We start from the raw sequence: 66,900 nt of genomic DNA on the forward strand, positions 1-66,900 counted from the left end.
TCCAACTATGAAAATATTAGATTTATGAATAAAATTTGTATTTCGCGGAAATGGGTTTACCCGGGCTTCACGGTGGCAGAGGGGTTAGTGCGTCTGCCTCACAATACAAAGCTCCTGCAGTCCTGGGTTCAAATCCAGGCTCGGGATCTTTCTGTGTGGAGTTTGCATGTTCTCCCCGTGAATGCGTGGGTTCCCTCCGGGTACTCCGGCTTCCTCCCACTTCCAAAGACATGCACCTGGGGATAGGTTGATTGGCAACACTAAATTGGCCCTAGTGTGTGAATGTGAGTGTGAATGTTGTCTGTCTATCTGTGTTGGCCCTGCGATGAGGTGGCGACTTGTCCAGGGTGTACCCCGCCTTCCGCCCGATTGTAGCTGAGATAGGCGCCAGCGCCCCCCGCGTCCCCACAAGGGAATAAGCGGTAGAAAATGGATGGATGGAGTGGTTTACCCAAGTAAGGCCCGGAACCAAATGGCCGCAATAAACAGGACACGACTGCAGTAAATGTCTTAATATTTTCATATATTATCTAGCTACTTGCTACATAATACATAAAAAAATTTAGGGGGCGGCATGGTGTAGTGGGTAGAGCGGCCATGCCAGAAACTTGAGGGTTACAGGTTCGCTCCCTGCCTCTTGACATCCAAATCGCTGCCGTTGTGTCCTTGGGCAGGACACTTCACCCTTGCCCCCGGTGCCGCTCACATTGGTGAATGAATGATGAATGAATGATTGGTGGTGGTCGGAGGGGCCGTAGGCGCAAACTGGCAGCCACGCTTCCGTCAGTCTACCCCAGGGCAGCTGTGGCTACAATTGTAGCTTACCACCACCAGGTGTGAATGAATGATGGGTTCCCACTTCTCTGTGAGCGCTTTGAGTATCTAATAATAGAAACGCGCGATATAAAATCTAATCCATTATTATTATTATTATTATTACAACTTAAAGTGTAATAATAATATATTAGTATAGTACCGCGATATTAATGAATCATATTTGGTACGATACGGCCGCGTCGAAGTCACGTCGTGTCATTGTTGGTTTACGAGCAGAGGAGCATGTTCGGCGGCACACAATTAGGGAGTACTTACAAGCAGACACTGTGTAGACAGAAAAGGGAGAACGGATGCATTTTGGCTTAAAAACTAACGATAAAGGTGAAGCTATAATACTGAAACGCCCTCAGGAAGAGGTACTTTAAGACATGGCTAGCTAGCTAGCTAGCGGCTAATATTCGTCCGCCATCTGCAGTATTGTTCCTACTTCTAAATCCCTAATCCTCGCCTCCATGGCGAGAAATAAAGTAAGTTACAGAACATGTAAAAAGAGAAAGTAAACAGATATCAACAGTAAATAAACAAGTAGATTAATAATTAATTTTCTTCCACTTGTCCTTTATAATGTTGACAAAATAATAGAATCATAAATGATACAATATGTAACTGCATACAGACTAATTAGCAGCCTTTGTTTGATTACTTACTACTAATAGACAAGTTGTCTTGTATGTTCATTATTTTATTTAAGGACTTAACTGCAATAGGAAACATATGTTTAATGCACCCTAAGATTTATTATTAAAATAAAGCCAATAACGCAATTTTTTTGTGGTCTCCTTTATTTAGAAATGTACAGTATAGTACCCAAATATTTTTAGTATCGGTACCAAAATATTGGTATCGTTACAACACTAGATTGTACTCTCCATTTTTGTAGTATAGATAATATTTTTTGGATATGCTTTGGTGTAGAGTTCGTGTAAAGTTTACTCCACAGTTAAATTTATAACCATTTTTTTAATCTGTCCACAGTTTGTGTGTGGAGGCGTTCCCAGAAGACTTAAAACACACCTAGTATATCGGAGTGTGGGCTTTTATTCTGTAGAAGTTATTTTGGTTATTATATACTGTACGGTGGGCGACAGAGGCAAAAAGATCAAACATTTAAAACACTGTTTAACACATGCAACGTGAAAATGCAGAAAATAGAATGTAATGCAAACTTCAATCACATAAACGCTGCAGGATTAATGCTGCAGATGGCAAGAATACACACCCACCCCCAAAACTGCATGAGTGAAATGCTGAGAGTTCACCAAAAATAAATTGTTTTCTGCAGATTGGCCGCTGTTGCCCACCATAGATAATATATATTTACCAAAATAACTCCTACACAGTAAAAGACCACAAATTCATACTAGGATATATTGCAAACGTGTTTTAGTGAGTTTTATTGTGACTATGGAGCAGATATCCTCTTTGACTTGGCTTGAGAAGCGTGCAAGGAAATGTCCAGCGTTAAACTGTTGACTTAAATGGGAATTTGCAGTTTTTTGAGGAATTTTGCCTATCGTTCACAATCATTATGAAAGACATGACGACGGGTGGCATTTTTTCAGTGCATTTTAACGTAAACAAAAGTCCAATGGGAATACCTCTATTTCTCACATAAAATCAAATAAATAACCATTCAAAACCCGCCAACAATACCCCATTTACATTTTGTGATTGAGTATTATCAAAATACATAAATAATAAACGTTATAATAAATGTGCCTGTTACTACTTTACATATATACTTACTGTACATAATGCATATAACACCCTAATGGAGGTGTTTGGTTGTTTTTTTAAGGGCTTTATAGGCAAAGTACAGCGGCTCCTATAACCTCTCTTGTAAGCGGACTTTTGATCGGATTTCTTTAATATTTACAATGCAAAAAAATTAAATAACATCCATCTTCATGTCTCTCATGATGATTGTGAACGACAGGCTAAATTCCAGTTCCCCTTTAAGCAGTCCCTACAAGGTTTCACTGGCTTTTTTGTTATTGTTGCGGCCTAACACGTATAGATTTGAGGCAGCTTTTTTAGAAAATTGTTCAATAACATTGAAACAACGTGTGATTTTATTAATTTGTAACCTCAGAAAGCAAATGATTTCAACGAAAAATGGAAAAAAATACCCTATTGATGTTTTACTTGTTTTATACTACATAAAAATAGACACTAGATGGCAGTAAAAGTACATACTCAAAACCTATTGTCAAATTACTGTACTTTCTTCATCTTAAACATGAATGTATGTTCCAACATAGTTTCCCCTGCCTGCCGCACGTTCAGAACATTTATGAACTGTTGAGAGAGAAATAGTTATTTTTGTTGATAAATTAGAGAATCTGAGTAATTATAATCACACTTTAACTTCTCTAACAGGCAAATGTTGTCTCTTTGCTAGGGCAGGATTGCAACTGAGATTATGTTCTTAGTTACCTTTCCATGGATAAATAAAGATTAAATAAATATATAAATACATGTGAACTAGTAAGTGAGGATAGCGGTGTGTTGCTAAATGTTTCCTTTTTATAATAATACAAATTGATTAGATCGATATAGCGCTTTTCTAGACACTCAAAAGCGCTTCACAGAAAACTGAGAACCCACAATTCATAAATACTATATTACTCTGAAAGAACAGTAGTAGATATAAGCGATGCAGAGCTACGACTTTCATGTCGATTGACCAATATAGAGAAGATCATTTGTTACACATTGATGTTCCTGCTTTGTCTACACAACAAACGTAAGCGTTGGTTGGACAGTTAAAACATTTTGACGCTGGTTGGCCAAAGTGGCTCACGAACCTGAAAATAGTCCATAAATTATCTGCAGCATTGTATAAAGTGCAAGATTCAAAGTGTTGGGGGAAAAGTAGCGGCTGATAGTCCTGAAATTACCATACTACAAACAACTATAGTTCTTTTATGAAGTAATGTAATAATAAAGTACAGTGTCTACATTGGAGAGTTGTAGAATATCTTCATATTTTTTCGTGGATACATTTCATTCATAAAATCATACTTGGCTGGCGTTTGCCTCATTCTGCTTAAGTATGGTGCGGACTAGCAGTGACACGCTCATATTACTTCACCAAGTTGGCGACATGTTCGGTCATGTAATGATGTATTTCTTTAAATTCAATGAGTATCATCCATTTCTTCTTCACACTCACTTTTTTATTTCCCGAAGTTATGTCAATCTTTAGCTACAGTATAACCTAATGCTAGTAAGACCAGATGTTTTGGACTAATCTTACGGGGGTCACTGTTACATTTGTCACTGTTACAAGATGCTTGTAACACTAGGTTTTGCTCACAACTTAGAGAATAACAATTAGCTGAGAGAGACAGCTCTCATCTTAAACATTCTTAAGTTGAGATACCTCTGTATATTGTTATCGCAACAGGCTGCCATACATATTGTGATATAAATTTTAGGCCATGTTGCCCATCCATGCTCTCAGTATGTTGAGCATTTCTCTCCAGCATTTGTTTTGGAGTTTGGAGCATTTGCAGCATTTTATTTTGCATTTTTGATATTGCAGCATTTATGTGATGGCAACATGTTTTCAAATGGCAAAGTTGCATTCGTTTTATGGTGTTTTTGGTTTTGGCTCTCTCACCATATATAACCGATAAATACCCCTTCCTAAACACAGAACACGCGCTGTGAGTATAAGGCACCGCTTTGCCTGATTAAACGCATGTAAATTGTCAGTTAATGAATGAAAGGGCACTTCACATGAAAAGGGTATTCTTCAAATGTATTCCTAGCCCCTCCCTGCTCACTTATGAGTGTATAATGGCAAATTTCTCTCAACATTGCCACTGTGGCGCATAGTTAGTGCTAGTCTTACACGGCAGCTGTACCAAGTTCAAGCCCTGGAGGGAGCTCAGTCAAGAATGTTTACAAATTGATGTTTTAGTTATGATACATTGGCATTATTGTTTTAATTGTAGTGTAAGAAGGATCTTTGTTAATACTATCACTGCTTATCAGTACTTGACTATTCATTTTTTAATGAATACTGGTCTATATATTTGTATATATTGTATCTGCTGACGGCTTGTCCAGGGTGTACACCGCCTTCCGCCTGAGTGCAGCTGGGATAGGCTCCAGCACCCTCGCGACACTGAGAGGGACAAGCGGTACAAAATGGATGGATGGATGTACTGTAGTTCTGTTGTTGTGTTTTTGTTGTTGTCGCTCCCTGACTTTTTTCTTGTTTGTCTTCTTTCTATCCCCTCCAGATCCTTATTTGGATCTGGAGGGGATCCCCTCCAAATAAGGCAACAAGAAAAATATCCGACACTTCTCTTTTGTAAAATACTGTAAATCTGTACAGTCCATACAGGCATCTACTGTAGATCCACAATATTATTTGCCCATGAACAGGACAGATTTAAAAAAGTATTAATAAAAAAATTATTGAACATTTTAATTTCCATGATTTTTTTTTAGTACAAAACATTGGGGGTACTGCAAAAAAGTGCATCATAACTGAGTATTCTGATTCTTAATCAATTCATTATTTTCAAAAAAATATCCTTTTACGAAAAAACTATACATATATCTTTTTAAATAATCAATTTTTAAAAATACATACGGTATTCAGGCCACGCGTACGCATAAGGCAGGGGTGTCCAGACTTTTTCCACCAAGGGCCGCTTACTAAAAATTTTAAACATGCAGAGGCCATTATATATTTTGTAAACACTTAAAAAAAAAAAAAAAAACAACACATGCTATACATAATTAGTGGGCTAGTAGTTAGAGTGTCCGCCCTGAGATCGGTGGGCTGTTAGTTCAAATCCCGGCCGAGTCATACCAAAGACTACAAAAATGGGACCCATTACCTCCCTGCTTGGCACTCAGCATAAAGGGTTGGAATTGGGGGTTAAAACACCAAAAATCATTCCCGGGCGCGGCAGTGCTGCTGCCCACTGATCCCCTCACCTCCTAGGGGGTGATCAAGGGGATGGGTCAAATGCAGAGGACAAATTTCACCACACCTAGTGTGTGTGACAATCATTGGTACTTTAACTTTAACTTAACTTAAAGGGGAACATTATCACAATTTCAGAAGGGTTAAAACCAATAAAAATCAGTTCCCAGTGGCTTATTTTATTTTTTGAATTTTTTTTCAAAATTTTACCCATCATTGAATATCCCGAAAAAAGGCTTTAAAGTGCCTGATTTTCGCTATCTGTAAATCCACCCGTCCCTTTTCCTGTGACGTCACATAGTGATGCCAATACAAACAAACATGGTGGAGAGCATAGCAAGATATAGCGACATTAGCTCGGATTCAGACTCGGATTTCAGCGGCTTAAGCGATTCAACAGATCACGCATGTATTGAACTGGATGGTCTGAGTGTGGAGGCAGAGAGCGAAAACGAAATTGAAGAAGAAACTGAAGCTATTGAGCGAATAGCTATTGAAAGTTTTCGGCGATCGACTTCTAACCAACGATTTCATCTTTTGACCACTGGTGCAACTTATATCCGTTGATTGGTAAGTGTTTGTTTGGCATTAAATGTGGGTGGAGGGAAAGGCTGGATGCATATATAGCTACAAATGTACATTCAGCTAGCCTAAATAGCATGTTAGCATCGATTAGCTGGCAGTCATGCCTTGACCAAATATGTCTGATTAGCACATAAGTCAATAACATCAACAAAACTCACCTTTGTGATTTTGTTGACTTTATCGTTGGAAATGTATCAGCTTTGAGTGTTGCAGGATATCCACACATTCTTGCCATTTCTGTTATGTTAGCATCGATTAGCATTCCGCGCTAATCGATGCAAACTCCACGTAAGACAACTTCAATCCGTCCCTGATCGTGTTGTTACACCCTCCGACAACACACCGACGAGGCATGGTGTCTCCAAAGTACGGAAAACAGTCGAAAAAACGGAAAATAACAGAGCTGATTTGACTTGGGGTGTGTAATGTGTTTGAGAAAATGGTGGATTGCTTCCGATTGTAACGTCACGGGTGAAAGGTCATCGCCCTGACAGCTAACAATTGAAAGGTGTTTAAATCGCCAAATTCACCCTTCTAGAGTTCGGAAATCGGTTAAAAAAACATATGGTCTTTTTTCTGCAACATCAAGGTATATATTGACGCTTACATAAGTCTGGTGATAATGTTCTCCTTTAACATATTTAACAATAATTAAAAAATATATATTGCTAACATCATTTCGGATTTGTTCAATTACATCGGTAATTTTTTTTTCCTTACATTTTTTTTTTTCGACAATATGCAGCGGGCTGTCACGCCAAATTTCTACTCCCTACAAAAACCTTCCCCCCCCATTTACTTCCGGGGTCATGATTAATACAGACGTTTTGTTAACGCTATATTATAAAAATATAACATTATATTATAAAAATATAACGCTATATTCTAAAAATACAGACGTTTTGTTAACGCTATATTATAAAAAAAAATTAAAAAAACAATTTACAAACACAAGCTATGGGATGACATAAGAGGAAACGTGACCCCGGAAGTAAATGCGTCATCCCATAGCTTGTGTTTGTAAATTGTTTTTTATTTTTTTTTATAATATAGCGTTAACAAAACGTCTGTATTTTTTATAATATAGCGTTAACAAAACGTCTGTATTAATGATGACCCCGGAAGTAAATGGGGGGGAAGGTTTTTGTAGGGGGAAAAAAATTTGGCGTGAGTAAAAATATAACGCTATATTATAAAAATACAGACGTTTTGTTAACGCTATATTATAAAAAATAAAATTAAAAAAACAATTTACAAACACAAGCTATGGGATGACACATTCACTTCCGGGGTCACGTTTCTTCTTACGTCATCCCATAGCTTGTGTTTGTAAATAGTTTTTTTCTTTTTTTTATAATATAGCGTTAACAAAACGTCTGTATTTTTATAATAAAGCGTTATATTTTTATAATATAGCGTTAACAAAACATCTGTATTAATCATGACCCCGGAAGTAAATGGGGGGAAAGGTTTTTGTAGAGGGGAGAAATTTGGCGTGACAGGGCCAACAAAACAAAAAATGGCCCCCGGGGCCACACTTTGGACACCGTTGGTGTAAGGCAAGAGAATTGTTTGTAATTTGAACTCTGTATGAAAAGGTTGTCTTTATTACAAGTTTCCTACATATTGCCACAACGGTTTGACTCTAGTATCGTCCCCCATGAATCGCAGTCAGTTATTCAAAGATCCACATCGCTACCAAATTAAAACAAGTGTGAAAATGGCCGTAAATATCCAATTGAAGTAGTTGCCTCTCTTGACGGGGTGAAAAGGCAACAAAGCCAACATCCTATTTCTACACGCATACATCAAGAAGTGACAATAAAAGCTGGTTTTGTTCACTCACCGACCCTAAAGCCGGGGCCAATGAGCGTGTCCGCCCCCTGGCCGTTCTCCGCGATCAGCGTGGTGTTGTTGCCCTGCTCGCAGCGGTCCTGGCACTGACCCTTCAGGCAGATTCGCTTGCAGATGACCGGCGCGATGACCACCTTGAAGCGCTCGCGCATGGACACGCGCTCCGTGCACCGCGCCAGCCTGTGCACGCTGAGCCACAGGAGAAGCACGCGGCAGATCAACGAGGGCATCGTGGCATCCTCTCACGCAAACCCACAAGCCAAGGGGTGCGATCCGCGTCAAAGCTCCGGGTGCGCCCGCTTCTACAGCCGAGTGGAACGTCACATACGACGGGGGCGGGGGCGGGAAAGCTCCGTGGAATTTCCTCAAGGTGGAATCAAATCACTCAGGTGTGCTGGCGTGGTCCGTCCGTAAAAGAACAACGTGTGGCATGTTTGGAAGTTTCCGAAAAGTCCCTTCTTCCTCGCCTGTTGCTTCCCGGGAGTGCGTCTAAGCGGCGAGGAGAGGAGAGAGCGAGAGAAGAAGGGAGGAGAGGAGAAGCGAGAGAAGAAGGGAGGAGAGGAGAAGCGAGCCAACCCTCTGTGGAGAAAGTCTGGCTGCAGGCCAGGCAGGCAGGCGGTGCAGCAGAAGTGCTTTTCTTCTTGCTTACTTTTTCCCCACCTCCACTGCGAGCCGTGAACGCACCACTGGTCTCTGCCGCGTTCCAGCTGCGCACGTCACTCTGGAAAGAAATCAAAAGATAAACTATATCCTGTACTGTACTTACTGTATGTACATCACACGTCTAACCACGTCAACATGTGTCCTCATGATAAATCACATCACTTGTGACTACTTTTTGCTCATAAAACTGTTCAACGTATTGTATTTGTACATGCCAGTGCTGCAAAGAACATATACTTAAAAATAATAATTCGGTAACACTCTAGTATAGGGAACATATTCTAAGTGACAAATAATTTCGAGTTCAGAACATATTTCAAGTAACAAAGACTTAAGGTTCAACTATATGATCTGCCTGAGAAGCTGGACAGGACCCCCCCACCCCCCAAAAAGACTTAAGGTTTAGGGTTATTGTAGTTTTGTGTTTTGTTATGTAAGAACAGACCATATTAATTAAGTGGTACTAAAGGGAGAATCATATAAAACAACTTCCTTACTTAGTACTAATAAGCAATAATTCTGAGGTTATTGAGGGAAGACTCTTGGTTATTGGCTTACTGGTTGTATAATATGGCCATGCAGAATAAGGCATTAATAAGTACTTAATAATGACTAATTAAAAGCCAATCTTACTTATCTGCAGGGTAATAAGCAACTATTTAATGGTGAATGTGTTCCCCGTACTGTTACCATTAATTCCTTTGCCAGTTCTCTATAATAAGTGTCACATCGAAATCGCAATTCTTATTTACTCCCATTATAATTCTATTCATACATTTTCAAAAGAGGTAAAGAAACACATTTTAAGAATACATTCTTAAAAGGGTTTTGTTTTTTTTAGACCATCTCTGCACTTACTGGCTGAATCAACAGCTTTAGTAACTGGTTTCGAAAATATTTTTTTTTCATTTTTATACTATATTGCAAGAATCAATTTGATTCAATAATCGATTCTAGATCAAACTGCCACACCAACAATCTGAATCAAATTGTAGGTTGTAAAATTCACCTCCCCATCAACATTATTAAGTGCATACATGGACACTAAAACATACTAAAATAAACAACAACTCTGTTCGTTAGTTGTCAACAATAGCCTATCTAGTGCAACAAATCACTATAAAACACCATAGCATGTAAAAATATACTACTTACATCACTGGTGTTAATATCTAACACTATTCAAAGTGTGCATTGAACTCAAAGTCCATGAGAATCATATCAACTGAGAAAAAGTGTTTTAACAAGTTGAACTAAATCCAACAGTTTGTGCTTTTCGATAATAATTAGGGCTGTCAAAATTAACCAGTTAACTGATGTGATTCACCACAAAAATATTGCATAATTATGAACACACTTAGATTATTCATGAATTATCTTAACCGCCCTAGGGTCAATGATCAAATCAATGCATGCTTACACTCCAAAGTACAGTTTAAAATAACTTTAGATAAAACTGTTCCCAAGTTGTTTTTAGATAAATTACAGGCGTTTAAGTAATATGTGTAAAATTGTTCCTGGATGACATTCTGACAATTGATTGATTGATTGATACTTTTATTAGTAGATTGCACAGTACAGTACATATTCCGTACAATTGACCACTAAATGGTAACACCCGAATAAGTTTTTTAACTTGTTTAAGTCGGGGTCCACGTTAATCAATTCATGGTACAAATATATACTATCAACATAATACAGTCATCACACAAGTTAATCATCATAGTATGTACATTGAATTATTTACATTATTTACAATCCGGGGGGTGGGATGAGGAGCTTTGGTTGATATCAGAACTTCGGTCATCAACAATTGCATCAACAGAGAAATGTGGACATTGAAACAGTGTAGGTCTTACAGTAGGATATGTACAGCCAGCAGAGAACATAGTGAGTTCACATAGCATAAGAACAAGTATCCATCCATCCATTTTCTACCGCTTGTTCCCTTTTGGGGGTCGCGGGGGGCGCTGGCGCCTATCTCAGCTACAATCGGGCGGAAGGCGGGGTAAGAACAAGTATATACATTAGAAGTACATTTGAGTTGTTTATAATCCGGGGAGATGGGATGTGAATGGAGGAGGGTATTAGTAAAGTGTTGAAGTTGCCTGGAGGTGTTGTTTTAGAGCGGTTTTGAAGGAATATAGAGATGCACTTACTTTTATACCTGTTGGGAGTGCATTCCACATTGATGTGGCATAGAAAGAGAATGAGTTAATACCTTTGTTAGATCGAAATCTGGGTTTAACGTGGTTTGTGGAGCTCCCCCTGGTGTTGTGGTTATGGCGGTCATTTACGTTAAGGAAGTAGTTTGACATGTACTTCGGTATCAAGGAGGTGTAGCGGAATTTATAGACTAGGCTCAGTGCAAGTTGTTTTACTCTGTCCTCCACCCTGAGCCAGCCCACTTTGGAGAAGTGGGTTGGATTGAGGTGTGATCTGGGGTGGAGGTCTAAAAGTAACCGGATTAGCTTATTCTGGGATGTTTGGAGTCTAGATTTGAGGGTTTTGGAGGTGCTGGGGTACCAGGAGGTGCTAGCGTAATCGAAGAAGGGTTGAATGAGAGTTCCCGCTAGAATCCTCAAGGTGTTTTTGTTGACCAGAGAGGAGATTCTGTAGAGGAATCTTGTTCTTTGGTTGACCTTTTTGATCACCTTGGTTGCCATTTTATCACAGGAAAGATTAGCCTCTAGAATGGAACCTAGGTAGGTGATCTCATCCTTCCTGGTGATAACAATGTCACCCACTTTTATAGTGAAGTCACTGACCTTCTTAAGTTTGATATGGGACCCAAATAGGATGGATTCCGTTTTACCTAAGTGTATGGATAGCTTGTTGTCAGCGAGCCAGGTGCAAATATTGAGGAGTTCAGCACTGAGGATTTGTTCCACCTGTGACTTGTCCTTGCCGGACACCAGCAGGGCCGAGTCATCCGCAAACAGGAACAATTCACAGTGGCATGCTGATGGCATGTCATTCACGTATATTAGGAACAGTAAAGGTCCTAGTATACTCCCCTGAGGGACTCCACAGCTTACTGAGAGGGGAGGGGACATGGTGCCGTTCACCTCTACCACCTGTTTCCTCCCCTCCAAGTAAGATTGCATCCAGCTAGATGAGGTTTCGTCGAATCCGATTGCTCGGAGCTTATCCAACAGTATAGCATGGTTAACGGTGTCAAAGGCCTTCTGAATGTCCAGCATGACCATGCCGCAGTATTTGCCCGCGTCCACCTCATGTTTGATGTGGTCGGTCAGATAGAGAAGGCATGTGTCAGTGGAGTGGTTAGTTCTGAAGCCGGATTGGAATTTGTACATTAGTTTATTGGTAGCAAGGTATCTATCAACCTGTTCATAAACTATTTTCTCCATTACTTTCGAAATGGAACAGAGAATAGAAACAGGTCGGTAGTTACCAGGTTCTAATTTGCTTCCTTTTTTATAAAGGGGGGTTACTCTTGCTATCTTGAAATCCTTGGGTACTTGGCCTTGTTTGATTGAGAGGTTTATTATATGAGTGATTATTGGGGCAATGGTGGTGGCAGAGTCCATGAGGAATCTGGAGGGGATATTGTCAAGGCCGGTGGCCTTGTTTGGGTGGAGCGCGCTCAATTTATTAAGCACCTCGTTAGCTGAGACCATTTCTAATTTGAAATTGTTGTTGACTACTCCTAGCTTTCTGTAGAAGGCTTTAATGTGTTCTACACCAAAGCGACCAGAATGTTGCGATAGCTTGTTTACGAGAGTTGTGGCTATGTTGGTGAAAAAGATGTTAAGTCTGCTTGCTACCTCTATTTTGTCTGTAATGAGGGCGTCACCCTCCTTGATGTTGATGAGTCTGGTTTTGAGTTTCTGGCTGCATCCAGGAAGCTGGTTGTTGAGAATTTTCCAGAGCTCACGTGGCTTATTTGTGTTTTCCTCTATTTTGTCATTGATATAATTTTTTTTTAAGGATTTAGTCAGGTTGATTGTTTTATTTCTTAATTTATTGCATTGCTCTTTGAGCGTTGAAAGGAGTGATTTGAGGTTATTATTATTGGGTTGTTTATTTACTTCGGTTTTACACTTTTGGTATTCGAAATATTTTCTGTCCCTGTCTTTTATGGCAGCTAATAGGTCTGGATTGATCCACGGTTCAGAGCGGGCTTTGATCCTGACTGTTCTCATGGGAGCCATATCATTTAGTATAGCTAGGAACGCTGTTTTGAAGCGATCCCAAGCATCCTCAACCAGGTTGCTCGTGAGCACAGGGGACCAGTCCCACTCATCTAATTTGAGGTTGAAATGATCACTGTTGTATTTTTTAAGGGATCTGGATTGAGCTGTTATGTGGCCATTGGCTTTAGGTTTACTTATTTTGCGCGTGCAGAAGGTTATATAGTGGTCGCTAAGACCACAGATCATGACCCCACTATTTTTAATATTATGCCGGTCCGATGTGAGGATGAGATCTATGGTTGACTGGGTGGAAACACACACCCGTGTGGGGAGTGTTATTAGCTGGGAAAGAGCATGCAGATTACAGAATTTGCTGTAAGATTTGAAGACAGGCGCATCTCTGCGTTGAATATCTGTGTTCAGATCTCCAGTTATAATAATCTCCATGTTTTCTACACCAGCTAAGCACTCCTCCAGGGCACCATAGAAATCACTCTGATTAGGGGGTCTGTATACAGTCCCTATTAGTACCGGCTTAGCGTTAGTGAATTTGATTTCTGCCCACACAGATTCAAGGGTATTGTGGTTGAGATCAGAGCGAGTTATGTATTTAATATCCTGGTGAATATACATACAAACACCACCACCATGTTTATTCCTGTCCTTTCTGATGACCGAGAAGTTTTCTATCTCTTTCTCTGAATCAGAAACACTATCATCTAATTTAGTTTCGGAGAAACACAGGATTTTTACCTTATTGTTGTGGAACATTTCTCTGATTTGGTCGAGTTTATTTCCAGAGAGGCTGTTCACATTGAGATGGATGATGTGTAGCCCACCGGAACCAAAGACAACATCAGAGTCCGTTGGAGAGAAGTACTGTCCAGAAGATGGAGGGGTGTTGGTTGTTATTGAGGTTTCTGTGGCAAGACTTGGGGGAGGAAGAGAGGGAGAGAGGCCCATTGTTCGTCGTCCAGGTGATGGGGGAGCGGCGTGGTTGTAGAGGGGGAGGGGGGGCCAGGTAGGAGTGGTGGGGGTAGATGTGGTTTTCGCGAGTTTTGGTGAGGTTGAGAACAAAGACCATGGATCCACGAAGAGACCCCCGAAACCTGTGTAGGCCGTGGGGGGTCCAGGTGACGCGGTGATGACCCTCAAGGTTTCGGGAGAAGTTAGGAGGACCTCCGCGCTGCCGATTTTAATGGTGGCCAGGGAGTCGTCCGAAGCCGCTACGCCGTCCGCCGCATTTCATTTGTGTACAAATATTCGTGTTACGCCGGTTCGGCATTGTGATGCCGGGTTCGATTCCCTCGAGGATGCGTCAAGTGAACACAGCAAAGGTAAGATATACACAATTTATTTAAATAACAAAAAGAGCTATATAACAAAAATGCTGGAGCTAGTACAATACAACAAACAAAAGACGCTAGCATAAAAGCTAGGATATACAAAAATGAGAACTAAACTGGCACATAGACACATTAAAGAGTAAAACAAAACATACAGCATGAGAGCTGGAATAAACAAATGGTTGAGCGTAAAAAGCTAGCGAGAATATACATACGATGACAGAGTGCAGGCGTAACTCATTGCGTGAAAGCAAATTATGAACCCAGGCTGAACAAACAAAAGAGGACGGTTTATAAAGTGACGGTGATTATCTGTAGCAGGTGTGCGGGGCGCGAGCAGCAGGTGAACTGATGAGTAACCATGGTAATGAACAAAAACAGTAAGTATGAGGGTAGAACGACGGAGTGATAAAAATGCAACAATAAACCATAATATGGGAAGATCGGAGTACGGATCTTAACAGTATCCCCCCCCCAAAAAGACGGATCCCAGATGTCCCAAAAACATGAACAATAACTTGAACCCCCTCCCCAAAACCAGAAAGTCCACAAACGAAGGGAGGGCGGAGGGAGGCCATAGTGGAGGGTCGCCAGGTCGCATGTCCCCGAATCCACCGAGGACAGGCAATGTGGCGGCGGCGGATGGAACGGCGCTGCAGAAAGAGTTTTGGCGGCCGACCTTGAAAAGGCCACATCAGTGGCCGCCTTGCAGGATGAGGTGCACGGCGAGGCGGACGACCTCGCAGAGGCCACACCCGTGGCAGACGTGGAGGATGACGCTTCAGCACCGAAGACATGGCATCCTTGGAAGCAGCAGACGAGGGTGCGGGGACTGCAGCCAAAGCAGGCCCGAGTGCAGCTGGCGAGGATGATGCGGGTGCTGCAGCCGAAGAAGGGGTCGTTGGCGGCATGGAAACCGCAGAAGGCGTCATTGGCGGCGTGGAAGCCGCAGGAGTCGCCATTGGCGGCGTGGAAGCCGCAGGAGTCGCCATTGGCGTGAATGCAGGCGTAGTAGTCAGTGGTGCTGGCGTTGGCTCCAGCCCCAACGTCTGCACTAATGTGGGCTCCAGCCCCGTCGTCGGCGCTGGTGTGGGCTCCAGCCCCGTCGTCGGCGCTGGTGTGGGCTCCAGCCCCGTCGTCGGCGCTGGTGTGGGCTCCAACCCCGTCGTCGGCGCTGGTGTGGGCTCCAGCCCCGTCGTCGGCGCTGGTGTGGGCTCCAGCCCCGTCGTCGGCGCTGGTGTGGGCTCCAGCCCCGTCGTCGGCGCTGGTGTGGGCTCCAGCCCCGTCGTCGGCGCTGGTGTGGGCTCCAGCCCCGTCGTCGGCGGTGCTTGGCGGCGTGGAGCTGGTACCGGTGGTTGGCGGCGTGGAGCTGGTACCGGTGCTTGGCGGCGTGGAGCTGGTACCGGCACTTGTCGAGGAGCTGGTACTGGAGTGGGCTCCAGCTAAGGAACTGGAGTTGGTGCCGTCGTGAGAACCAGCTTAGGGTCAGTTTCTGGTGCGAGAACCAGACGAGAGGCCAAAACTGGTGTGAGAACCAGGCCCGAAAAAACTGCTGGTGTGTGAACCATGTTAGTGTCATGTGCTGGTTTGAGAACCAGGATGGGAGAAGTGCTGAACACCGGTGGTGGAGGACGTGCTTGAGGTAATGACCTTGTGAGTCTGAACACCGGTGGAGGAGGTCTACTTGGTCGTTGGGATTTGACCGGGGGAAACACAGGTGGAGGAGGTCTACAAGGCCGTTGAGACTTGGCCGGGGGAAAAACAGGTGGAGGAGGTCTGCAAGGCCGTTGAGACTTGGCCTGGGGAAAAACAGGTAAAGGTGGTCTGCATGGTGGCTGTGGTTTAGAGGGTAGTATCTGTGCTACCTCCGTAGCACAGCTATAGGCCATAGCCCCTCCCTCCAGACGGGGATCCCAGACCCGTTCCCTATGGTCAGGGACTGACCTTAAGAGAGGGTGGTGGGAGTTTTGGAAGCGGGGCGACTCCTCCCCTTTAATTTGACCAGAATTTCCTTTAGAAAAGGGAGGAAACACCTTGGACTTGGCCGGAGAATTAGGTTTTAAAGGAGGTGTAGGAGAAGCAGATTGTGAATTACCAGAATAATAAAAAGAAAAATTGTCCTGATAATTTTGTATTTTATCATAAATGCTATTGTTAGAAAGTTGAGAGGTAGATTTACTGTCCACAATATAAAAATCTTCAGCAAAGATATCGACGACAGGGGGCGGTGTTGCGTCACCGGTGGGAGCTCCCCACAAGTCATTACTACAGTCTGAGATGGTGTCATGGCGGCTGAAGGAACAATTGAAAAAAAAAACAAGCAGGATTACCAGTAGTGGAAGGTGAATCCTGAATGGAATGACAGTTGCTGTGTCCATGGGGAGGAATAAGTGGTGCTGGAACATTACTGCCGCGCGGGGGACCACTCCACTGGACCCCCCGCCTCTTCGGGGCAGCGCGAACGGCTTCGGAGAAGACTTCAGGCCCACAGCCGAGTCTTTCCTGCTCCCAAGCCATGAGCTCCAACCACAACCCTAAGTCGAGGGGTTCCTTCCTCTGGTTCGACGCGAGGGAATTCTTTTTTGCTGGGTTCATACTGTTACGCCGGTTCGGCATTGTGATGCCGGGTTCGATTCCCTCGAGGATGCGTCAAGTGAACACAGCAAAGGTAAGATATACACAATTTATTTAAATAACAAAAAGAGCTATATAACAAAAATGCTGGAGCTAGTAGAATACAACAAACAAAGGACGCTAGCATAAAAGCTAGGATATACAAAAATGTGAACTAAACTGGCACATAGACACATTAAAGAGTAAAACAAAACATACAGCATGAGAGCTGGAATAAACAAATGGCTGAGCGTGAAAAGCTAGCGAGAATATACATACGATGACAGAGTGCAGGCGTAACTCGTTGCGTGAAAGCAAATTATGAACCCAGGCTGAACAAACAAAAGAGGACGGTTTATAAAGTGACGGTGATTATCTGTAGCAGGTGTGCGGGGAATGAGCAGCAGGTGAACTGATGAGTAACCATGGTAATGAACAAAAACAGGAAGTATGAGGGTAGAACGACAGAGTGATAAAAATGCAACAATAAACCATAATATGGGAAGATCGGAGTACGGATCTTAACAATTCGGGTCTTTTCTTAAGCTAATTTTAATTCTGCCAACAAGTAATTATCTGTGATTAATCATGGTTAATCCAAATTCCAAAATGAGATTAATCAAAATAAAAAAAAAAAGGTAATAATTTTACACCTCTAATAAGAATAATACATTAATCTATTTGTAGTTTGCAGTTTTGTTTTGTTTCGTTATTTATCTGAAGAGACATTGATGAACACAATAACACATAAAATGCTGTGGATTATAGCAAGGAGGTTTATTTTCATCCGCATTCCCTCAACATATAAACAGATTGACACAACGGCACACTACAATAAAAATGGATTACACAAGCAAAGAGCAAGTTTTGAAATAGATGTGGTTTGCTTGTAACCATGCTTTTCCTTTTTGGTTTTGTGTCTTTTTAATGGCTAACTATGTGTTGGAATGGTGAAGTGCAATGTTACTAAGTGCACTGCAGGAATTAATGATACACATACCGATTGTATGGGATATCTATTTAGCAGCAACTCTAACCTTACAATGAGCACACGTGGCCTGACAACAAGAGCTGCAGCTGTGCACTGCAAATAGAAAAGACCTCAAGAGAGTAAGTTAGTGCGATGACGTAACACCCAGTCAGGAGGCCACCCCCCCGACCCCCTGAAAGTGACATTATCTAATTGTGATTCTTGTGCCTGGGAAAAGTTAAGTGTGTCTGGTACAGCCGTCCACCGCCGTCCCCAGGGAGGAAGGCGGTATTTGGTGAGGGTGACGTTGTCAAGAGGGAAAGTCAGACAATGAGGAGAGCTAAGTGACACCCCCGCCCCCAAAAAAGTGTTTACTTTCCAGCCGCTGAAGGAAATGACTGCATGGAGTTCACAGGCTGCTCTCACATTTCTCTTTGTCGTCATTGATTGCCAACACACAGGGACACAAATCAAATATAATGTGGTACACAAAAAAGCACACATTTCTCAAGTTTACAGTAGTTACATCTACCATAGCATTATTATACATGCTTCTCGGGTCATAAAGAAAGTTGTTTTGGACTATATAGCAGGATATAAAACAGTACAGAAGCATTTTACTGAGGCTTGCCACACACGGTACAATAGTAATTCAGTTCAGGTCAAATTGGGGCCCTAAGCAGAATTTTATTTTAAGAAATCAATTGGCCCTGCGATGAGCTGGCGACTTGTCTAGTGTGTACACCGCCTACCGCCCGAATGGATCTGAGATAGGCTCCAGCAACCCGCAACCCCGAAAGGTACAAGCAGTAGAAAATAGATGGATGGATGGAGTAGTTCATCTTTTTTTTTTTTTTAACTATGCAAAACAAACAAAAAAGGGAATATCTTCCTGACATATCACTGACCAGGGTTTCGGCTCCGGTGCAATAATTCACTAGTCCAGGGTAAAATGCTGCATGCCGACAATGATAATATCTAGGGAAATTTGCCACTATATTTTCATCAAGAGGAGACTAGGAATACATTTGAAAAAAATCTCATATAAGGCTCCCTGTTATTGACATTTTACAGGCGATTATTTACTCAAATCAGGCCCCGTGCGGAACAGGAAGCGTGCCCTTGCCCAGGTTTTTGTTAGTAGTTCTTTCCACTAGGTCAGGAAACAGCGTGTTCGTACTACCCAGAAGAGCATGTTCATTACACAGCATGGTGTTGACCTGTGGAATGAACTTGAAGAGTACTAAAGAAGTATCACTACATTTGCTAACTTTAAAAGATTGTATAAATTAAGTGTAGTTAGAAAATATGCCACACACGCACGCACACACACACACTCTTGTATTTGTTACCTTCTCTAGAGCCACCCTTTGTAGTTATAACAACATTTATATTTACAACATTAATGACATATACATGCATCCATCCCATCCATTTCCTACCACTTGTCCCCTGCAATTATAAAAAGGTAAGCATTTAGTAAATTTTATTTTTTATTGTTTGTGTGTAATTGGTTTTTAATCTTCATTATTTACTTCAAGTTATTACAGTATGTCTCTCTCTCTCTCTCTCTCTCTATATATATATATATATATATATATATATGTATATATATATATCTTTTAAATTAATTTTGGCCAAAGGGGGCACATTTCAATTTCTTACACACACTTGTTATTACATACATTGGCCAGAGGATGAGCACTTAAAATTTTTACACACACCTGTTATTTCATATGTCGACCAGAGGGGGAGCAGTTTTAAAACGGACACACAGTCAATTTGAAAAATCCCTAATTTTTGGGACCACTCTAATTTTGATAGATTTCACCACCAGGGGTGCAAAGGAGACATTCTCCATTAGACGTAATGGTTTTCCATATTTTCCATGATTTCAGTCCTAATTTGTTCACCCATCCTCATATGGAAGGTATTCATTGTATATGCAAGAAATCAACAGCTAAAATGAAATGGGAATATATATAAAAAAGGGGTAGGCGATCATTAGTAGTTTACTTCTGCTTACCCCTTTTGAGCTCAATGTGCTTCCGCTATGTAACCGAGTCCATGCAACATAATTGTTGCTTATTCTGAGTATGAATATGTATGTATTGCTTTTTAAAAATTTTTTTAAATCTCAAATAAATGATCTGAACTGAAGACGGAATTGTAAAAAGAGCAAAGTTGTTTTTCTGATATCAATCAATCAATGTTTACTTATATAGCCCTAAATCACTTGTGTCTCAAAAGGCTGCACAAACCACAACACAAACCACTACGACATCCTCGGTAGGCCCACATAAGGGCACGGAAAACTCACACCCAGTGGGACGTCGGTGACAATGATGACTATGAGAACCTTGGAGAGGACAAAAGCAATGGATGTCGAGCGGGTCTAACATGATACTGTGAAAGTTCAATCCATAGTGGATCCAACACAGCAGCGAGGGTCCCGCTGATGATATGTAATGTAAATCAAATTAATGCATTCCTGACACCCAAAACTATTAACACAAAACACATTTTATCCCAAATAAAGTGTGCCATGCGGAAAACATTGCAGAATGCATATGACTTACAGCTAAAATTGGTAAATAAACATTTCGCATCACTTTTAGCTTTATTGAAACTCTTGTTGGTGAAGAAAGAGGAGAAACAGACGATCACCTCACCACCTTCTACATTGCTACAGGTTCTTTTTTTTCCACCTTTTTTTATCAAAGTGCTGTTACTCGCAACTTTCTTTGGCCCCGTGGTGGATTATTTTTATTTTTTTGCAGCCGTACTCAATAAAGAGGCACGGAGGCTTATGGTGTGACTGTGTTAGCTAACAATAAAAGTCAAGCAGTGATGATGTCATAGAAGGGTGACGGAGCTGGGGGAAAATGATTGCAGGCATGTTGTGTAATAATGAAATAGTGTGTTTAATGACGTAAGATCATGTCATCAAACCAGTGGAATTTCATTGTTTGGGCTCTCCCTTCCGTGGGATGACACACATGTCCAAACTAACACAAGTGGGTTAGTTTGTTACTCGCAATATTTGGCCGTGTGATAACCGAGACGATATTTGAAAACATTTTCATTGAAAACCGAGGCATCGCTGTAAGTCAAAAAAAGTGACTGTATTCCTCACATTTCAGCAACCATGTTTATTACATCTCATCTTAACCCAGCTTTTCAAGGCACAGTATTAAACTCGGATATACTTAAGAGTAGTCAGTGTGGAGCTTGTACAGCAGTATGGGTGTATGACTGTCCATTGAAAAGGAATCAACAGTAACACACCCATATTGTTGTCTAAATAGCTTGCGACAAAAGTGAGTACCAAGATGATTGCGTCTTGTCTACAGTCAAGCATGGTGGTTGTAAAGTCATAGTTTGGCCTGCATGAGTGCTACTTAGCCGCAAACATCAATTCCAGCATGGACAATGATGAAAAGAGCCGGTGTTTTGGCGACGAGTGCTTCCCATTGAAATTCATGCTCCCCCTGTATATGCGCATACACAGGGGGAGCAAGAATTCCAAAGGGAAGCACTTTCATACGCATGCGCATGTATGGGGAGCATGCATTCCATTGGGGAGCACTCGTTGTCAGAACATCGGATACACATTCTTTGGTAAACTGAGCAGCATGGTAATTTTCCAACATGTAAAGGAACCAAAAAAAAAACACTTTATGAAAGGAAAAACCTGTGCAACTCATTTGAATTCCATGCCCAAAAGGATTAAGGCAGTGCTGGATAACAATGGTGCTCACATTGAATATAGGACAATTAGAAAATAAACGCAGAAGGTTCTCCTGGATGCCTCTCTGGTAAGGTTTTTTGGGCATGTCCAGCCGGAAGGAGGCCTCGGGACAGACCTGGGACACGCTGCAGGGACTATGTCTCACAGCTGGCCTGGGAACACCCTGGGTGGTACTCGAGGAGGTGCCCAGGGACAGGGACATTCAGGCATCTCTGCTTTGACTGCTGCCCCCGCAACCCCGACTTGGATAAGCGGCGGCAAAATGGATGGATGAATGGGAAATGCAATGGCTGAGTGTTGAGTTATTCTCAGAGAGCAGTCATTTTTACTGCTACACAAGCTGCACACTGACTACTTTAAGTTCTATACATGTTTTAATTCTACACTATTGTCCCTTGAGAAGATATGATGGTTGCAGACCAGCAAGAACTCCAGTAGAACTTTTTAGAAGTGTTTAAATGATAATATAGACTCTACTACAGAACAGTACAGTATGTATTTTGTGCTGAACTTGCAATCACACCAAAGAACACATCAGCTGTTCTTACTTCGGTGTTATTTGGGATCTGTGTGTGTGTGTATATATGCACACAGATCGCGACCATCTGTATGGCACAGCAGTTGTGATGCAACAGGGTCACATCAATACAACACAAACCTCAAAGTAGCAGCAGGTTAGAGCAGGCATCACTTGTGTCCAACGCAAGCGTCATTAGATCCAACAGGTGGCACTGTGGTGCAAAACAAGTGTTACATTCAGAGTAGTGCTTTGATTGTGAAAATAATACGTGTTAATCAACTTGCCTGCTGTTTGCTTTAGAGCTGCTTCGGGCGTAGTCTGTACTGTACCTACCAACTCTCCATGTCCTTTCATTGTTACATGAGGCATCTGATCCAGGTTGTAAAGGAGATCCTCGGATAATTTTAGAGTATACTAAGCTTGGGGCCTCTTAATTCCACATGGCAACAAGTTTTCTTTCCAATAAAGGTCAAGTATGAATAAGGCCTTTTAATTTAGAAACATTTACAGTCGACTTAATGCACATGTTGGGAGGGGGTAGGGATACACTACATTTTGAGCACAGAAGCATAGAAAGGTAATTTCACAATAAACACAGACTTCTAGTTTTTTTTTTTTGCCTAAAGCTTCATTCAAATGCCTTATTTACGATCATACAAGGTAGAAGTACAGTATAATCAGGGGAGAACTCTACCTTGACAGGCCATTCTGTGGCTTTACAACAACATAATTTACATTTGGAGTATATTTTTGATAGCAGTAGCTCATTAGAGCACAATTAAGCATACAGGAAAAAAGACACACATTATTTTTTTCAGAGACTATATGGAGTATTTGGGAAAAAGTTAAGTGTATACTTAAACTATGAGTTAGTGTATTTATATTTTCAATACTATGAACAACAAATGCAATGTCATTAGACAGAATGAAATAATGACAGTCATATTTACAAACATATAAGAGCATCAAAATACACTTGGTGGCATTTTCCTTTGTTGGTCAATTTGATCATTACTAGCTTTATGAAGCCTCATTTTTGTACTGGATCATTTTAGCTTTTAGGCAGTTTCAATGGGTTGGTAGAAACAACAAAAAAGTAAAACTTGAAAGTGAAACTTGTCAGGAAATAGATGGACTAAGGACTTCATCAATTACAAAAAAATCCATACTAGAGAGCTAAACCGTTATTAAAATTATAAAAGTTCTGTGAAAACTCATGCAGTGAACACAAGTGCATAGCCATAACAACTTGGAATGTGAGTTTGCATTTCAAGGGAAATATGATACAAAAGTTTGTGTTGTGTGTATTTAGCCTCTAATTATGGTATTTGTTAGTGATGAATAAGTGACACTTGTGTGAGTGTGTGGCACACTTACTGGCCGTATTGACACTGCACTGACACTAGCTGACTGTTTCATAAAGGCGCCATCTGTTGGATTAAAAAAGTCACTACATATGACCCGCAAACAGAATGAGTAGTTGGTAAATAGAATTCCATCCATCCATTTGTACCCCTTATCCCTCTCAGGGTCACCCCATCGCAGGGCCAACACAGATAGACGGACAACCAATTACACACTCATGCCAGGTGCATTTCTTTGGAGGTGGGAGGAAGCCGGAGTACCCGGAGAGAAGTCACGCAGTCACTGGGGGAACATGCAAACTCCACACGGTTTGTTTAATGAAAAGGTGTGCAAAAACGAATATGAAACGTGTACCTCTAGTGAATGAGCCAAATAGTTAACAGTGAAGTGAATTACATTTATATAGTATTTTTTCTCTAGAGACTCAAAGTGCTTTACATAGTGGAAGCCATTATCTACAACTTAACTAGTGTGAGTGGCATTGGGAGCAGATGGGTAAAGTGTCTTGCCAAAGGACACATCCACACTGACTTGGATGGCAGAAGCGGGAATCGAACCTGCAACCACCAAGTTGCTGACACGGCCGGTATATCAACCCAGCCACACCGCCTCCCACAGAAACAGAGATTCACCTTATTTGGTGCTTTAAGATCAAAATTATTCAACGCTTTGTAATTTCTCCCTTTTCTTAGTTTCATTTCGATTGATTATGGTGACAAATACCCATCAAACGCGTTATGATTGTAATAAAGAATAGCAAAACATTTCAGGGATTCCAGGTAACTACAGTATTGATCAAATTAAACAGTCAAGGCACTTTCAGAATTGTCAATGTTCTCAACTTTTTAGTCAACATTGTTAAAAAGCTGACCAACTTCTAACACGTGTTTTCTACAACGGTGGCAGGAAGTTAAAAGTGTCTAAGAATGTTAAGCAGGAAAATACCTCAACAGAAAAAAAAAAAATGACAATACAAAATTAGGTACTTAAAAAAAAACATTTTTTGTACCAATTTGCTGACTTTCCAAGACAAAATTGCCCTTTTCTCTGATTCACTGATATTAATATTATGCCTCGTCCTTAATGACTTTCTTCAGTCTTCTTATTGGCTAGTATAGCATCGCTGTGCCTGGGCCAGCAAATTTCTATTAATATTTTTTCTCATTTGTTAGTGCTTTTTAAAATAGATCCTAGCATTCTGACAGCCAAAATGAAGCTGTCAATCCAACAATAAGCATTTCTCATTTAAACACAGATGATTGGGACACACCACTGCAAATTTCTCCCATAATCCAGTGTTTACCTTTCTAGACACAGTCAACAACTGAGTTGTCTTCCTCCTCCGGCACCCACTCACCAAACCTCATCTGGGGTGAAGGAGCTGCCGGATGCAGGTTGTTAATGTCATCAATTGTATCCCGTTCTTCGCTGGCTGTGACCGGCAAGTGTCCGCCCTCTCCGCGGTGTGTCCTTATGTGCTTGCGCAGCGCGGCGGGCTCCTTGAAGGCGCGGTTGCAGAAGGGGCAGCAGCACGGCCTCTCGCCTGTGTGGATGAGCTGGTGGTGCTTGAGGTGCTGCAAGCGGCTCAGACGTTTCCCGCATATGGAGCAGACGTAAGGTTTCTCTCCGGTGTGCGTGCGCCTGTGCTTGCGCAGACCGTCCAAGTGGCGGAAGCAGTTGCCGCACTCTGAGCACGAGTACGGTTTCTCCCCAGTGTGTATACGCAGGTGAGTCTTGAGGGCGCCAGACTCGCGGAATCGGCGGCCACAGACGCTGCAAGGGTAGGGCTTCTCTCCCGTGTGGATGCGGATGTGCTTCTTCAGGCTGGATATCAGACGGAATGTCTTCCCACATTCTAAGCAATGATGTGGACGATCGCTAGCGGGATCAACTGCAGTGTCCACACTAGAGGGTCCGGCAGAGTTTCCAGGTCTCCCCTGAGAAACACTGTCACCTCTGTTGGGTCCAGAAGTCCTCGCCAGTGGCTTTTGTCCATCCAACACACCCTGCTGCATGACGCTGGTGCATTCTCGAATGGGCCTTTGATGACGCATGGAGTGAGAGAAGGAATGCTGGGATGGTCCCTCCTCTCCAACTTGAATGAAGCTCACGGTGTGAGACGACTGCTCTCCATCGCCCACTCTGTTGTCATTCTGCAGGTCCTTCCTGTTGGTCTGACTGGAGCTTGAAACTGGTCCCTGCTCGACTTTTATTTCAAAGCTGGTACTCTCCTCCGGTCCCTGAGGCTGCCTGTCATCTAAAGCAGACACGTCATGAAGAACAAGAGTTTTGAAGACACAAATGAACAATTTTGTACAGCGCATTTACCTGGTGTGTTAGTGTCGGTGCACATGTCTGTTGTAAAAGAGCCCAGAACATGGTTGGTGACAGAACCATCTGGTTGAATAGACAGCTGGCATATTTTGTATTCATCCCTAGGCTCAAACCCATGAAGTGCCTCGTCCACAGAACCACTTAGACCCAGGTCAACACCGGCTCCATTCACATTACGAGGGTTTTGATGGTCTCGGTCGAGCGATGCTACAAAAACTGACTGACCGATGTTCGGAGTGCCGGTGTATGAGATCTGTAGCTGGTCGATCAGCTTCTGAGCGCTGCAGAGACACTCCTGTAAAGTCTTTAACTCCCTTTCGGACACCTCCAGGCGCAGTTTGAGTCTCTCGTTCTCTTGTTCTTTGTGCAACAACTCTTGATGGGTCTCGTTGAGCACTAGCACCACTTCACCCAGGAGAGTATCAACAGCAGTCGACATGGCAGTTTGAATGGTGGGGGCGAGGCGGGATTTAAGCGATGTGATACTCATGCTGACATACTCAGCCTTGTCTGGCTTGCGATCGTAGCAGGATTCTGGTCCAGTCCTGTCAGGAATAGGGTTCATACTCTGCTTGCGGTTTCCACTAGTTAAATTCATGCTGCTGGAGTAGCTTAAGCTTGTCCGCCTGGTAGTCATAGCTGAACTTTAGTTGGTTTGTTTAGAGCAGCTCTGTTAACACGACCACTAAAACAGGCATCAGAATAGTGAAGGTGAGAGTCGGGTTAACAACACTTACGTTTGTTCCATTGGCTTGACGTCAATGACAAAAACAACAGTGTCCGCACGCTACGCTAGCATTAGCAACAGACACTCTTCGTTCCTTCCTCAAAACCCAGTTTACGTCAAATAATTATATAGTAGAGAGTAAAATTACCCGGGACAATATCATCGTATCCATAAAAGATGTAAACATTGCTCTATATATTCGTCTCCCATTTTAAATCTCGCACAGCGATACTGTTTACTGAGGCCCGTCGCAGAAACGTGACGTCACATTTTATCTGAACTCTGATTGGACAAGAGCTTCATCTGTTGAAAGTTTTAAAAAATATGGAGTTCACTTTCCTAATAAATAAATACACTTTAGGGGCAATGGTGCAAATAAAACAACACATTTAGAATAAAAGAGAAAAATTGATCGTTGATTACACAAATTAATTTACTTCAGTTCATCTTTCTGAAAGCTGAAATTGTGATTTAAAAAAACAAAAACAAAAAAACAAAAAAACAAAAAAAAAAACTAAGATTGAGTTAGTGTAAGGCTAATTATTTATAATTATAAATTATATTTTTTATCAGTAAAATTGAATACGATACAATTTAAGAAGCATTGGCATCATAATAAAATCACAAATGCTCTCAAATTAGCATTCAACGTCTAAAATAAAATAGAATAGAATAGAAGAGAATGGACTTTATTGTCATTGCATACAACGAGATTAAAGACTCCAATTTAAGGTTCGGTAGTGGGAACAAATATGGGGTGAAATAAATAACACAAGAGGTAATAAAGGAAAAAAGTAATAACTGAAATAAACAGACTACTATCCAATAAAAATAACAAGCAATCCTGTACAATATACAAAACACTATAGAAATACAAAATACTGTACAATATACAGAACAAGACAAAAGTACCGAAGTAATAAATAACAATCAGTGTCGGACGTATTGCACTCGAAGGGTAGTATTGCACAGTAGGGTATTAGGGCATGATATTGTACAGGGGTGAATTATTATTATTATAGGTTAGAGTTCAACATGGTGACAGGTTTGGGAAAGAAGCTATCTCTGAGCCTGTTTGTTCTGACTCTGATGCACCTGTAGCGCCTGCCTGATGGTAGCAATTCGAACAGGTGGAAGCCAGGGTGTGTGCTGCCCTTGGTCATGTTTTTTGCTCTGTTCATCAAATCATCCCCTGGGGGGGTGGGGGGGTGGGGGGGGGGGGGGGATCCCACATATGTGGTCCTTTCCAAGGTTCTCATAGTCATCATTGTCACCAACGTCCCACTGGGTGTGAGTTTTCCTTGTCCTTATGTGGGCCTACCGAGGATGTCAGGGAATATAGATTATTGTGTTGTGGTTTGTGCAGCACTTTGAGACACTAGTGATTTAGGGCTATATAAATGAACATTGATTGATTGATACATCTCTAAGGTTTATATTTACCATGAAACCGTTGATCTCGCAGTCTAAAGATGTTGTTAGTAAGTATTCCCATGGCGTGGCGTCCAATAATGTCACACAGCAATTAATCGCCAAAATGTACCAAAATTGTACTCAGACTCAAAAACAGACGGAACAAAACATTTATTTGAATGAATGGTGTGTTGTTCACAAATAATGGCGCTAGAGGGTGCTGTTGATTGCTCAGAAAGTACAATCCTAAAACGAGGTGTTGTTTTATTAACGCCCCTCAATGTGACAGTTTGATGATTTATTTTAATTAGTTTTTAATGTATTTAATTTAAAAGTATCTTTGGTAAACTGGTAAGTTCATACACATTTACTTTACTTAATATACAAATAATAAATGTTTGCTCCTACGTGCTACTGACTGCATATTACCTCTAGCGTGTGACGAGAAACATCACATCACTAGCTAAAAAAATAATATAAAAAAAAATCATGCAATCTGTTAATGTTATGTGCATGATAATGAACTTGCTGGTAGTTGAGAACACTTAATTGGCACATTTTATGCAATGTCCTTTGCAGTGTAAAATGGTGGCAAATACCAAATACTTTCTATTAATTTCAATTAAAGGGAAACCAAGAGAAATTATTCACAATGTAAAACAATTTAAATCTTTTTTTGATCTTTTGAAAGGCATTTTTTTCTAGTTATTTAATGTGGGGAAAAATGTGTTCAGTGTTACAGTAAACCCTTGTTTATCGTTAATTGGTTCTGAGCCTGACCATGTTGAATGAATTTTCGCAAAATAGGAATAATTAACAATAAATCCATTATTTTCATAGCTGGAGCATAAAAAACGGTTTAAGACCTTCCAAATACGTTTTTTTAAAGACATTAAATAATATTCACATAGTAGCAACTTACTTACAGCCATTTCTCAACTGTGAGCATACCTTTAGGCCACGAACAAGAGCTTTCTAGTAATCCCAGTCCTCATGGGCCAACTTCTCCAGCTGCCACCATGTGACCAGACATTTACACATCTGTATCCAGGTCCCTGCACAAGCTGTTCCTTTGCCTGCCCCTCCTCCTTTTACTTTGTGGATTCCAAAAAAGGGTGTGTTTTTCTGTGTTGGATGCAGGCTTGCGAAAGGCATGGCCAAACCAATTTCAGCGTCTTCTGAGGATTTCGTCCTCCACAGGCTGCTGTTTTGTTCGCTGCCACAGCTCTAAATTAGTGATTGTATTCGGCCCGTGTACTATTAGGATTCATCCGAGACAGGTGTTGATTAAGAACTGAATTTGTTCACCGTTGTTCTCCAGGTTTTTGCACCGTAAAAGTACAATCTTTACCATGGAGTTAAAGATCCAGATCTTTGTGTTCTAAGGCAGCTCAGAGGATCCCGACATTCTTCAGCTAGTGGAAAGCTAACATACTAACTTTTACATCAGCACCTATAGCCTAGACAGATGGGGGTCATGCTATTATCGTTTACTTTGAGGATCTGGCTCTTCCCGTTGTGAGTAAAAAGGCCAAGGCGTGCTGACTGAGTTGCGAATATAGATGTCTTCTCCTGAATTTGTTGCCGTGTGTGGGAAAGAAGTTTCTGTTCATCAGCAAAGTCAAGGTCATCCAATTGTGTTCAAGGTGTCCATTGGATACCATTTCTCTTCTGGGCAGTTGATGTCTTCATTACCCAATCTTTTGCCAACAGAAAAAGGAACGGTGACCGCAAGCATCCTTGCCTCACTCTTGTTGCAGTTGGAAGATTTTAGTAAGATGCTGGCCATGAACCACTCTGCAGGTCATTCATTCATAGGAGTTCCTGATTATACTAGTAATTTTTGCTGTTACCTCATAGTGTTTTAGCAGTGTCCAATGTTCTGCCTATGCACACTGTCATATGACTCTTCATAGTCAATAAAATTCATGTATCGGTGACTTCCACTCTTAGGACTGTTCTAAAATAATCTGGAGGGTTGTTGTCTGGTCCGTGCATGATGTTTTCTTCCTGAAGCCAGTTTTCTGATCTCGGAGATGTGGGTCAACTGCATTTTTCATTCTGTTTAGGGGGACTCAAATGAATATCTTAGCTGGGGTTGACAGAAGATAGGCTCCATTCACCCCCGCGACCATGAGGGGGATAAGTGGTAGAAAATGGAAGGATGGATGGGATGATGAATGGATGGGTTGACAGAAGTGATTTCCCCCTGTGGTTCGAACAGGAACTTAGGTCACCCTTCTTTGGGAGTGTGCACCCTCCTTCCACTCTGATGGAATGTCCTCCTCCCCCCAGATGTTTTGGAATAGGGGATTGAGTATTTCCACTGTGGTCACTGCTTTCAAAGCTTCTGCAGAAATGATGTTTGGCCCTACTGACTTCCCGTTTGTCAATTTCTAGATTCGCCTAATACATTTCTTCCTTCGTTGGAACATCACAGACTATAAGATGGTCATTATCGGCTGCTTGGATAGGTTTGTTGGAGAATGTCTATGGCATGCCTGGAATATGTTTTCCATCTCTGTCCCTCACTGGCACGCTAAAGTTGTTTGAGTTTTTTTGTGTTTGTATACAGTTCCCTGTTGCCAGTGCCTCCATGATTTTTTTCTTATTAGCTCTTATTCACTTCTTACTATTCTATTTGCTTCTGAATTATTTTCTTGGGTTTTGGCTTTTCTAGCATGTGTGCTACTATTTTCTATTCCTGCCTTCTTCTTTTGCCTCTCAGGGATTCTTTCTAAGGTCCCTGCTGAGATCTATTCTTTTTGCCCCTGCTTCTTGTAACCTAGCACTTCCTGACATGTTGATGTTATTGCCTCTTAATGCTCTGCCACTTTTCATCCATGGTCTCCCCCCTCGTTCTGCTCTTGCAGAACCTGGACCTTTTTAAAAATTGTGGTTCAAAACTCGTGTATCCTTTCAGAGCAGTGATGGTGTACTTCTGGCCTTGGCTGATTTTCCCTGACCAGTTCTGCTTCAGCTTGAGCTTCATGCGGGCGCCCTGAAGATGGTGGTCTGATGCAACATCCGCTCCCTTTCTGATGCGTACATCTTCAAGAGAGCTTTTGAACTTTTTCCCCAATGCAGAAGTAGTGGTTAGGTTTTGCGTAATAAGGGCTAGTGTCACTGTATCCGTTTATGCTGGAAGAAGCTCCCGCCCAGGTTGGTAGTGGCACACAGCTTGGCAAACCTCTCCCAATTCTCATTTATTTCCCGATGTTTTCCCATTACTCCTGGTTTTTGCTGCTGATCTTGGCATTGAAGTCACCCATGGTGACGGTAATGTTACGTCTTGGGCATGCCTGGTTGATGGCCAGCAGTCTGTTGTAGAAATCATCTTTGATGTTTTCATCACTCACATTGGTCAGGGCACAGCCTTGGATGATATTCATGTTGTGTCTTAATGAAATTAAACAATGGATGTCCGCTAACTTTTTGCAACTCAACGCCAAAAAAACGGAAATGCTGATTATCGGTCCTGCTAGACACCGACCTCTATTTAATAATACAACTCTAACATTTGACAACCAAACAATTAAACAAGGCGACTCGGTAAAGAATCTGGGTGTTATCTTTGACCCAACTCTCTCCTTTGAGTCACACATTAAAAGCGTTACTAAAACGGCCTTCTTTCATCTCCGTAATATCGCTAAAATTCGCTCCATTCTGTCCACTAAAGACGCTGAGATCATTATCCATGCGTTTGTTACGTCTCGCCTCGACTACTGTAACGTATTATTTTCGGGTCTCCCCATGTCTAGCACTAAAAGATTACAGTTGGTACAAAATGCGGCTGCTAGACTTTTGACAAGAACAAGAAAGTTTGATCACATTACGCCTGTACTGGCTCACCTGCACTGGCTTCCTGTGCACTTAAGATGTGACTTTAAGGTTTTACTACTTACGTATAAAATACTACACGGTCTAGCTCCATCCTCTCTTGCCGATTGTATTGTACCATATGTCCCGGCAAGAAATTTGCGTTCAAAGGACTCCGGCTTATTAGTGATTCCCAAAGCCCAAAAAAGTCTGCGGGCTATAGAGCGTTTTCATTTCGGGCTCCGGTACTCTGGAATGCCCTCCCGGTAAAAGTTTGAGATGCCACCTCAGTAGAAGCATTTAAGTCTCACCTTAAAACTCATTTGTATACTCTAGCCTTTAAATAGACTCCCTTTTTAGACCAGTTGATCTGCCGTTTCTTTTCTTTTTCTCCTATGTCCCACTCTCCCTTGTGGAGGGGGTCCGGTCCGATCCAGTGGCCATGTACTGCTCGCCTGTGTATCGGCTGGGGACACATCTGCGCTGCTGATCCGCCTCCGCTTGGGATGTTTTCCTGCTGGCTCCGCTGTGAACGGGACTCTCGTTGCTGTGTTGGATCCGCTTTGGACTGGACTCTTGCGACTGTGTTGGATCCATTATGGATTTAACTTTCACAGTATCATGTTAGACCCGCTCGACATCCATTGCTTTCCTCCTCTCCAAGGTTCTCATAGTCATCATTGTCACCGACGTCCCACTGGGTGTGAGTTTTCCTTGCCCTAATGTGGGCCTACCGAGGATGTCGTAGTGGTTTGTGTTGTGGTTTGTGCAGCCCTTTGAGACACTAGTGATTTAGGGCTATATAACTAAACATTGATTGATTGATTGATTGATGTTGAACGTCTTGTTTGTTAAGCGAAACCAGTCAGAAAGAAACGGTTGGTTATGGGACTACCATCCAATGAGAGCTCTGTGTGCCATCTTTTTAACATCAAGGCCAATCCCTGGCTGTGGGTCGCATTTGCTGCCTTGTGGTTCGAGAACAGCACCATCGCCCAGGTGGCTATTGCTGACCAAAGCCTGTCCACCTAGACTCAATGATTTCCAAAAAGCTAGGTTCTAGCGCAGGAGTCACCAACGCGGTGCCCGCGGGCACCAGGTAGCCCGTAAGGACCAGATGAGTAGCCCGCTGGCCTGTTCTAAAAATAGCTCAAATAGCAGCACTTACCAGTGTGCTGCCTCTATGTTTTTAATTTTATTTATTTGCTAGCAAGCTGGTCTCGCTTTGCTCGACATTTTTAATTTTAAGAGAGACAAAACTCAAATAGAATTTGAAAATCCAAGAAAATATTTTAAAAACTTGGTCTTCACTTGTTTAAAAACATTCATTTATTTTTTTTTACTTTGCTTCTTATAACTTTCAGAAATACAATTTTAGAGAAAAAAATACAACCTTAAAAATTATTTTAGGATTTTTAAACACATACCTTTTTACATTTTAAATTCCTTCCTCTTCTTTCCTGACAATTTAAATCAATGTTCAAATGAAATAACTTTTTTTATTGTAAAGAATAATAAATACATTTTAATTTAATTCTTCATTTTAGCTTCTGTTTTTTCAACAAAGAATATATGTGAAATATTTCTTCAAACTTATTATTATTAAAATTCAAAAAAATTATTCTGGGAAATCTAGAAAATCTTTAGAATCAAATTTGAATCTTATTTCAAAGTCTTTTGAATTTCTTTAAAAAAATTTTGTTTTGGAAAATCTAGAAGAAATAATGATTTGTCTTTGTTAGAAATATAGCTTGGTCCAATTTGTTATATATTCTAACAAAGTGCAGATTGGATTTTAACCTATTTGAAACATGTCATTAAAATTATAAAATTAATCTTAATCAGGAAAAATTACTAATGATGTTGCATAAATAATTTTTTTAATTTTTTCAAAAAGATTCTAATTAGCTAGTATTTCACTTCTTTTTTTCGGGTGAATTTTAAAGAGTCGAAACTGAAGATAAACTATGTTTCAAAATTAAATTTTCATTTTTTTCCTGTTTTCTCCTCTTTTAAACCGTTCAATTGAGTGTTCCTGTCATCATTTATTCTCTACCAAAAATATTCCGTAAAAGGAAGAAAATGACGGAATGACAGACAGAAATACCCATTTTTGTGTGTGTATATATATATATATATATATATATACATATATATATTAAAGGTAAATTGAGCAAATTGGCTATTTCTGGCAATTTATTTAAGTGTGTATCAAACTGGTAGCCCTTCGCATTAATCAGTACCCAAGCAGTAGCTCTTAGTTTTAAAAAGGTTGGTGACCCCTGTTCTAGCATCTCATCTCGGCTGCCAATCAGCGGTTTTAATGATTTCAAACACGGTTCTGACATTCCATGTTCTGATGTTACTGGTGGTCCTGGTAGAGATGACGGTTGCCGGCATAGTCGTTTCAAAAGGGTTTTCACTACTAGTCGTCACATTTTTTCAAGCTGTGAGTTCAACCTCAACCAGGGCGTTAGTTACTTTGGAGTTCTTTGTATGTGAATATGTAACATTGTTCTTTTTCTGGGATAGGATTGTTGAATCCATACCAAACCCCCAACCTGGAGGGCCAGGTGCTGCTCTTCGTCTGACCTACACCCTGTGCAACCTGCTGGGGCCGAGCCCATTCCGGTGTAGCACACAGAGTCATAGAGACACCCAAGCTTCCACACCACTGCAAAGTATGAGTTTGAGTTTATTTCATAGATGCATGCATACAACATGATCCATACCAATTTCCAGTTTTTCTATTCAACCACGTAGCAACTCACTGAGGATAGTAGCACATACTACTGTAGTGTTGATATGTTGACTTAATTTAGCCATTTTTATGGCTGACAATGCTTAATTTAGGTAAACAATACAGAGATTATGTGTAAAAAAAGATACAAAGGAAAAACAATCTGCGATACAATGTAATGAGTGATGGCTGCACCTGCAGTTTACCAAAACAAACAAACTAATGTTTAATCACAGAATCAGAACCTTTTTTTGTGCCATTGTCAGTGAGGGTTCACACACAAAAATGTTTTTTCTTTAGGCGCAATGGTGCTACATGAAACATTAAATAGCAAAAATAAATCAAAATTAAATTAGATTAAAAAAATAAAGAGAACAAGATGAATAAAATACAAAATATGATAAAAAGTAATCTCTGTGTATCTACATGTACACGAATGAAATGGACAGTGAGTAGTAGATGAAGGTGGATTTAGTGCAAATGTGCAGTGTGCTAAGTTAAAACACTGAACTGAAAGGCAATGATTAGCTCTGTGAATCTTTGGGTGTCCCACGATTCGATTCAATATCGATTCTTGGGGTCACGATTCAATTTAAAATAAAAATAAAAAATTTCAATTCAACACGATTCTCGATTCAAAAACATTTTTTTTCCCGATTCAAAAGGATTCTCTATTCATTCATCCATCCATTTTCTACCGCTTATTCCCTTTTGGGGCCGCGGGGGGCGCTGGCGCCTATCTCAGCTACAATCGGGCGGAAGGCGGGGTACACCCTGGACATCGCAGGGCCTCTATTCAGTCAATACACAGGATTTCAGCAGGATTTACCCCAGTCTGCTGACAATGCAAGCAGAGTAGTAAATTTTTGTAAAAAGCTTTTACAATTGTAAAGGAAAATTTTATATCAACTGATTGCAATATTGTACATTTGTTTTAACTATTAAAAAAAACAAATATATGACTTATTTTATCTTTGTGAAAATATTGGACACAGTGTGTTGTCAAGCTTATGAGATGCGATGCAAGTGTAAGCAACTGTGACACTTTTGTTCTTTTTTAAAATTTTTATAAATGTCTAATGATAATGTCAATGAGGGATTTTTAATCACTGCTATGTTGAAATGATAACTAATATTGATACTGTTGATGATAATATTTTTGTTTCACTACTTCATTTTTTATTTGTTTACTTTTGGTTTGTTCTGTGCCGTGTTTGTGTCTTCTCTCAATTGCTCTGTTTATTGCAGTGTTGCTGGGTCAGGTTTGGTTTTGGAATTGGATTGCATTGTTATGGTATTGCTGTGTATTGTTTTGTTGGATTTCCGCCCGATTGAAGCTGAGATAGTGCGCCAACACCCCCCGCGACCCCAAAAGGGAATAAGCGGTAGAAAATGGATGGATGGATTAAAAAAAATAATAATAAATAAATAAATAAATCTATTTTTTTTTAAATGAGGATTGATTCTGAATCGCGATTCGAATTCAAATCGATTTTTCCCACACCCCTAGCAATAATGTATTTCTCTTGCGTTCACGCTGGTCACTATAAGCAGCCATTTTGTAGACAACAATTTACAAAGCGCAGGATGTCCTTGCCACAGTTGAACAGGTTTTATTCCTCTGACTGTTTTGCGTTTGAAATACAGATGATTGTTCTTCACAGAGGACAAACACACTTTTTTGTATTGAGTCACCCTTTGGATGAAAACATCTGCAGGCCCATGTTGGCCATTCACATGTGGTCGGGGAAAAAACTGACACGGTGACAGTGAATTGTGTGGAAAACAACCCACTAAAAGTAACCATCTGCTTGCAGTTTTGCAGAAGGTCAAATTTCCTGTTTGATGGACTTTACATTTTTATTTGTATAGCAGTGATACACGTTGGTATCTTATACAGGGTGTAGTGCACACAGTGCACGTAAACACCCACACACCAATTAATGTGTGCAGATAGAGAGATAGACAACACAGCCCCGAGTATGTCCCAAAAATAAGAGAAGACAGATGTGATAGTTGAAGCGACATCAACAATGCTCCTTTTATTAGTTCTCTCATAAAATCCAAATGTTTTTTCCTGATGTTAACAAAGATTTCATCCGCCCAAATTAATCAACATCCCTCTTTTTACTCCCTTTCAGACATTTTAAAGAGGCGACCTTGCAGACTGTCATCCAACAAGTCTGATCACGTTTATTTCCCAGATTTGGGGAGCAGGCGAACTTTAGTTTACACATAGTTGTGGTGTTGCATGCAAAGTCCTGCATTTTATTGAGGTGAGACGAGTGAGCCAACAGCCATCATCAGCACTGATAAACCCTCAGTGAACTGCAGCCATTCTGTTTTTATCGCCTTCTCCCCTTTAAGGCAAACAAGAGCTCGTTAAGAAGCAAAAATGTGCACAATGTTGCAATAATGCGCATGCTGGCCTCATCAGCAATGATTTCATAGTGATAGCAAACTCCGCTAATAGCATGCACACTCATTTTACTCTAACGGAGCGGGAGGGGGGAGTGAGTGGGAGGGCAAAAAGAAGGAGGTGATTTTTTTTTTGTTAGAGGCGATTCAGATAAATAAATAGGAGCAGCAGGCAAGTGGAGGGCACACTAGCAAATTCCTCAAGAGTTCATAGGGGTGCAAGCATCTGCGGAACCATTAACAGGTAGGAGCTTTGTTTTCAGCATTCTACTCAGCTAAACTTTTTATTTTTTAATGCACATAAATGTGACCACTTATGTGAAGAGAATTAAAAATATTTTAGGCGTTTGAATGAGATAGTAGAAGTTGCTGCGTTCCCGTAAGTGGATCCAGCTGACTGGGCTTCACTGTGTCCTGAATGGGTGTGTGTGTGTGTGTGTGTGTGTGTGTGTGTGTGTGTGTGTGTGTGTGTGTGTGTGTGTGTGTGTGTGTGTGTGTATTTGTGTGTGCGTGTTTGTAGGCATTTACTGGGCCTCTTGTGCAATACTACTGCAATACTGTCTGGAATTTTTGAATTGGGTTGAGCTTAACTTTCAAACCACAAAAAGTGAAGTAAATTATATTTATATAGTGCTTTTCTTTAGTGACTCAAAACACTTTTACATCATGAAACCCAATATCTAAGTTACATTTAAACCAGCGTGGGTGGCACTGGGAGCAGGTGGGTAAAGTGTCTTGCCCGAGGACCCGACGGCAGTGACTAGGATGGCAGAAGCAGGGATCGAACCTGGAACTCTCAAGTTGCTGGCACGGCCAATCTACCAACCGAGCTATACCGCCCCATATAAAAACATGAAATATAAAATTAGATTTAGATAAATATATTTACAATATACGTAATTAACATTTGACTGGTAAATCTGTGATATATATTTTAATCTCCTGTTCCTTGGCAAGTTGATATTAGAAATACGTCGAACACATTTTAAAACATAGTACACGCAATATTACATTTCCAAGGTTTAAATGTGAAGCTGCTGTTGTAGACACTCACTGCCATACACTTACCTCACATGATACATAAAAAAATTGATAACATGCATATAAAAGCATAGAAAAGCGCTATACAAGTACAACCCATTTATATTCCATAATATACATTAACAAAGTAGTTCTTAGCCTTTTTTCAGTGATGTACCCCCTGTGAACATTTTTTTAATTCAAGTACCTCCTAATAAGAGCTAAGCATTTTTGGTTGAAAAAAAGAGATGAAGTAAAATACAGCAATATGTCATCAGTTTCTGATTTATTAAATTGTATAACAGTGCAAAATATTGCTCATTTGTAGTGGTCTTTCTTGAAAAATTTGGAAAAAAAGATATAAAAATAACTAAAAACTTGTTGAAAAATAAACAAGTGAATCAATTATAAATTTCTACACATAGAATTAATCATCAACTTAAAGTGCCCTCTTTGGGGATTGTAATGGAGATCCATCTGGATTCATGAACTTATTTCTAAACATTTCATCACAAAAATAGAAAAATTAACATCAATATTTATGGAACATGTCCACAAAAAATTCTAGCTGTCAAGACTGAATATTGCATTGTTGCATTTCTTTTCACAGTTTATGAACTTACATTCATATTCTCTTGAAGTACTATTCAATAAATATATTTATAAAGGATTTTTGAGTTGTTGCTATTTTTAGAATATTTAAAAAAAAATCTCACGTACCCCTTGGCAGTGGTCCCCAACCTTTTTGTATCCGCGGACCAGTCAACGCTTAATAATTTGTTCTTCTTTGTCATGAAAAAGGGACGTTTTTGTCATGAAAAAGGGAGTTTTTTGTGGTTGGTGCACTATTTGTAAGTGTATATTGTGTTTTTTATGTTGATTTAATAAACATAAAAAACATAAAAAAGGTATGCCCCTTGGCATACCTTCAAGTACCCCCAGGGGTACGCGTACCCCCATTTGAGAACCACTGCATTAACACTTCCATTTTTGTACACGTAGTCTATAAATGATGATTACAATTTTGAACTCTCAAGCAGACATTTTATTCAAAGCCTTATTAAACGCTGCTTGTGTTGTTAGTTCCCTTATATTTACAGCTATTGTAATCCGTAGGGTCCATAGGAAAGTGAGAGTTGGCCAAACACAATTTTTCTAAACGGCACCAAACGGTCCCCTCAGGTGCTGGATTTAGTTGTCTCTTTCTAATGTTTCGAGAGGAGGTGACGCTAGGTTAAGGGATTTGTATATTTTAAGATTAGGTAGTATTTCAGGAGTATTCTGCAATGATGATACATGATGGGTCTTTTTTCCAAGTACTTTTAATGTGTTTTTATAAATAACTTTGATAAATTTAAGTGTGGATTTATTTGTCACTATTTAGTAAAAGTAATTGAAATATGAGTATAATCATTCAAATAAAGTAAAGCTCAGCAGTCTGTTGTTGAATATTTTGTTATATATTTTAAATTTGATTTTATTCACCTATTTATTTAACTTGCTGCTTACAGTGCTTCACTTTTTCCACATTTTGTTACAGCCTTATTCCAAAAAGATTGAAAAAAAAAAAAATCACATGTACATAAGTATTCACAGCCTTTGCTTGATACTTTGTTGATGCACCTTTGCTAGCATTTACAGCCTCAAGTCTTTTGGACTGTGATGCCACAAGCATGGCACACCTATCTTTGGGCAGTTTGACCCATTCCTCTTTGCAGCACCTCTGCCGCTCCGTTATATTGGATGGGAAGCGGTGGTTTTCATCCAGAATGTCTCTGTACATTGGTGCATTCATCTTTCCCTCTATCCTGACTCGTCTGCCTTTCCAATCCAATCCAATACACTTTATTTATATAGCACATTTAAACAACAATAACGTTTCCAAAGTGCTGCACAGCCATGTTAAAAACAATATTAAAAAAAACAATATTATGCTCCACCAATGACTGAATAAAAACAAAAAATAAATAGATATAAAACCAATAGGGCTTCACGGTGGCAGAGGGGTTAGTGCGTCTGCCTCACAATACAAAGGTCCTGCAGTCCTGGGTTCAAATCCAGGCTCGGGATCTTTCTGTGTGGAGTTTGCATGTTCTCCCCGAGAATGCGTGGGTCCGCTCTGGGTACCCCGGCTTCCTCCCACTTCCAAAGACATGCACCTGGGGATAGGTTGATTGGCAACACTAAATGGGCCCTAGTGTGTGAATGTGAGTCTGAATGTTGTCTGTCTATCTGTGTTGGCCCTGCGATGAGGTGGCGACTTGTCCAGGGTGTACCCCGCCTTCCGCCCGATTGTAGCTGAGATAGGTGCCAGCGCCCCCCGCGACCCCACAAGGGAATAAGCGGTAGAAAATGGATGGATGGATAAAACCAATATAAAAAAAACCAATACAAAAACAAATATGATTAAAAACTATTTTAAAGGGTAAAATCAATTAAAACAGTAAAATAGAAATCAAAGTGTATAAAAAACACAGAGGACAACAGAGGTCAGAGGACCACACATCTCACGTAGTGTTAAAAGCCAAAGAATAAAAGTGGGTCTTAAGACGAGACTTAAAACACTCCACTGTGGAAGCAATTTGAACATGGAGGGGCAGAGTGTTCCAGAGCTTAGGGCCGACCACAGAGAAGGCCCTGTCTCCCCTGGTTTTAAGTCTGGTCTTGGGAACCACGAGCTGGAACTGGCTCTCGGACCTCAGAGTGCGCGCAGGAGTGTAAATTTGGATGAGGTCCGAGATATATTGAGGTGCCAGTCCATGTAAAGATTTAAAAACAAACAGCAATGTTTTAAAATCAATTCTAAAATGAACAGGGAGCCAGTGCAAACTCTGAAGAATTGGGGTTATATGCTGGCGTTTCCTGGCCCCTGTTAAAAGTCGTGCTGCCGCGTTCTGGACTAACTGCAACCCAGTTCCTTTCCTATGAAAAACATCCCCACAGCATGATGCTGCCACCACCACGCTGGACTGTAGGGATGGTATTGACCTTGTCTTCTCCAAACATGATGCCTGGCAGTCACGCTAAAGAGTTAAATCTTTTGTCTCATCAGACCAAGTTTCTCATAGAGTGAGAATATTTTAAGTGCATTTTGGCTAACTTTTTACTGAGAAATTTCTTCTCTCTGGCCACTCTAACATACAGGTCTAATTAATGGTTTGCGGCAGAGATGGTTGTCCTTCTGGAAGGTTATCCTCTCTCCACAGAGGAATGCTATAGCTCTGACAGAGTGACTGTCGGGTTCTTGGTTACCACCCTGGCTAGACCAACATGAATGGAGCAATGTACAGAGACATCCTGGATAAAAACCAACGCTTCCCATCCAACCTGATAGAGCTTGAGAGGTGCTGCAAAGACTAATGGACAAAACTGCCCAATGATAGGTGTGCCAAGCTGTAGCATTGTATTTAAAAAGACTTGAGGCTGTAATTGCTGCCAAAGGTGCATCAACAAAGTATTGAGCAAAGACTGTGAATACTTATGTACATGTGATTTGTTTTTTTTTTGTTTTTTTAAATACATTTGCAAAAAAAACAAAAAACGTTTCACATTGTCTTTATGGGGTATTGTGTTTAGAATTTTGAAGACGAAAACAATTTATTCCATTTTGGAATAAGGCTGCAACATAAAATGTGGAAAAAGTAAAGAGCTGTGCATACTTTTCCGATGCACTGTATATGATAACAGTAAATCAACCTCCCAAAAAATTAAAGTTTTGCACAACCCTAAGTTTTGTTCCAAGTACAGATGTATACAAATAAGTATTTATACTTTTTTTTTTACAGAACAACATACACACTGATTTGGAAACATTAAGGTGTAAGTGGGAGCTTTGCAGCCAACTAAACACCTCTGACATAGCAGCTGCGCCTTGCTGCTTATTTTTAGTATGTAAATATACAACAGCATCATCTTCGTGCATCTATATGTAAGATGGACAGATTTTTGGTAGGTGATTGATGTACATACTATTTAATTTTAATGTAATTATTTCAAACAAATTATAAAAATATAGCATTTTCAATACAATACCGTCATATAAAAAAATGGTAATATTAAAAGAAAAAAGCGTTTCCAAAAAGGAGCAGAAAGGAGCAAACGTTTATAATGTACTGGCCTAAATAGTAATTGCATTTATTTGTTTATTATTTAAAATATTACTAAATAATAACGAGCCCAAGATTGATCCTAGTGGCACATGAAATATGTTAATGTCAGATGCAGGAGATTTGCCGTTTTGTTCACAAACACATTGCTTACTAAGACCACCAGCATTGATTTTTACATTTTCCAAAATGAACATTGAACGTTCATTGGAACGTCCAACCTCCCTAAAACACGGCACAACCTGGCGAGAAGGTCGAAAAACGGCTCGAAAACAGTCTGCAAAGAATAATCTATGCAAAATGTTGACCAAATAACCACCATTACATGTTATGTCGACCACAAGGAAGTCTTTTGAATGTAGGAAAAAAAATTCATAATCCCTTTAATTTAACGTATAAAATCAAATACTAGCAATGTTAGATGGAAATGGGGCCACATAAAGCCACTGATTCTGACAACCACAGGACACTTATGTGCCCATGAGGAACAAAATTAGTCCTGTCTCTTCTGCAAGAAGCTTGGCAAATAAAAAAAAAACATGGTTGGCTCCATAACTACAAAATGAAACAAATTGATTTAGTGGGGTAAAAATGCTTATGGAAAAGGCAAAGATAGGGATGAGTGTTAAATTCTGTACTTTCGTGCAGGTACTGACCAAATTCTGTCCGTACCAACGAGAAACGATTCACATAAAATCAAACGTTGCCACATTTCAAAAAATGGCTCAAACATTTGGCGTGGAAACAAGCTCTCAAAGCAGACTCAGTCGGACTGCCGCTAGATAATGTTGCAATATTCAATGCCAACAAAGCAAGTATGTCTCATAGAAATCACTTGAATGCACAGTAAGGCTCCTTGTCCAAAATGTGCTGACTTGATCTTAATTTGTATTTAATTTGCCATAGACATGCTACTGAATTAGCATTAGCGATTGTACAGGGCGATTTCAATACCTTTGGCAATAAAAATCACAACTAAGATGCATGTATCAAACGCCTGGTGTGTTAGAAGTACAATACCTACAGTACAAACAATTTCAAGGGCTCAACATAAGACTAGACTGGTACATTCAATTTTATGGCAAAGCTTAGCTATGTCTTTAATCTACTGCCCTTTAGTGTCTCTGGAACTCCAACAGTATGCAAAGTCCATCCATCCATTTCCTACCACTTTTCCCTCTCTGGGTTGCAGAGGTGGCTGGAGCCTATCCCAGCTGCATTTGCCTACACCCTGGGCAAATCTTGTATGTAAAATCTACTACATAAAACTTGAAAATGAGACTCAGAAGTGTAAGAAAACAAGATATTAGATTGGAATGCATTGTTATCATTACTCTGTTTTAAATGGTAATTAAAAAGGTGATAGTATTATTAAACAAACATTTATTACAACATTATTAAAACATTTATCAAAACTCACCAAAGTATCAGTCAAAATTAATTTATATAGCACTCAATCACAGGTGCCTTGAAGGGCTGCACAAACGACAATGACCTCATTCATGATAATGCGATAGTCCAGTTCATTGGAGGCAAGCAGAGGGTCGTAGGAGGTCTCCATCCAGGTCATAGAAGAGTTGTTCACACTAGTTCAGGGGTCTCAGACACGCGGTCCGCCGGCAAATTGCGGCCCGCGAGAAGTTATTTTGCGGCCCCCACCATAATATGAAAGTTTAATGTTAGTGCGGCCCGCAAGTTTTATATGTATGCACTTGACAGCGTTGTGTTATTTGGGTCCAAAATGGCTCATTTAACATTCTGGGTTGCCTACCCCTGCGTTAGTGGAAAAGCGGCAAATGAGTGAAAGCACGGAGACGTTGCCATGGAGACGAGGATTTTTTACGTGCCTGGCTGCAGTCACAACGCTACACCTGTACGTCAGCAATAACAGTCCCCGATAACCTGGACCAATTCCAACCGTTATTTGTATTTTTTATTGTTTGATTCGCATTGACTCACACGATGAACACTACATATATTTCTGTATGACGCTGGATAACACTCCGGGAGCCGTCACTTTTTTGCGCTCCCTATCCCGGTACTATTATCCGCCGACCGCCGTGTTGCTATAGGGAGGAAAATCAGAAGGACACAGATTGGGGAAATAACATTACTCTGTGCGTCGGCTAAATACAAATATACTCCGCAACCCCAAACATGTCTTTTTCAAAGCCTGCAGGGAAGAGAAAGGTTAGTGGTGAGCAAAGACAATTCCAGGAAAAGTGGGAGATGCAGTATTTCTTTGTTGAGACAGGGGCACCCCGACGTGTCTTATTTGCACAGACAAAGGAATACAATTTGAAAGGCCAATATACAACTCGACATGCTGAAGAGTATGCAACATTTTTTTAAGAAATCTTTTTTTGCGGCCCAGCCTCACCCAGACTCTGCATCCAGTGGCCCCCAAGTATATTGAGTTTGAGACCCATGCACTAGGTAAAGACTTAGAACAGCTAGCACAGCCTTCAGATTGGTACCTCTCCAGCAATTATCCGTGGCCATCTGGTAACCTCTCCTTGCAGGAGAAGGGGGCAAGAAAGAGAGAGCAGCCGCAGGTCAACTGGTCTAAAACGGAGTCTATTTAAAGCTAAAGTATTAAGTAGAGTTTTAAGAGGTTTAAATACTTCTACTGAGGTGACATCTCTGTCGCTGGTAGGGCATTCCAGAGTACTGGAGCCCAAATAGAAAACGCTCTCGACTTTTTTTTGGGCTGTAGGATAATCCGGCATTCTTGGAAAATAGGTTCCTGGATGGATTGTAGGGTACAATACAATCAGCAAAATGGTGCTAAAACATTTAATATTTTGTATGTAGGTAATAAAACTTTAAATTCGCCACTTAAGTGTACCGGGAGCCAGTGCAGGTGGGCCAATATAAGCAAAATATGATCGTATTTTCTTACTATCAACTGTAATCTTTTAAAGCTGGACATAGGGAGCCCCGAAAATAATACGTTACAGTAATCGAGAGGAGACATAGTTCTTCACAGAGTTGCTTTGTACGATGTTTTGTTATCACATTTCAATGTGGTATCTTTTAACCAGTGTCGGTGTCTAGCAGGACCAATAATCAACATTTCCGTTTTCTTAGGTTAAGATGCAAAAATTTGTTGGATATTCATTGTTTGATTTCATTTAGACACGCCTCCAGGTGACCACATTCTGGCATGTTCGTCAGCTTTAGGGACGTGTAGAGTTGGGTGTCATCAGCATAACAGTGAAAGCTAACACCGTGTTTGCAAATATGCACCAAACCCTGAGGGGCTTCGCACGTTACCTTAACATACTTCGAAGTAACGTTAATACGGGATACATAGTGCATCCTGTCAGTGGGATAGAAGTTAAAGCAAGAAAAAGCTCAGTCTGACATACCGAAAGGTGCCAATAGAATGTAATGAACGACGGTATCGAAAGCAGCACCAAGATCAAGTAGCAACCACATGAATGACTCCTCAGCATCCATAGTTAGCAATAGATCATTAGTCACTTTTGCGAGGGCCCTCTCAGTAGAGCAATTTGCCCTGAACCTCGACTAGAAGGGTTCATAAAGATTTTTAAATGCTAAGTCTTTATTTAGAAGTTGATCAACAATTTTTTTCCAGAATTTTTTAGATAAACAGAAGGTGCGATACCGGCCTGTAGTTTAGCACGAGGTGCGACACCGGCCTGTAGTTTAGCACAAGGTCAGAATCGAGGTTAGGTCTTTTAAGCAGAGAATGAATAGATGTTTTTTTTTAATGCTAAGGGAACAGTACCGAAGGAGAGTTTCGATTCCCAGTTACCAGGAATTGGTTCTGTTTTAGTTTAAATGTCGAAAGTACCCATCCCGGGTAGAAGCTGGTGAATGATCTCAGTAGAGTATGGAGTACCATCACCAATAACAACATTGCTAAATTAGTCTATTTAGCTTCAACCACACTGGCCGTATTTTGAGTTAAAGAGAAATGCCTAAAACCACCATCCTGGCGGTCGGCTATATTGGGCTTTGGGAGCGATGAACATTAAGATGGCATGAAAAAACCCAAAACATAAAAAGAAGTGTCTCAAAAATAAGTCACTCTCGAGAACTTGGAACACACAATTCAAGTTGCCAAGTGACAGCCTCGAAACATCCATGATTTAGAGAGAATCTTGTATAATGAGTTTACCAAACTACCTCCTGGGATGAAATACTTATAGGTGAAATACAAGCATAGATCTATTTCATGTTATTTTGATTGTAAGGGGAAACTTGTAAAATGAACAGGGATGAAATGATTATTTCCCTCCTGTAAAAGTGACTATATAAGTACATATTGATACTGATGAGTGTTCTTTGTACCACTTCAAGGCTCTGTGATGGCTGCCAAAAGAAACTTTCCCTTGACAATCATGTTCCTGGCTCTCATTAAAAGTTCCATTACCCAGCCGGGATCCAATCCCGCAGGACCCCTCATACCCGCCAAGGACGAGGAGCTCCCCCCGGATGAGTATTACGACACAGAGGACGAACCTAGCACCGTTCCGCCAAAGACCGTTTCTCAGAGAGGAGGAATAGCCGTGCAGAGATGTGACTACAACCCCTGCACGGAGAACCAACCACCGTGCTTCGAGCTCTCCGCCGTCAATCACTGCTTGTGTCCGGGGCTTACGTCTCACCTGGTGGCGCCGGAGGCTCCTTACCTGAAATCGGTAGCTTGGAACGGGTCTGACGTGGTCGTGCGCTGGTGTGCCCCTATGTCCTACGTGACGGCCTACAGCGTGACGGTTGGCGGGAAAGAGAGGCAGAGGTTCGGGAGGGAGCGACGGAGGGGCGGCGTGGGTCCCGTCGAGAACATCTCCGAGGTGTGCGTGGTGGCGCTGAACAACGCCGGAGATAGCGAGGCCTCGTGTGTGATGTACCAGCCTAAGGACCACAGTCTGCCTCTCAAAGCAGGACTGATAGGGGGCGCTCTCAGCCTCCTGATGCTCCTCCTTGTGGTTGTTCTGCTTTGGAGGCGATGGCGGCAAAGGAAGCTGCGGAGAAACATCACTATGAGTCACACAGCTGGGACATAAATGACAAAACAAACCCTCTTAGGACATTCTGCAATATTTATAATATTACGGATAGAAAAATGATATCAAGAAAGGCCAGGCTTTATTTGTTATTGATTTTCATTTAATGTATTTATTTTGAACTTAAGAATACAATATTGTCATCTGATAAAACAATAATGTAATAATAGATGTAATATATGGTAATATTGGGGGGAAGAAATACCTAATAATTCAATATGTAAAAATATGAAAACAAATTTAACATTACATTGTTAAACATAAAAAAAGAATGTCTAATTATGTAGTATGACTGTGTATATATTTTATTGCACATTTATCGACATTTGATACCACACAATGTGTTGGAGGATAAGCAGAACATGGATGGGCGTAAATATAAATACAATGCAAACATTTTCATAAATACAAACACTAATAATGGCAAAATATTATTTAAAAACACTGTTTGCTAGTAACGGGTCAAACAATACTGAAACTTTGAAGCATCACAAAACAAAGAAGTGATGTGTGTGTACCTTTAGGGGAAAAAAAACATTTCACCGATACAGCTGCTGTGTCGTTTGACTACAAAGCAGAAAACTGGCGCTTCTTTCAGCTTAGAGTGACAACCCGTACTGAAAAAAAGTCATAGAAGTGGCGGTTTTCATCACAATCATCGATCTAAATAGAACTACTGGGGATTATTTTGATTTGATCTTCCTGTTTACAATTTGGGTCATTGACCACATATACACGTTTTAAATTATTTTATGCACAAATATTCATGCATAATATATAAATATAAAAAAACATATTTGCTAACAATTTAATTTCCAGGTCAAATGTAGTGACTTTTTTTATCTGGCGTTAGCGCAATCGTGACACACGAACAGTGTCTACGCAGTGTCTATACAGCTACTGAGTGTGCCCCACACTCACTTACGCATCACTACTGTTTGCTTTGTCATTTTAATTGTAGCGTAGGTCAGTGGTTCTCTCAACTTTTTCCACCAAGTACCACCTCAGAAAACACTTGGCCTTCCAAATACCATTATAATGACCAACATTAAAATACAGTAGCGTAGTAGCCCTAAATATTCATTACAAACAAGGCAGAGGTATTAAATATACTTGTTAAATATTTTTGGTTGTTAATATTTTAGGCCACTGTAACATTACACACAGTTTGAACAGTAGCACTGTTTGAATATATTTAATTAAGAGATTATTTGGCGTACCACTAGCTAGAGCCTGTTTACCACTTGTGGTACACGTACCACAGTTTGAGAATCAGAGCCTAGATATTTTTAAAAGTCAAATTGTATGTTAAAACCCAAATCATGCTCTTTACAATAATTATACACAAGATCATAATGCAGGGTACAACTCTACTGCATCCTATTGAAAACTGCTTCTAATACACTTGAATACCTGAGTTGTGTCTTGCAGTGCAAGTGAATACAGTAAAAAGAGAGAAGTCATTGAAAAATATGCGTAGGAGTTAGGTACAATATAAAGTACGCTGATTCATTCTGCAGCCAAGTTTTAAAGGAAAATAAATCCCTGATGACAAAGTTTACAGATAATCAGCAGAGTTCTTTGACATCAATTTAGAAGTAAGCCAGTGCTTTGCTGCATGTTTCTGCACAATTTGGGGGCGGCATGAAGAGTAATGTAAACACTTGGAGTCCAAAAAACACAACAGGGTAGTTTGTACAGAATATAAACATACTTTAGATGTATTAAACTGACTTGATTCAATGCATGTTCTCATTTTTAAAAGTACGGTGTCATTTTTGAGAAATGTTCCACACCATATTGCACAATAAAAAAAAAAGTGTGCTGTATGCTTAATCTCTCTGTGAGAGTTTATGCCACTAAGCACATTGAGTGAATGTGATGTGAATGTTACCTTTTATTTCTCCTCAGACAAAAACCCACATAGAACAAGGCTTAAATGAATCAAATTACTGTACATTTCCTAAAGGTTCTATTAAACACCGCTCAACTCTTTCTCCTGTGGAGTTGTTTACCAGCGCCATCTGTGATGATGTCGGAAGTGGGAGCTCAAGTGTCTGACGGTGTTTTTCCAGCTGTCATAAAACATCTTTTTTGTAAGGAAATTTGGATTCCGTTGGACTTGTTTTGACTCCAATAAAGACTCAGCAGTCGTCCACTCCTGTGCTGCTATGAAGCCACGATAAGAAGGAATGTCCACTAATAAGAATGCCCACTAATAAAAAATGTCCTCTATTTCCAAATCTTCAAAGCTTTTGTCAACACACTTCCATCTGCATGTCTCACTTCCATATGGTTCCGGTTTCATGCTTTTCTTACAGGAGATGTTTCCAACAGTACTCTGTACACTGCAAAAAAGAGCTTGACAAAATACAAGATAAAAAGAAAAAGACTAGATTTTAGTAAAAATATTGCTAAATGTTAGTAAAGTTATTTGTCTATGCAACCAGTTAACTTTACTTTATAATAAATCCTAAATTAAGATTTCTATGTCTAAAAAAATATAGCAGGACTTTTAAGCTAGAAATAAGTACCTTATTCTGAAAACAAGAATTATTTAACCTTCAATTCTTAAATTAAGCATCCTCTGGATGTTGCTGTATTTTTAAACAAGATTTTCCATGTGTAGTAAACTAACATATCTTATTTGAAGTTCTTTTCTCAATTTTAACACAAAATAGACCATATATAGTTATTCATGCTAACATTAAGATGATGCTGTAAAATGACTAAAAATAAGAAAATTAGATCTTAAAACTAGGGAAATTTATAGAAATAAAATTTCAAATCTTAGCAAGTGGCAAATAATTTGCAGGGTAACAATGTGTTGGGTGATCCCTCTTTTTAAGAAGTTATTTTCAAATCAAGACACATTTTTTACTAGCGCCATCAATCAAATTAATTTGATTAAATCACAATTAATTGCCCACTTTTCAACATAGAAAGTGTGGATATAGGCAATGTAAAACTAGCATTTTGATTACTTCTTTCACAAAACCCGTGGAGAGCTGGTATTCCAGGTTAAAGATCCCAGACTCTGACACTTTTAAGAAACTTTTGAAAACTTCTCTTTTTAGTAAAGCTTTTAGTTGATGCACTTTTTAACCATCAATTTTAATCCATTTTGTATTCTTTTTATGATGTTGCCCCTGTTTTAATGTAATTGTTGTTACAGTGCTTTGTTATTTTATCTCTGAAAAACACTTTATATATACAATTTACTTACTTACTTATTTATTTGCATGTTTTTGTCGCCCTGGTCCATGATTACTTCAAAACTGATACGAAGCAAAAAATAAATATACAATTTGTCATTTACAGACTTTCCTGCTCTTGAGAAACACATCAGTAGGATAGGACGCAAAAATAAAATAGTAGAAGGCTTAACATCTTTTTCTATAGTTTTTCATTTCCAGGCCTGCGTTTCTTTCTCCATTTTCCACAGGTTCGGACTCAGTCTTCCTCCCCTTGAGGGGGCTCCTAATTTTAATGATCGAATATGGCTTAAGTTTTTTTAAAGATATTTTTAACATCCATACTTCCATCTTCTTTAAAGTCAGAATCATTCAATGGTCACTGCAAACTACACTTTTCTCACTTGGTGCGTCCAATTTTGCACTAGATTATTTGGTTGAAGAGGACCATATTTCCTCATGCTCCCATATTTTGGAAATGTATGCACGCTGGCTCTTTCCTTAGTTGTATAACTACAACCTGCAACAATGCATCTGGTAAACATATTTGTCATTTCTTCAAATTCTGTGTTTAAATAATTCGGGATGAAGATGCAACCGAAGCACATACCGCTACTATGCAAGCCTAAAATTGCTATTGTGTCTATTTTGAGGGGCATTTTACCTGTAGACATAGTTTAGGTTGAAAACTATGAAATAAGTCCCAATGTTGTTAGAATTAGAGGGGCCCTGTAATCATGTTCTCAAAAACCAAATATTTATCCACGTTTTTTGTTATTAACGTGATATTTTAAGCTGGAAAGAAAACTGTTTTCCTGCAGAGTGTGTATAATACTTGGTTCCGGCATGTTTCTTTTGTACTCAAATTTCCCACGGAGAAGGCCAACGTGCTGTTTAATGTTTTCTATATTGACTTGTTTGCTTCTGCAGTTTGTGACACTAATTAGACAAACTGTCCAAAATGTATTACCAGAAACATTTCCGGGACTTTGGAAGAGGCATTTTGTGCCGCAGATGAGTTAATTGCCTTACATTTTTTAATCTGAATAATAATTACGCGTTCATTTTGACAACCCTACTTTTCATTAAATCGTGTTTTCTGTTTGTCTTACAAGTCGTTTTGCCTCTCATCCAAGGAGGCTTCATCAGTTCATGCTCACAGACTGAGCGCTCGATACCAGCTGTTATCAACCTCCTGCATCGTGCTCACTCTCACCTGGATGGTGGGAGGGTCACTATGAGTATCATGTTCTATAATTTCTCCAGAGCCTATTTACACCATTCAGCCAATTCTTAAGAGTGACAAGTAGCTCAGGATGGGTGTCAGTTCATCCATTGTCTCCTGGATCCCTGATTACTTGTCTAACAGGCCTCAATTTTTGCCCTGTCGGATACTGTGGTCAGTGGTGTAGGTGCTCCACAGGAGACTGTCCTGTATCCCTTCCTGTTCACCCTGTACACCTCAGACTTTCAGTACAGTTCCAGGTCCTGCCACCTACAAAAATACTCTGATGACTGCTGTGGTGGGGTGTATCGGAGAGGGACAGGAATTAGAGTACAGGACACTGATCGCTGACTTTATTGAGTGGTCTCAGGCGAACCATCTGCTCCTTAATGTGGACAAGACGAAGGGACTGGTCATCGACTTCAAGAAGAGAATGACCCCTGTGGAGCCCATCAAAATCCAGGGTCAGGAGGTGGCAGCAGTGGGACAGTACAAGTACCGGGGAGTCCTCTTGAACAACAGACTGGACTGGAAGGACAACAGCAAAGCTGTATACAAGAAGGGTATGAGTTTTCCTGAGGAAGCTTAGGTCCTTTAATGTGTGCATCATAGCTGTTGGAGATCTTTTATCAGTCTGTTGTGGCCAGTGTCGTGTACTTCGCAGTGGTTTGTTGGGGGAGCAGCACCAGCAAAAGGGAATTAAACCAGATTGACAAACTGATCCGGAAAGCCGGCCAAACTATTGGTTCGCAGTTGGAGGAGGCGTTTGTGTCAGTGAGGGACAGGAGGACACTGGACAAACTGCTCGCCATTATGGACAATCCTGCCCACCCACTCTACCAGACAATTGAGGGACACCGGAGCTCATACTCCAATTCAATTCAATTTCCTTTATTTAACCAGGTAAAGATGCATTGAGATTGTGACGGACTCCCAGGCGTCCTCGTGTGGGTTGCGGTGACACTGGAGACACGACGCGTCGTAGCAGGTTTGATTGACTTTTATTGGTTCGCACAACCTTTCTTCGGGCCAGTCGGGCGCGCCCATTTGTGGTGCGCCAGTTCTGCTTCTTGGTCGCGCTGCACCTTTCGGTGCTCGCCTGCTGCATCTGTGGCGGGGACTCATCTTGCCGTGCTCGGTTGTCGTGATCGTAGTCGGGTTGTCGTGGTTTCCTCCTTTTTCCTGATCGTGCCCCCTTTGCCTCTTTTAAAGTCTAGGAGCAGATGCGCAAATTGTGAGCAGGTGTGTGTCCTACGCACCTGACTCCGATTACCGTCCTGACCTCCGCGTGAATCACGCCTCTCCTCGCCGCCGCATGCCCCGCCTCCTGGCCTCCATTCTGGTCCAGAACGCCTCAGTCCGCCCGCTGTCGGCCCGTCGGCTGCGTCTCTCCACAGAGATTAACAAAGAGGGTGGCACAAACAAAGTTACAATAATAATAATTACAATAAGACAATACAACAGCAGTCATACCACAGCAGGTCAAAAATAATTTAAAAGGATTAAATAATAATTCAATTTAAAAGCAAGTACATTTCCCAAGAGAACTGGTCTCTCGATCTTTTGAAATGGACTTAAACTCTCCTAAATGTGATCAGGGATGGCGTGGCGCAGTGGGAGAGTGGCCGTGTGCAACCCGAGGGTCCCTGGTTCAATCCCCACCTAGTACCAACCTCGTCACGTCCGTTGTGTCCTGAGCAAGACACTTCACCCTGGCTCCTGATGGGTGCTGGTTAGCGCCTTGCAAGGCAGCTCCCTCCATCAGTGTGTGAATGTGTGTGTGAATGGGTAAATGTGGAAGGAGTGTCAAAGCGCTTTGAGTACCTTGAAGGTAGAAAAGCGCTATACAAGTACAACCCATTTATTATTTATTTATATAATTCTGGTAGCCTTAGATCTTTCTGGATGTCATTCCATGACCAGGGAGCAGCATAACTGAATGTTTTTTTTTCAAAGTTCTGTGTTGGCTCTAGGAACCAACATGTGGAGGTTATCCTGTGAGCGAATGTTGTAATGACTGGAGTCTCTACACACAAAGGAACAAAGGTAAGTGGACATTGATATATAAAAACTATCCATCGAGAAAGTCTTCGGGCAGTTAAAGATGAACAGTTTGCCTTTGCATACAGAGTACAATGGTGGACAAGATTTCCACAACCAGTGTTGAAACATAAGGCACAGTGATATACAGTGTCTAGTTTCAACAAGCTCCTTCAGCTTCATTCCCAGTGTTCGATTCAAAAACTCCTTCATTCCGCACTCCATCCAGCTGTATAATCACTCCCCATACAGCAATAGATGATAACTGTCTAATTACCTGACCGCTTCTATGTTCGCTACCTCTCTTGGTTTATAATGTATATTTTCTGCTGGATCTACTCTATTTTATGCTGCAGCTGTTACATATACCGTATATTGTACATGGTAATTGGGATTTATTATATATTGTATCTATTATATAAAAATATAATATGATTTAATAATATAATGGAGCTGAGATAGGCTCCAGCACCCCCCGCGACCCCAAAAGAGATAAGCGGTAGAAAATGGATGGATGGATATATCAGTATATATTATATACTGTATATGTAATATGTAAATATTACATTAATGTAATATTTTCTATATTGCTACTATGATCAATCAATCAATGTTTACTTATATAGCCCTAAATCACTAGTGTCTCAAAGGGCTGCACAAACCACAAAACAAACCACTACGACTTCCTCGGTAGGCCCAAATAAGGGCAAGGAAAACTCACACCCAGTAGGACGTCGGTGACAATGATGACTATAAGAACCTTGGAGAGCACGAAAGCAATGGATGTCGAGCGGGTCTAACATGATTCTGTGAAAGTTCAATCCATAATGGATCCAACACAGCCGCGAGAGTCCAGTCCAAAGCGGATCCAACACAGCAGCGAGAGTCCCGTTCACAGCGGAGCCAGCAGGAAACCATCCCAAGCGGAGGCGGATCAGCAGCGCAGGGATGTCCCAAGCTGATAAATGTTTGGTCTACGTAATACCTGCATTATCCTTTACATCCTTACCCTTTCCATCCCTTTGAAACGGATCTACTGTGTGGAACAATTTTCCATGTGGATCAATAAAGTGTGTCTCAGTCTAAAAACGCCCCAAACTATAATTCTTCTAGAAGAGGGGCCCATGCCCGGAAAAGAATAGTGTTGCTCTATTGTGGTGCAAAACAGCTGTTAAGATAAAAAGAAGCAACACCCCTGTCAGCACAAAAAACATCGTTAGGTAAAGGAATCGCCCTATTGCAGGGGTGCCCAAAGTGGGTCCAATGAGTCAAATGCGACCAATTTATCTGGCCTATTTTGGCTCCGAGGCCCCACTTTGGGCACCCTCGCATTTGGGGGATTCTTTTCTAGTGACTGCTGTGCTGACAGAGGTGTCGCTCCTTTCATAAATGTAATACATTTTGATAATAATCTCTTTGAAACTCACACAATCACTGATGTCATGTTCATTTTACCATGAATTGATTTACGTGGACCCCGACTTAAACAAGTTAAAAAAGACGTATTCGGGTGTTACCATTTAGTGGTCAGTTGTACGGAATATGTACTGTACTGTGCAATCTACTAATAGAAGTTTCAATTAGTCAATCAAAAAATGTCATCAAGGCTCTTTAGTTGCCGTTTATTTATAATATCTGCACTGTTTAGAGGAACCTCATTATTTACATTTATACCAGGGGTCTCAAATATGCGGCCCGCGGGCCAATTGCAGCCCGCAAGACGTTATTATGTGGCCCGCACTTTGATATGACAATTTAATGTATGTTCGGCCCGCGAGTTTAATATGAAAGGCGCTTAACAGCGTCATACTTGCCCACGTCCTCAATTTTCCGGGGAGACCCCTAAATTTCAGGGCACCAATTCTCTCGAAGCCCCTGTCGATTTATACCATATCAACAATATTCAGGGAGTGCCATAATGGCACTTTAGCGCTGAAAAAAGGTTGAGAACCACTGTTGTAGAGGACGTTAAAGGCAGTGCAGTCACGGCAGCCCTTAATAATGTCGGCCGGGTGAACATTGGGACAAATTCGGGAAAATGGTTGCACCTGTAGATTGTCGGGAGGTGCACTGAAATTCAGGAGTCTCCCGGAAAAATCGTGAGGGTATGCAAGTATTTTGCTAGGGCGGGAAAGACATTCATAAAAGGTGAATTCATTAAAAAGTGCATGTTAGATTTTTTAAGAAATCTTTTCTTGCGGCCCAGCCTCACCCAGTTTCTGCATCCAGTGGCCCCCAGGTAAATTGAGTTTGAGACCCCTAATTTAGACCATACTTGCCAACCTTGAGACCTCCAAATTCAGGAGATGGGAGGACGGGGTGGGGTTGGGGTGGACGGGGTTTGGTGGTAGCGGAAGTGTATATTGTAGCATCACGGAAGAGTTAGTACTGCAAGGGGTTTTGGGTATTTGTTCTGTTGTGTTTATGTTGTGTTACGCTGCAGATGTTCTCCCGAAATGTGTTTGTCATTCTTGTTTGGTGTGGGTTCAAAGTGTGGGGCATATTTGTAACAGTGTTAAAGTTGTTTATAAGGCCACCCTCAGGGTGACCTGTATGGCTGTTGATCAAGTATGCGTTGCATTCACCTAAGTGTGTGCGGCTCAATAAATGGCTGAGCTGACACGCTGATAGTATGGAGGCATAGTGGACGTGACGACAGGTTGTAGAGGACGCTAAAGGCAGTGTCTTAAAGGCACGTCCCAATATTGTTGTCTGGGTGGATGGAAATCGGGAGAAATTCGGGAGAATGGATTCCCCGAGAGATTTTCGGGAAGGGTACTGAAATTCAGGAGTCTCCCAGAAAAATCGGGAGGGTTGGCAAGTAAGATTTAGACTATTTGTGTATCGTGCTTAAAACTGAAATCGTTTGGACACCCCTGTCCCAATGACTGTTAGTGTGCTCGTCTCTATTCTGTGCATCTTAACAATGTTTGTTTTGCCACACAATACTGCATTCGTTCCATCCTAACGATTGCTGTTGTGTTGGCGGTGGTGTCGCTCCTTAAATCTTAACAGCAGTTTTGCACCACAGTAGTGCGGAAGCATTCTTGTCTGGGCATGCGCCCCTGTTTATATTTAGGGTTCAGGCTGGATTTGACAGATATAAGACTAATACAGCCAGCTCGGATGAGAGGTAAAACGTAAGACAAACAGAACAATCTAGTTACTGCTCCTTTGTTGTTTGGTACCTTGTCCAACAGTTACCAATTTTTCTTTTAGAGCACGTTATGGATGCATCTTTGATGTATGTGTGTGTGTGTGTGTGTCAGGAAAAAAGCTCTGACTTGCTGAGGGAGACATTGTCGGTATGCCTTCATAAAGCATTGCACTACAACTATAAGGAGGTGCGTCTTTTTAGGACGATTTGGAAGGGAAAAAAATAGTCTTATGATCACTGGACATGGACATTCTATCATTTGAACTCAATTCTCGGTATACTTTATTACATTTTAGAAGACTACTCTACCTAGTCTTTTTGACATGAAGCCTGGCTAGAGGCTCCAGCGTACGCTACGCATGATATTCTGTCATTGGTCGGCTTGTTTACGTAATTTCCCATTAGTGTACATCTCATTCAGCCAACCAACCAAGGGTGTCGAAGGCATACCTGTCCATATTTGTATTTGAAAATTATGAACATCTATCATCCATTTTCTACTGCTTGTCCCTCACTGGGTGGCAGGGAGACTAGTCAGAAAATAAAGGATATCCCTTCACCATAGTCCTTGCAGATTGATGTGGCTCAGCCACAGCAACAATTATTTGTGTTTGTTTGTTGACATCATTCAATCAATTAATCAATCAAAGTTTATTTATATATATCTCTTAAAAGGGCTGCACAAGCCACAACGAAATACTCTGCTCAGATTCCACATCAGGGCAAGAAAAAATTAAACCCAAAGGGATACAATGAGAAAGCTTGGAGAGGACCGCAGATGTGGTGAAACCCCCTTGGGCGACCAGTGCAATGGATGGGCGGCCAAGGGGCTAAATCCGGCTGAAAAATGACACTTGGGAGACATTTTTCCAGCAAATTGGATCACTGTAAACTAAATGGCAAGTCCTTGCATTGACATTTTAACCTTGCTAGCAAACAGAACACCATAGTCAAAAATTGTGATTTAGTTAGTTATACTATTGGTGTTCCTCAAGGTTCCCTCTTAGGCCCTCTCTTTTCCATCAGCTATTTAAGTAGACGGTCCTTGAAAACAGCAGAATGCTCCCGTAACTCTGACAAAGTATATAGACCAAAATCAAATGTCCAATCTAGAGTACGCTGGTTCTCTGAAATACACAAAATCAGACTACCGGTAATAGTGACGGGAGAAGGCAAGCCCCCCAGCCCTTAGCTTTCTAGAAAGGTGGCCCCCAAAACATTTAAGTTAAATATCCCTGGTTTATGGGAACCAACGATACTTGACAGCATGGCAATGGGAAAGAAGAGCAAAATACTGTAGTTTCCAGGGGATAACACGAAGGTTGACCAATATGGTTGTAGGGGACGGCAAAGTGACAAGGCAGAAGCATTAATTAGACTTTATGGGCCACTGTAGTTCCTCCATGTCTTATACAGTGTAGAAATCAGTCGAAACAAGTCCCAGTCTGCCATTGTAAGACGCCGCACCATGTTCTATTGCGGTAACCTGAATACATTCAGTACATCACATTCTGTATGTAGTTTGTACAACACTTGGCCTAAAACAGAGGTGGCCAAAGTAAGGCCCGGGGACCATTTGCGGCCCATAGCTAATTTTTTTTAACAGCCCCCGGCACAATCGTTAGCATTCTAATTAAAGCATGCTAGCTTTTTTTTTGTGCAAATTTAGCAGATATACACATCAATGTCAATTATTTTGTTACTTGACGAAGGAGACATGTTGGTATGCTGGCTTTATTTTTCTAGCTATTTTTTTTTAAGTACACACTCCAGTCATATTTTGGTACTTGATGCATGTTAACGCTGGCATGCTAGCATTTTAAACAATTTTTTTAGGTACACCTCTCAGAGTAATGTATTTTGGTACTTGACGCATGTTACTTAACTATTCACCAGGCTAACTTTTGTATCTAATTTATACAACCTTGAGTCATATGTTTTGCTATTTTTTTAAGCTTACTGTTTGCATGTTAGCATAATACTATTAGCATGCTAGCTTTTTTAGTTTATTGTGCTTATGTTGTTTTGTTACCTGACGCTATCTGGCCAGCGTGCCAACTGTTAGCATTTCAGTTCAGTTTGGCTGTTCAGCATTTACACAAAGTTTCGAGCAAAATTGCATTTTCTAGTTCTTTGAAAAAAATCTCTATAGTGTACTAGGTTTTGAAGGTGAAAACTAAAAAAACAACAAAAAACTGGCCCCTGCATCCTTTCAATTGTCAGTTGGTGGAAACAGTTTTAGCACCTCTGGCCTAAAGTATTTTAAATAGTACACCTATCAAATAATGAATCAATCAAGGTTTTGAAGTAGTACCTTCTGATTATGAATGCTTCATTTTAGCAATAATTTTTGGACACTTCTATGCAGGGATCTTTGTGTGGAGCTTTGAAGGAATGTACATTTCTCTTCTATTAAGACTGGATTAAGGTCATGTTTGGATTATTTGGTGTGGCAGAACTCCATTAAACACCCACAGAGACATACGCTTTGAATGTCTCCTAACTAAATGTTCACATCCTTAAAAGCGTACTGGTCAGGTGACCGAGTGCTTGTGGCTCTCACGTACTCCCAGCAAGTAAGTGAAAGAACGCCTGGAACATCATGAGCTACAAAGTACGTCATGGAGGCAGCACATTTTCTTGTGAACTCTTTGTCATTTCCAGCTTCGAGAGTGAGTGACAAAGCAGATTAGCATGTCGCAGCATTGTCAGCATCTGATGAGCGCTAAATTCTGACCCAGTAATAAATCATGTGGAGTGTGAGTCAGTCATTCTTTGAGCAGACAGGTGACTCATGTTCCACAGAGAGCGTGGTTCAGTCACATACAAAAGTGTGATTCAGCACATGTAGACTGATTACACCAGAACGTAGTCGGTGTTTGCATCTACCTGACATCTACTTCCTGCATTATCTCATCTGTGACGTGTAATCTTTTCAAACCACATGTGTCATCTATGATGATGTAATTCATATTTTTATGGCAAAAGGGAACATATGCATTTTGTTCCTCCTGGTGTACACCATGAAGAAGCAGCGTGTTCCATTCAATACTATTGAGGTGAAGACATCACTGCTGCCCTCTGCTGGTTCTATTATGCACAATGGCGGCACATGACATCATTATGCATGTTAACAGTATTACAGTAATAGTAGTCAGTCATCAGTTAGAAAGTGCGGAAATGTCCAGAAAATACTAATACTAAATACATTGTAAATACATCATTCACACGTACGAGTATAAGTACTGTACGTACAAGGGAACATCCATCCATCCATTTTCTACCGCTTATTCCCTTTTGGGGTCGCGGGGGGCGCTGGCGCCTATCTCAGCTACAATCGGGAACAATCATGGATTTTACCTTGCATCTGCACAAAATATGAAATTAGGTGAGAAAATAAAAAGTAAAAATAATTATGAGAAAAAAATCATGGATTTTCACCTGCACATTGATATTGGGTTTGATTAAAAAAAAAATATATATAAGGGGGAAAAAGTACTTTTGCCCAATGAAGAATGATTTTTTCATTAGAATAAAAAACAAGGTACTGTTTCTAATATTAAAACATATGTACCACTAGGGTTAGGGCTAATTAATGTATTTACATCCATCCATTTCGTACCGCTTGTCCCGTTCAAGGTCGCTGGAGCCTATGTATTTATATTTTGAATATAATGTAATTCTGAATTAATAATAATTGTATGTACAATTGTACACATCATATAATCCTTATTTTGATTAAATATCGATGAGGTGGCGACTTGTCCAGGGTGTACGCTGCCTACCACCTGAATGCAGCTGAGATAGGCTCCAGCACCCACCGAGCCCCCGAAAGGGACACGCGGTAGATAATGGATGGATATTGATTAAATATGTTATTGAATGTATCATTTAATCAACTTTTTACTTATAAACTGTTTTGATTTAAAATTGTGAGAATGACCAGTTACTTACTAGTTATACTAAAAGGACAAAGCAATATAGGAGTATCTCACTGTTCCCTTTTAAAATAATTATACATTTAAATGTATTTATTGACTTAATTTTAGTTAAAAACATGTATACTTTTTTACTGTATTATTAATAATTATTCTTTTTGTAAACTGTTATAAACATACAGATTCACACATTAACACAGTCAGATCAAAATCTTAGATTCCTTAATGTCTTGAAACATAAATCAAAATTAAAGTCAACCTATTTTCCCCCTTTTACTTTATAAAAAAATAATTACAATAATTCAGTTATATTATTTTAATGAGTTTTCTGCTACTTTAATAGGGCATTGAATTCTTTTAAGTAGGCCAGCATCTATTGTGGTCCTTTTTGGCAATGAGGTGGACTTATAAACTCAATGCCATCATATCCTCTTTAAACTAATGCATGCAGAATAAATACAGAAATAAACAATGTATCTGTTCGAAGTATGCTGCTGTGCATGAAAAGAATGAACTTGCGGAACTGGAGGGATGCTGAGGGCTTATGTAAATGTGTCAGCATGTTGCATGACGTATGTATATGTGTGATGATTTAATCATCATGCATACATCTTTTATAGGAGAAACAAGGCACGGCCTTGTTCTCATTAAGACCACGAGAGGTCCTGGCTGTAAAGAGCACCTGAAGGCTCAGTGCTAATGAAGTGGAAATTGAAATGAGTTGCTCTAAAGGGGAATGAACATGATGACTTTGCGCCGCTAACGAACCAGGTTCTCCAAAGTTAACATGTTTGCATTACCTTTCCTTTCAGGCGGGTTAAGCGGCCCACTCGTCATGAAGCGCTTTTTCATTTCACCTGCTGAGGAAGTTAGGTAACCACGGCAACCGGGACACAAAGGCTGAGGAGGGCAAAGAGGTATCAATCAGGACTGTCAACATGCAAACAATCAGACGTCCTCTGCAGGGTCAGACGGCGCTCATTCACACGTACGAGTAACGTCACACAATGGCAGACAAACATTCCATCTTGATGAGTGGTCAATTAGATATTAAAATCACTGCTAAGAGATGCTGTTGCTAGGCAAGCATGAACAAAACAATGAACTGAAGACCAGACCGGCAAACCAGGAATCACAGCCTTTTTTTTCCTCCCTCTATTTCATTATTTTGTGGTTGAATTCAATTATTAACTCGACTTTTATTATTTTTTATTTATTTAATGAATTTATGAATAGTCGAAGGCTATAATGTAAATCTCAATTGAAATAAATATCTTCACCTTTTGACCTTGAGGCCCAACTTTTCCACAACAGAAAAATACTCTACCACTGAATCAATAATCGCACTCTTGATTTTAATCGTATTCAGTAAATATATTTAACCTACTTACAGTTTAACAGGTAACAACCTTGTCAAAAAATTTGAAACCTTATGTTGATTGCAAATATTATTATTCATTTCAAACATAAAGCTTAGCCTTAGGTCAGGCTAATTAGAATGTAGTAATCAAATATACTGCATAAAAAAGGGACTCAAATAACCGACAAAATGTATTCACATACAATTATGTAGTGATAAAATAAATAAACAAGAATAATAATTAACATGTTCTTAAATAAACTGTCAATGCATTTGAAGTACAAATAAAAACACAGCTTCAAGACTTTAGTCATAATTTTTGTGCTTTTAAACCTTTTCTATAACTAGCTCCAGAGGTTGAGGTTGTCATTACTGTCAGTGAAGCCGCTTGTGGTAGAAAAGTGTATTACATCGGAGTATCGCAGCAGCACCATATTGACTACAGCTGAGAAACATTTTTTGGCGGCCCAAAAATTTTTTTTTTTGTTTGCTTTCAATATAAAATGTTTGCATTTATATGTTTTCTCTGACAGTTCGCTAGAGTTGAGTGTCCAACATGTAGGAACAAATCTACTCCATCCATTTCTACCGCTTGTCCCGTTCGGGGTCGCGGGGGTTTCTCGAGCCTATCCCAGCTGCATTCGGGCGGAAGGCGGGGTACACCCTCAACAGGTCGCCACCTCATCACATATATAGTCTACTGATGAGTTTTTTTAGTTTTTCAGGTCAGTGTTAAAATGCTAACTCAGGTGTCCATCCATCCATACATTTTCTACCTCTTATTCCCTTTTGGGGTCGCGGGGGACAGGTGTCCTGATACAATTTTTTCCACTTCCGATACAGTACAGATATTGGAGCTTTGAGTGTTGCCGGCACCGATATTATCCGATGCCAGAACGAATCATAGTGAATACTTTTATTATTTTGTATTGCGGGACGTTGTGTGGAAAGGGTTGATTAAGTGAATTTACTCAGAAAACATTGGCAGGCAAGAAAAACTAATGATTTATCCACATTTATACTTTTAAAATGGAGTGGTGGTTTGTGTTTTTATAATTATTTAAATATAATTCATTAAATAAGGGCATGCGTAATTTGAATGATGCAGACAAATTTAGGACACTTGTATGTCTACAGTAGCTTGTGTGCTATATGTGCTTAGCTGTAGTGTAACTTCTAGCTCCTAGTAGCCTATAGCCTACCATGTTTTAACTTTTGGAAATTAATTCAATAAAATACAACAAAAACATTTAATTAGATGTTAACTGGCTGTCCAGCTTTGCATAATTAAACCCACTGCAAGACTGCTTGTATTGGATATTTTACATGTAATGTGACATTATCCAATACCTGCGTTTTGCTGATCCCAGAATAAGTAATATATGATTTAATAATTACTCATATCATCACTTGCTTTTGCCTTTTCTTCAACATTCCCACGTATGTACATTTATTTTTTATCTAGAAACCATTATAATCCTATTTTAGCCCAAATATGTCCTCTTTTTGTTAATAGCAGTATGACATCATTATTGAATACTGCTTTTCTGCCCGTTATCTCAAACTTAATTAAAAAAAATGTATTAAAAATGAATTAAAGTAATGTCCTTTGGGTAATGAAATGGAAAATTTTACTTTTCTAAACCACAGAGTAAATAATCTGTGAAGTAAAATAGGCTGCACATTTTGTACATGGTTGATTCTTTCAGCTCTCTGGTACAACTATTTAAGCTAAACAAAAATTAGTGTGGAAAAACGTAAATATCATATTGACAGAAGAGTAGATGATAAAAAAGGCCCCTCCCTACCCCCAAAAACACACTGAAAAATGGGTTGTCCTATACTTTGTGTCCACTGCAGCTAAGAAATATGATTTAATAGATAATAAAGACTTGAATTGGATTTAAATTAATATTATAAACACATTTTTAAAAAATGTATTTATTCTTAGCATCCATATTTGGATGACTTGTAGATCTCTACAGTGGTGAATCTGCAAGGACAGGAAGAGAGATTTACTGTATTTAACTTGCATAGAGATACAGTAGATCTCTGAGCAGAGCAGCATATCTTTTTTGCATTCATAGTGCTTCACTGGGACCACTTTGATCACTAGTTAGATTTTTAAGACATTGTGGACCCTTTTTTCAAGCCATTTTTTTCAATTATTGTATATCAATTGTGTTTTTTTTTAATGGAGGGAGCTGAAGCTTTGAGTTGCCAAGTGATATAATTTTGAGAGGATCAATAAATTGTCATCTGTTACTCAAATTATTCTAAAATGGAAAAGCTACAAAAAAGTTAATGACCAAAATGTCCTGTTGAAATCTATTGAAAATGCCTTTTTTTTCCAATCAATCAATCAATCAACCAATCAAGCAATGTTTACTTATATAGCCCTAAATCACTAGTGTCTCAAAGGGCTGCACAAACCACTACGACATCCTCGGTAGGCCCAAATAAGGGCAAGGAAAACTCACACCCAGTGGGACATCGGTGACAATGATGACTATGAGAACCTTGGAGAGGAAGAAAGCAATGGATGTCGAGCGGGTCTAACATGATACTGTGAAAGTTCAATCCATAATGAATCCAACACAGTCGCGAGAGTCCAGTCCAAAGCGGATCCAACACAGCAGCGAGAGTCCCGTTCACAGCGGAGCCAGCAGGAAAACATCCCAAGCGGAGGCGGGTCAGCAGCGCAGAGATGTCCCCAGCCGATACACAGGCGAGCAGTACATGGCCACCAGATCGGACCGGACCCCCTCCACAAGGGAGAGTGGGACATAGGGGAAAAAGATAAGAAACGGCAGATCAACTGGTCTAAAAAGGGAGTCTATTTAAAGGCTAGAGTATACAAATGAGTTTTAAGGTGAGACTTAAATGCTTCTACTGAGGTGGCATCTCGAACTTTTACCGGGAGGGCATTCCAAAGTACTGGAGCCCGAAATGAAAACGCTCTATAGCCCGCAGACTTTTTTTGGGCTTTGGGAATCACTAATAAGCCGGAGTCCTTTGAACGCAGATTTCTTGCCGGGACATATGGTACAATACATTCGGCAAGATAGGATGTAGTATTTTATACGTAAGTAGTAAAACCTTAAAGTCACATCTTAAGTGCACAGGAAGCCAGTGCAGGTGAGCCAGTACAGGCGTAATGTGATCAAACTTTCTTGTTCTTGTCAAAAGTCTAGCAGCCGCATTTTGTACCAACTGTAATCTTTTAGTGCTAGACATGGGGAGACCCGAAAATAATACGTTACAGTAGTCGAGGCGAGACGTAACAAACGCATGGATAATGATCTCAGCGTCTTTAGTGGACAGAATGGAGCGAATTTTAGCGATATTACGGAGATGAAAGAAGGCCGTTTTAGTAACGCTTTTAATGTGTGACTCAAAGGAGAGAGTTGGGTCAAAGATAACACCCAGATTCTTTACAGAGTCGCCTTGTTTAATTGTTTGGTTGTCAAATGTTAGTTGTATTATTAAATAGAGGTCGGTGTCTAGCAGGACCGATAATCAGCATTTCCGTTTTTTTGGCGTTGAGTTGCAAAAAGTTAGCGGACATCCATTGTTTAATTTCATTAAGACACGCCTCCAGCTGACTACAATCCGGCGTGTTGGTCAGCTTTCGAGGCATGTAGAGTTGGGTGTCATCAGCATAACAGTGAAAGCTAACACCGTATTTGCGTATGATGTCACCTAGCGGCAGCATGTAGATGCTGAAGAGTGCAGGGCCAAAGACCGAACCCTGGGGCACTCCACACGTTACCTTAACATAGTCCGAGGTCATACTGTTATGGGAGACGCACTGCACCCTGTCAGTAAGATAAGAGTTAAACCAAGACAGGGCTAAGTCTGACATACCAATTCGTGTTTTGATACGTTCAAAAAAAATATTATGATCGACAGTATCGAAAGCAGCGCTAAGATCGAGGAGCAGCAACATAGATGACGCATCGTTAGCAATAGATCATTAGTCATTTTTGCGAGGACTGTCTCCGTGGAGTGATTTGCCCTGAAACTGGATTGAAAGGTTTCACATAGATTGTTAGACGCTAAGTGTTCATTTAACTGCTCCGCAACAATTTTTTCGAGGGTTTTTGAAATAAAGGGAAGGTGAGACACCGGTCGGTAGTTTACCATGAGGTCAGGATCGAGGTTAGGTCTTTTAAGAAGAGGATGAATAACCGCTTTTTTGAATGCTAGGGGAACAGTGCCCGAGGAAAGTGATAAGTTTATAATATTTACCACTGATGGACCTAATAATACAAAGAGCTCCTTGATCAGTTTCCCAGGAAGAGGGTCAAGTAAACATGTTGTTTGTTTTATACCATTTACACGTTGTAACAATTCCTCTAATGTTATTTCCTCAAAACGAGCGAAACTATTTTGGAGGGCAGTATCCGCCTTATATACAATCGTATCTGTGTTAATAGAACCCAGTTGTAGCTGGGACGCATTGTCTTTAATCTCCTTTCTAATGACTTCAATTTTCTTACTAAAGAATTGCATAAAGTCATCAGCTGAGTGGGTAGAGCTACTGGAAGGGGTCCCTTGTTGTGTTAGCGATGCTACCGTACTAAACAAAAATTTAGGATCGTTTTTATTACGGTGGATGAGATTTGAGTAATATTTAGCTTTAGCTAAGGTAAGCATGTGTTTATAAGTTATTAAACTATCACTCCATACTTGATGGTGCACCTCAAGTTTAGTCGTGCGCCATTTGCGTTCCAGCTTTCTACATAATAATTTCTGAGCTCT

The 66,900-nt window shown here is 40.4% G+C and overlaps 3 protein-coding genes and 1 pseudogene across 3 annotated transcripts in view; 1 reads left to right on the plus strand and 3 right to left on the minus strand.

Moving 5' to 3' along the window:
* The window catches only part of ltbp3 (latent transforming growth factor beta binding protein 3), a 90,627-nt gene extending 81,805 nt beyond the window's left edge, over positions 1-8,822 (minus strand). The window contains exon 1 of the mRNA XM_061898361.1: positions 8,217-8,822. Coding sequence (XP_061754345.1) covers positions 8,217-8,454 — 238 coding nt within the window. The 5' untranslated portion in view covers positions 8,455-8,822. The remainder of the gene's footprint in view (positions 1-8,216) is intronic.
* A 13,898-nt stretch (positions 8,823-22,720) lies between these two features.
* Positions 22,721-26,939, minus strand: si:ch1073-224n8.1 (zinc finger protein 184). Its single transcript, XM_061898320.1, has 2 exons — positions 25,938-26,939; positions 22,721-25,866 (listed from the first exon to the last, which is right to left on the minus strand). The coding sequence occupies exons 1-2, from the start codon at positions 26,578-26,580 to the stop codon at positions 24,917-24,919; spliced, it is 1,593 nt and encodes a 530-aa protein (XP_061754304.1). The 5' UTR covers positions 26,581-26,939; the 3' UTR covers positions 22,721-24,916.
* A 991-nt stretch (positions 26,940-27,930) lies between these two features.
* Positions 27,931-32,276, minus strand: LOC133551541 (uncharacterized; annotated as a pseudogene).
* A 4,882-nt stretch (positions 32,277-37,158) lies between these two features.
* LOC133551540 (leucine-rich repeat neuronal protein 4) lies at positions 37,159-49,465 on the plus strand. The gene is made up of 2 exons (XM_061898350.1): positions 37,159-37,304; positions 46,516-49,465. Exon 2 carries the CDS (start codon positions 46,524-46,526, stop codon positions 47,220-47,222), a length of 699 nt encoding a protein of 232 aa, XP_061754334.1. The 5' UTR covers positions 37,159-37,304; positions 46,516-46,523; the 3' UTR covers positions 47,223-49,465.
* Positions 49,466-66,900: the final 17,435 nt, after the last annotated feature.

The sequence above is a fragment of the Nerophis ophidion genome, linkage group LG04, assembly GCF_033978795.1.
Source record: "Nerophis ophidion isolate RoL-2023_Sa linkage group LG04, RoL_Noph_v1.0, whole genome shotgun sequence".
In the NCBI taxonomy this organism is placed as follows: Eukaryota; Metazoa; Chordata; class Actinopteri; order Syngnathiformes; family Syngnathidae; genus Nerophis; species Nerophis ophidion.

Bases quoted from the DNA above. Each gene is read 5' to 3' on its own strand.
- LOC133551540 (XM_061898350.1), top strand. From the start codon at position 46,524: ATGGCTGCCAAAAGAAACTTTCCCTTGACAATCATGTTCCTGGCTCTC.
- si:ch1073-224n8.1 (XM_061898320.1), bottom strand. From the start codon at position 26,580: ATGACTACCAGGCGGACAAGCTTAAGCTACTCCAGCAGCATGAATTTA. The intron at 25,867-25,937 runs GTAAATGCGCTG...TGTCTGCTTTAG, and splicing joins CACCGACACTAACACACCAG to ATGACAGGCAGCCTCAGGGA.